Genomic DNA, 72,089 nt, shown 5'->3' on the forward strand with positions numbered 1-72,089 from the left:
TCTTCCTCATATTTCATGAGTCCTTCAAAAGCAGGATCTGGGTCTAATTCACCTCCCCTCTTTGATTCTTCTGGCCATGATTGGCTTCAGTGTCCCCCACTATAGAGTACACATTGGACTAGAATCCAACCGGCATTCACTTGGCCATGGTTGGCCTGAATGGATGTTTTCTTTGGCCCACGTACAGGTCTTAAAGAAGAAACCAGAGCCGACATTTTAAAATGGAGATATTCTACATAGATATCTAGAATTCCGCTTTCTCTCGAAAAATCAGGAGCTGTGGCAGTGCAGAGTCCGCATTCCTGCATGGCAGCAATCGGCTGGAGCCAGGTGGCAGCTGGCCCCTTAGGTAGACCATGCACTGCCAGCTGGCCAGAGCCTGTCTGGACAGCTCCACTCATTTATAAGACCTGCTTGACGCTGCAGACAACTCAACTTGGGGCCCTCTGGACAGCTGGAAACAGTCTATGCCAGGCGGAAGGTAGGCACTTACTTGCTCAGTGAGTAAAACTCTTACCATTTTTTATCTCTACTGTTTTCTGGTCTAGTCGTGTTAAGAAATCCCAGTTATTGAGTAAGGTGATTCTCACTTTGGAACGTAAATGGAACATGTCTGTTAGAGTCAGGATGGTCTACGTTATACTGTGACCACAAACAACGCCTCTATCTCACTGCCTTACAACAGCAAGGGTTTATTATTTGTTCACACACATAAATGTGGACACAAAATGAAAACACCCTTAGATTTTGACAAGCATGGATATAGACGTGAGTGCACAGCTATGTTTGGAATCACAAGTCAAATGAAAACTCTGGCATATGAACACATGACCTCCTACAGAACCCTATTTAGAGACTGACCAGCTTAGATTGCACAACCCTGGTTTTATAAGAGACATAGAAGGCCCCAAAATACAAAGCAGTAAGAAATGGAGGTACAAGAATACGCACCCTCAGCCAAGGAATTGCCCCACATAATAAAAAGGGTCTGAAAGGCTTGTAAAAGAAAGTGAAGGTTTAAGAAAATGTTAAGCATATTGGATATTAAACGTTTTGCAAAAGCATAAGAGGAGTGAGGCCTCCTCTTCTGGGCTTCCAGGTCAAGAGGGAGATGCACCCCAGATGCCCAGTAGGCAGAGAAATGGAGCTGGCTCCCTGGGTCGCAGAGAAGGGTTAGGAGGCTGGGGTCCTCTATCTTCAGCAGGATCTGCAGAGAGAACGGAAGGCATCAGAGCCAGGTCATATCCACTTCCCCTCCAGGCTCTCCCCTCTCTTTTGTTTCACTCGATCTAGGCTTTGTCACCTGGACTACAGAGTGCAACACAGCACACTTCCCTGCTGATTTGCCCATCTCGGGTCTTGCCTCCTCCAATCCCTCCATCAGAGCCACCACATTTCTTTTTGTGGAGCCCAGGATCTCCGAATATGCTCCCCCCAGCTCACATATTCCCTGGCTCCTCACCACCCACAGTTTCTGGTCTAGCCCCTAAGCCTGGCGTTCAGGACCCCTGTAATTGGCAGCCTCTCCAGCCTCATCCCCTTCTGTTCCCAAAGTCCCTCCTTCACTCAGGTTGCTGCTTCACTCAAGCATCATATTGCACCCAACATTTTGGTCTGGGAATGCCCAGCCTTCCCTCTCAGCCTTCCCAGGCTTCAGGCTCCCTCTGGTCCTTCCTCTCCAGGCTCATCATTGAAACTTAGCCACAAAACACAAGGGAACTCTGAAGGCATCCAGGCTGCCCCTGGAGACAGGAATCAAAGACCAGATCTCCCTCCAGCCCAGGCTCTTATCACCTATGTGTATGCTGCCCACCACAGCAGACTGCAGGGGTGTGGGCGGAGAGTGTGGGTAGAGAGCTCTGGGCTGGGAGTGAGGAGACCTGGTGTTCCACTTGATAGGCTGCATGCCCCAGGGCAAGTCCCTGCCACCAGCAGGACCTCAGTAGCCTTGTTTCTCGACGCCAGGGCCCTGGGCATTTGCTTGTTGAGCACAGAGCTGGACAAACTGATGATTCACCGAGCAACCAGCGATTGCCATCTCTGGCATCAGACCAAGGAGCTTGCGTACCTGAGCCCTAGGAGGTTCAACCCACCAACCCCGGCCTCCCAGTTAGACCCTGCTTACCACAAGGCCCTCCCCTTTCCCAACCATCCCCACCACCCCGTGTTCTCTTTTCAAGGACAAGGCTACTTGTCGCCACGCAGGGATGGAGCATGGAGCTGGAGCCAGAAGATGCCTGGGGAGAGTCTCTCAGAATCAGCAGAGCCTCGGCCGCTTCCAGTTTCCGCTGCCACTCTGAGGCGGAATCCGAGTCCTGGTCAGAAGATTCAGGGGCCTGCAATGGAAAGGGTGTGAGAGAATGGGACCTGAAAACCCATACCTCCGCACCTCATGGGGCCAGTGGCCCTTCAGTCCCCAGTTCCATGGAAGGTCCCCCCCCCCACCCCCAGGGGCCTTCATCCTTTCCCATTCACTAAGCCTAGCCCCTGCCAGGGTTCTGGACCCCGCTATTTTCCCAGGATCTGCGGCTGCAGTAGGACAGGGCCAAGGGCGGCACAGGGCTGGAGGACCAGAGCTGAGTCTCTAGAGACAAGGAAAAGAGGGGCCTTGGGATTAAACCCTCTGACAGATACATAATACCAGTAGAGAAACAGGGCCAGGATCTTGCACTATCTGGATGTGGGAGTCTGAATGCCTGTTGGCCATTGGTCGTTGTGGCTTGCACAAGTCCTTTCCCCTGTTCAGCCTATTTTCCTTTCTATGTCCTTCCTCAACATCTCTCCTGACACACTAATTCCTGCCAGGATTTTCAAAACTCCCAGGCCAACAGTGATGGGTATGGAAAATCCCAGGTGTCCGTGGTCTAATCTGCAAAGCACCTGGAGAAATGGGGTCACTGTCCCTGCCCAGGGACTGCTTCTCACCCCCATATTCCCCAATCCCCATAGAACTTGAAGGACCAGCTTGGCTCATCTAATGGCCTGGGAGCTTTCTCTAATGACCTCTGGACTCTCCCTCTGGGCCCTGTGGCACTCACCGTCCTGCCCACCCCCTTCAACAGGACCTTCTCTCCCATCTATCTGTTTCCCCTTGGAATAACAGCCTCCAGCAGTTGAAGTCCTGCTGTGTGGCACTCCTGGACCTAGTCCTCTTGTCAGTGCTATGTCAGGTGTGGGATATTGTCCCTATCAGTACACTGCTAGTACACTGAGTACACTGGAAATGGAGGCTTGGAAACGGAATGTCACTTGCGCAAAGTCTCACAAATAGGAGATGGCAAGGCTGGGAGAGCCCTGCCCTTGCCCGCTAGTCTGAGATGCTGCCTTCTCCACTCCTCCTCCCTGAACCCCTCCTCCCCCTGCCACTTCTTGTCCTGCTCCTCTACCCCGCACCCCATTCCTTCTCTTCCTCATTGGCCGCCTCCTCCACTCCTTCCTTCTATCTCCCATGGCATCAAGCACAAAGGTTGAGCACCTGGTCACACAATATACATCTAGCTCCATGGGCCTTCTCACTTTACTCACATCCTGGGCAGGGCAGGAGCCCTGTGGGTCTTCCTGGAAAGAGAAATTGTTAGTCGCGTCTTCAAGGCTGCTGGAGTCCAGGACAGAGACAAAGATTTTGGGGTAGGACTGGTCAGCAGAGCTCCTTGGGCGCTTGTCTGCAGAGGCAGAGAGCACAGGGTGGAGTCAGAGACCATGCCGGCCATGGAGAGAAGATGTGTATGGACATGTACTGGAATGAGGATAGGAGCCCAAAATGTCAGAGCTGAGAAGACCTTGAAGACCATCCAGTTCCTACTGTTTATTTTCCACCTGGTGAAATGGAGACTCCAAGAGGACAAGTATTATTTCCTCAAGGTCCCGTGGCAAGCTGCAGTAGGATTAGGGAGGGAACTCATGTCTTCAGGACACAGAGAAGAGTCTGGGCAGTGGGTGAGATGGGAACTTCCCCCTCAGGCCCCAGACTCTCCTTATCTCCCTAGGGGTTGGGCAGGTTTGGGTGGGCCTCAAGCTGGGACATGATGTTCTCCTTCCCAGCTATGGAAAGCTGGGGACACTTTGGGTGAGCCTTTCCCTCTGAGCTCACACCACTCTTCCTCGCCCCCAGTCTGAGGTCTCATCTCACCGTGGACCATTTTGACCCCCCAGAGTTCTCTTTCCCACCAACACTTGGTAGATAATATTGATGAAGTTGGATAGGTGGGGCAGCTAAAGGCCCGAGGGGTAATTTGCCAAGGTGACATCAAAATTGGGTAGGAGGACTGGTGACAGGACAGCTCAGTGCTCCCTATCCCCAAACCCAGACACCCTCCCTGGCCAGAGACACTCACTGAGGGCTCCGGCTTGAATGGTCAACTTCTTGACATGGCTGTGAGCTTTGGGAGGGGAGGCCTCACTCCTCGTCTGCCCTTGAGCCAGGTGCCTCTTTAGGTTTGCCCCCTGCTCCCTCTTCAAGGCACTCTCAGCAGGCAAGACACTGTGGTGTTCCCTAAAGTGGGGAATAGCAGGTCTACAGTCAGTCACATTTTGGGGAGGCTCACCGCGCCCCCTCCCCCATTGTCAGACACTATACTCACGAGAAGGCGCACTTGTGACACTCGCAGGCCTTGAAGAGGCAGAAGTGATCCTGGTCCTTGATTTGGTCAGTGAAGCCATGGTTGTAGCAGCGGGCACAGCGACTCACAGCTCTTGTGGGGCCAAGTTCAATCCCCCACGGGGCTCCAATCTCAAGCCCAATAGGGGGGTCGGAGGGGCAGCAGGGCACAGCAGGCATTTCATTGGGATCCATCGTCCTAGGGCCAGCCAGGAGTGGAGGTCAGGATGGCCACATGATCCCCTACCCTGAACGTACTTCCTCTGCCCTTTGAAAACCCCACCTGAGGTGCCTGGATGCTTCTTCACCCAGCTCATCACTGAAATCAGATCACACCTTGCTTCCCTTCCCTCCACATAGACCCCCTTTTCAGGCATACGCATGCACTCATGTGCCCCCTTTCTTCAATTACTGCCTTCCCCTTCTCGTGTATCATCCTGTACTCTGCCATTCCTCATGATTTTTCCTGTCATGTACTTCCACAATTACCTTCCTAACCTCCTGCATTCATTCACTCCCTACTCATGATTCTAGCTCCCCCCATTCAATTCTATTATTAGTATGTCCTACATTCAACTCTCCTCTCACACCCCATCCTGATTTTCTTCCTGCACCCCACTGTAATCTTAATTCTTCTCTCAGCCCCCCAACACTTTAATCTGACACACCCTTTGTACCACCCCCCCCCACGAAATTTCATTATGCTGCTGGACCCCAAGCCCCTCTTTCAATAAGTATTTTTATGCATCCCTTCGATTATTCATTGACTAGATCCTCGCTGAGCCCCCTATCGAATGCCAGACCCTGATCTAGCCAACAGCCAACTCCTCACTGCAGTAATTGTTTTCTTCCACCAACAGAACCCTCTGTGCTCTCATGCAAACCCATGTACTCCCTGCTCAGCCTCCCAACAATCTTCCATGCTCCTCTTCACACTTCAACGGTCAGGCTTGGGTACACTTTCCCCACCCCTCACACCTGGGATGCACCACCTCATCTCAGGCCACCCAGTCATTCACTGCCACTGCCCCATCAGATTCAGAGGATCAAAGGCAAGGGCATGAGTCCTGCCTCAGGTTCCAGAGACCAGGGTTCAGGTGCTGAGGCAAGGGTTTTCCTCCCACAGCCATTCCATGGTTGTTGCATGGGGCGTGGGGGTGGAGAGGGGACGGGGCAGAGTGGAACATCAGGAGGTACTCCACTGAGGTTGGAGGAGAGGAGAAGGAGTTGGTCATCCCGAGCAGGAGGGAGGGAGGAAAGAAGATGTGTGGAGAACGAGGGCCCTATTCCTGATGCCAGCCTGTGGTTACCTCAGCCTCCCGCAAGTCGAAATCCAACAGCAGGGACAGAAGGCGGCAGGGAAGACCCAGCGCTCTCTCCCTTTCCCGCCCTTCCCACAAAGGCCAATGAGCTTCCAGCGCTGCCTTCCCCCTCCCACGGCTGTGACCAGTGACCAATGAGCTTCGAGTTCCATCGCAGTGCACCTACCAAAGCCCCGCCCCTCTTGCCTTCCTCCCACTTTTCCGTGTGCTGGCTTGACTAAGACAGTCAGTAAGTCGTGAAGTGAAGTGAAGTGAAACTTTGTGCTCCCTAAACCTTGTTTCCCAGACTTTGCTCTCTTTGGGTGTGAAATACAATATGTGCATGCATATTTAACTCATGCCCTTGGTATCCTGTAACTGACTTTTATGAAATTCAGCATGTGTTTTTAAGATTCAACCATATTTCTATGTCAGGGTTTGTCAATGGGAAGGGGCGGGGCAATTCCGCACCCCCAGGGAACATCTGGCAGTGCTTGGAGTTATTTTGGTCCATCTTTGCGTGTCCCTGTGTCTGAGCTCCCTCTTCTGTTCCACAGATAAATTTGCCTATTTCTGTGCCAGTACATCATCTCCATTTTTACCTCCTGATAAGGCATCTTGATCTACTGTAGGGCAAGTCCCCACACCTTATTCATAACCTTCGAACGTATCTTCCTTATCCTTTGCCTTTCGCCCTTCCAGTATAAATATCGGAATCAGCGTGCCTTGTTCCTCGAAAACTCATTTGCCTTATATTTGAGTTGCATTTTCACTAAATCTGCGGATAAGTTAGGGAAGTATTGACTATCTTTAGGACACCCAGTATTGACTATCTTTAGGACACCAACATGGCATGTCTCTCCGTTTATGTGGGACTTCCTTAACGTTTTCATCTTTAGTATTTAATTTCGTCTTTCTGTACATTCAGATCCTGTACGTCTTTTCTTTTCTTGCATTTATCCCAAGATGGGCTAGAGTGCTGTTGCTCTTGTGCTAGTTATCCATTTAAAATGACATTTTCTAATTGTATCTAACTTAGAGAAATCCATTTGACTTTCTAAAAACTATACTGACCTTAAAGCCAGCCACCCTGCTAAACTCTGTGATATCTAATCATTTGTCTATAGATGTTCTGCGGTTTTTCATGAATCTGTGAGTTACAGAAGCCCAATAATCAATTTACAGGTTGCTTAAACCTGTACTCGTTGGCTAGGACATCCACTACAAGGTCGAACAGACATGACCAAATTCGACTTCTTTAGGGTGTCCCTAATATTAAATAGAATGCTGCCTACATTTCCATAATGAAAGGTGTTTGCTGTGTTTCGCTGTTTTCAACCTCCTTCACTTCCTCTCTTTGTTCCTCCATTCCTTCCTCCCTCTCTCCATTCCTTCCCTCTTTTTCTTGTTTCTTCTTTTCTTCCTTTCTTTTCTTCTTTCTTCCTTTCTCTTTTCTTTTTACCCCCTTTTCTTCCTTTTCTTTCCTTTCTCTCTCTCTCTCTCTCTCTCTCTCTCTCTCTCTCTTTCTTTCTCTCCCTCTTTCCTTCCTTCCTTCCTTCCTTCTTTCCTTCCTTCCTTCCCTCCTTTCTTCCTTCTCTTTATAAGATTAAGGAGTTTTCCTTATATTTCCAGTTTAATAAGTTTGTTTTAAAAATCAGGAATAGGTAGTGAATCTTAGTTTTTTGTCTCTATTGAAATGATCAAGAGTCCATTTGTTTATTCTGTTAATACAGTGTTATTTGTAGATGCTTTTTTTCAAAATCTTAAATGAAGCTTATAATCACACAAGGACAAAATTCACAAGTGTGTATCTTAATGAGTTTTCAAAAATTAAACATACACATTCAGTTAGCACCTAGAGCTAGCAACAGACTATGTTGGCAACACACAAACCTCTCTCATGACTCTATCTGTCTGTCTGTCTGTCTGTCTATCTATCTATCTGAATGCGAAGCCAGTTTTGCCCTCCTAGGATAAATGTAACTTCGTAAACGGTGGATCATCTTTTGTAGATGCTGGGGGGTTCAGTTTGCTAAAATTTTGTTTAGAACTTCCACATCTTCTGCTCATGAGCAAGATTGACTTGAAGTTCCTCTTTCTCATACACTCCTTGCTGGTTCCAGCGTCAAGGTTTTCTAGTCTTACAGCCTGAGTTGGGCAATAGTTTCTTTTTTCTATCCTCTGGAAGTTTTGGTATAACATTGGGATTGCCTGTCTGGAGACTTTATTAAAACTTGACTACTAAACAGCTGATGTACCTGTTTTCTTCATTTTTTCCCCTTAAAAATGTGGATAATTTCAAACATATACAAACAGGGTTTGCATATAAACTTAACAATTTCCAGGTTCATCACAGTAGGGCTGTGCTCCTGGAACATTAGCTTGCATCAGAATCCAAATAAGCTTGTGAAAACAGATTGCTGAGCTCCACATCTATGGTCTCAGATTTAAAAATCTGGGGTGGGACCCAGAGTTTGCTTTTCTGGCAAGTTCCCTGGGTGACTCAGATGCTGCTGCTGGCGGAACCAGACTTTGAGAACACTGTACAAGAGAGAATAGTGAGGGAACCTCCAAGTATCCATCCCTGGGCTGCAACGGTTAACTACTCACAGCCAGTTTCATTTCATTCATATCTTCTCCCCTCTGTCTCTTCCAGATTATTTTCAAGAAGATACCAGAAATCATCTCATTTTATTGTGGAACACTTCATCACACAACTCTAAAATATGAGCAATGCATTTTCCTCAACTGTCTCTTTGAAAATAGATTAAAAACACACAAAGTTGAAGAGTGAACATTCTTTCACCTAGATTTCATAATGTCCCGTTGCTTTCTATCTCCTTTTTCTTCTTTTTGCCTAACCACTCAAGTTCCAAACATTTCATCCGATTACATCCATATGTAGCTCCTAAGACCTTGGATATTCTCCTAACCATATAACTATTGTCTCACTGAAGAAATTTAATAGTGGCATGATAACATCATCTAAGTCCATACACGGTCCATATTCCAATTTCCCCCAGTTGTCCCAATGATATCCCTTTGAGGGTCAACAGTTCAATCAAGTATCATACATTGCATTCAGTTGTCATGTCTCTTTAGTATCTTCTAGTCCCAAACAGGCCCTCAACTTAAATCTTCCATGACCATGACATTGTCCAGGAGCCTCGGCCTGTTTGCTTCCAACGTGTCCACAATATGGCTTTGCCTGATATTTTCCTCCCATTTGGATGATTTCTGTTTAACATTTTTGGCAAGGATGTTAAATAGGTGCTGCATAGTTCACATGACATCACATCTGGGAGCTCCTAAGGTCGGTTTGTCTGACAGTCGGTGCTGCTATTGGCATTACTCAGTTTGATCACTTATTTATGGTATCGTTGGACAGATCAGTCCACTGTAAACATCACTTTGTCCCTCTGTGACTTATAAGGAGTCTGTAGCATGATATTTTGATACCATGTGGGTATATTGTGTGTTTCCTCCCCACAGAATTTCACCTCTTGGCCTTAGTTTTTGTTCCTGCTTCTTGTGTGATTGGGTTATTACTTTGGTGGTTGAAAAATGGCGACTTCTTATTTGCTTTCATAACTTTCTACATTTACTGGTGGACATTTTGCTGTAAAGATGAACATCCCAGCCCCTCAACCCCCACCTTGTTGCTGTTGCTGCTGTTGTGTTTGTAGTAGCAGAGAAAGATGAGAAGCCATTCAGGTGTTGTGTTCAAAGAAACATAAAGAGAATAAAGTGGACAATATTAGGAGACATGTAAACAAGTTTAAGATGAATTTGGCAAGAATTTCTCTAACAGTCCGAACATAGTGACAAAATCTATTGTCTGAAATTAACAACAGCAAAGTTTTTAACAATGATTAAGAGGACCTGAGTTATAAATTTAGTCAGCTGTAAAATGGCTTGGATCCTTTGTGTATGCACACACACACACACACACACACACACACACATTCTCTCTCTCTCTCTCTCTCTTTCTCTCTGTCTCTCTCTCTCTCTCTCTCTCTCACACACACACACACACATACACAAACATTTTAGATGGGCATATGCTAAAAAATATAAATAAAAAACACTATTTCAGTTCAGAATGTATGTTAGAAAACTCTGGCATCATGTATTACATTTCACAATAGGCAGAATATCTTCCACTAAGTCTATATAATACAAAACCCTTCTGACAAGGTGAAAGAGGAATTGATTCAAAACCTGAGAAAAGAATTCAAATACCTTATTTTCACCATCACATGAGTTGTGAGACATGAGACCCTGGCCAATTAATACTTTAAGTACATTTTGTCTCCAAGGACTTTCCAGTTTGCAAAGACACGATTTATAGCTTAAAAATTGAACTCACGGCACAGGTATTGTGGAATCCGTTCTATCGTTTACAAAAGAATTTGAGTTAATTACAAAACAACAGTTTCTGTCATGAAGGGCAACAATCTAGCTCTTATGCTGGAAATCAAATTTCATTGTTGTTTTAAATCAAGAGTCTAATGTTTCTCTTATTCTTCTTCTCACTGTGTGATACATATTGAAAACACGGGTGCTTCAGGTTTCTAAAGTAGACTATATGTCAACTGTCATGGATAGAGTTATTAATGTCCTTCAGTAAATATGTGCAAATGTGGTGATTCATGGTAGGTTAATTTCCTGAGGTGAGAACTTAGATTATTGATTCGATGCTTTTCCTTTTACTTAATGGAAGCCCTTAATAATATAAATTTCCCTTTCAGCAGTGCTTTAGCTTTATTCCACTAATTTTTATATGCCTTATAATCATTTCCATTCATTTCAATTCATTTCTTGATGTGCTGGAGCATTTTCCCTGTAGTCCATAGATTGGGTGGCCTCCTTACCACTGGGTGTTGTTAAAAGTCCTGAAATCATTTCAGCAGGGATAGAGCAGGTTGCTTCCTTACTGCCTGGTGGGTATAACTCCAGAATTTCCACATGATTGATTTCCACTAACATAGGAGGGGCATAAATAGCCCCTGCTTCTGCCAGTCAAATGTGGAATTCTAGGCCTTCCATTAGACCATTTACTGGCTTGTGTGGGCACAAGGCCATAGTTTGTTCTGTGGTGGTTAGTGGAAGTGGAGCGGTTAGTGTCTGGCTAGGCTGCCACTTTTCTTGACCCTTATGCTAGAGAGAGCAGACTTTTGTTGTTGTTGTTGCAGCGGTTTTGTTGGTGTTGTCCTTGCTGTCGTTGTCAAGGTTGTCATCATCATTGGTTTGCCTGTGCCTTTTGCCATTTCTGGGTACCTGGTTTCTTCAGCTCAAAGTCTGGGATATATGACACAGAAAGAAAACCAAGGGAACACACCATTTTGTCCTTCCTTTGCTTCTGAAATCCCTAGTTGTTCTGCCTTCTCCTCTTCACTTTGCAGAGTCCTATGTTTATTTTATATATGGTGCCCAGGGTTTTAAGTTGTATTTAGAGGGAAGAATAGGGAAATGTGCTTCTACCCTATCCTCCCAGAAGCAAAAGTCTCTATATGAATTTAATTATAAGTCCTGATTTTTAGCATGTGTTTGGATTTAAAATTAAATTTAAGTTCAATTTTAATCCAAATTAAAATCATTGAATTTTAAGTGAAAATTAAAATTAAATACAGCTTTTGAATTCAATATATTTGCCTTTGATTAGAAACTCTAATTGCAGGAAATAAGCACATCTATCTGATAAGCTTTTTGAAAGGTATACCTAAAAATGCACTTGCTTTGAAGAAACTGAAATTGGCATTCGAAAGATTACCAGGTAGATCAGGAATAATGAAAGCAATTCTATCATAGGGGAACACTCAAATTTTAGGTTGGAATAATAGTTTCAGGGGGAAGTTTCTCAGCCCCAAACCCCCCAGCCCCCTCAAAACTGGTGTTTTCCCCAATTTCTAAGGTCTATCTACTTCATTGAGTTAATATTCAGAAACATACTTCAGCTTCAATAACCAAATATAAGTATTCCTATAAAAGCTGTTACAATGCCAATTGGGAAATTCAGTAGATGGGGCAAATTCATCACTTAGTAAATCCATTCATTTTAGGCGAGTTGATTTTGTTGTCACCCAACATCACAGAGCGTAACAGGGAGAAGCCTGAACAAACAGCGGTGGGGGGCTCTTCTCCCGGCCACTGTCCACTGTCCCTCTGTGCAAGCACACAGAGGGAGGAACCCATCGTTGGCCAAATGATTCAAATGGAATCTGAGTCTTTTAATTTGGATCACTGTAATAGATTTTGCAGGCTTGTGGCATTTCAGAGGCTTGTCAATAGTAATTAGAGCTGATATTTAGGGGGCATTAGCTATTTGCCAGATAATGTACTAAATGTTCTACAGACCTTGTCACATTTAATACCCACCCCATTATTACCCTAAGTTTTGCAAACTGGAATCTGAGGCTGAGGAGAACTAAGTAACGTGCCCAGCTAAACCAAGTTTCAAATGAAAAACTGTCTACCTTAAATAATCAACAGTTGTGGGCTCTCGACATCTTTATAGACATATTTACCCAAGGTTCCAGAGTACCTTGAGTAATCAAGCCCTGAACAGACAGGTTGTATGCTAGCAGGCATGTCTTGCAGTTCAGAGGGTTTCACATAAGTAGACATTGTATATAAACTCAGATTTTAGGCTATTGTTGGGTATCTTTGATCAATTGTCAAGTGATATTCATCAAATATGCAGAGATTGATTCAAAAGGAGTAAGATGGAGCTATATTCCCATACTGTGGTGTGAAGAGTAGTCTTTTGGGTCTCTTCTATGTTTTATCCAAGAAGTCTATCAATAACCATCAGGGTGGTGGGCTGCATGGACATAAAAATAAACCATTTCAGTGGAAAATGCTAACTTGGTCCTATGGAATTATGAAAACCAAGCTGGGTTGTTCAAATGAATCTCTGTTTCTAACTCTTCATATGGGAGATCTCTGCAGTCCTTCATCTGCATTCTTACTCACTTGAGGCTCTCAGTTTCCTGAAGGGATTAGGAGTGAAATTAGTTGTGACCAGAGATATTAGTTCAGGCTTGCTGCCAAATATCCAGGTGAAAACCTGGTTATATTTAAGACATGAAGGCCAAAAAGAACTCCCCCTGAGCTGAATTAAGATATAATTTGGTAACTGGGGCGCCTGGGTGGCTCAGTCAGTTAATTGCCCCGCTCTTGATTTTTGGCTCAGGTCATGATCTCAGGGCCATAGGTTCGAGCCCATGCGGTCAGCAGGCTTTGTGGTCAGCAGGAGTCTGCTTCTTTCCCACGTCTTCTCCTTCTGTCCCTCCCCCTGCTCTCGCTCTCTCTCTCAAGTAAATAAAATCTTAAAAAAAAAAAAAAAAGATATGATTTTGTGACCAGATGCAGGCTTGGCAATCAGTATGCTTCAAATGTTCCAGTTAAATTGATTTTTTTCAAGAGTGACAACTTTTAGATCAAAGATGGTATCTTGCACATCCTAGCTCCCACAGCTCCTGTTGTAGTCCCTTTCACATGGTCAGTGACCAACGAAAATTATTTCTCAAGAAACATGTAAGCGGCAAGCACAGCAACAAACACCATGATAGACAAGCACAGTAAAAGGTTGTACTGGAAGCCAGCCAACCAGGAAGGAAGAACCTCTGAAAAGTCTGCCCTTCCTGAAAGCCATGCAGAAACTGGCAGAAAATTTCAGAATCCATATCTTGGGAACTCTGGAAAGTCACCAAAAGCATGCAACAACCTCTGTACGTTTATTCTAGAGAAACAGGTGAATCCCAGTAGGAAGAGTGAGCTATGTGGCATTTTAACTGGCCCTATTCCTTGCCCCTCTGTCCAACTCTGTGGTAGCCTTGAATATGGACAGCCTGCAATCGCAGGGAAAGCCAGCAGCCCGGCAGTGGCCAGAAGGGGCAGAAAGGAGATGGGGCTCCTGCAAAGTTTCATTTGCAGAGAGCTGTCATTATTTGATCTGTCTGGTTGTTCCCTGGATGACCTCACTTGCATGGCTGTCAGTATTTGGACTGACTCATACCTTGCCCATTTAAAGTGCCTCTTCCCTGAGAGCATTTGTCAAAAACATTTAGGGGCAATAGTTTAACATTGCAGCTGCCTCAGGCAGTAGGTAACACTTGGAGTGAACAACAGGTGAACCAAAACCTTAAAGGGAAAAACTGAGGAATGAGATATCCATAGGGACTTTAAAAAGCTATGACATTAGGCACCTGGGTGGCTCAGTGGGTTAAAGCCTCTGCCTTCGGCTCAGGTCATGATCCCAGGGTCCTGGGATCGGGCCCCACATCGGGCTCTCTGCTTGGCCGGGAGCCTGCTTCCCTGTCCACTCCCCCGCCTACCTCTCTGCCTACTTGTGATCTCTGTCTGTCAAATAAATAAGATCTTTTAATAAATAAATAAATAAATAAAAAGCTATGACATTATCCCTATGAATCTGAAGGCCAGACACATTCCCAAGATTACAGCATGCCCTGAAAAGACTCAAAAAGGCCCCACGCTACCAACTCTGGCTTATTTTGAGGCTCTCTGACAGCAGAAATGAAGGCTGTTACAGAGTGGACCACTGCCTGGCTGAGTGTTGAAGGCATGCCCAACATACACACAGAGCTCCGTGTCAATGACTGAGAGTCTTTGCAGTTATACAGGCATTTAAAGGCCTCTCTGCCCAGTCATTAGATAACCACTAAGCTAGCCAAGCAGTGAGTTCAGTGGCCACACACAGCAGAGGATACAGACTTTACCTAAGTAGTTCAGAGAAGTCACTAAGCAAACAAATGACAACAAGAATACTGAAACCAAACAGCAACAGCAAAACCTGGAAAGGGGGCAGAATCTGAATTCCAGAGTTGCCACATTCTCTTACTTAGACTAGATGTCCAACCTTTGACCAAAACCTATCTGACATGCAAAGAAACAGGGGAGTATGGGACATACAAAAGGATACCCAGATGTTGGACTTACTAGTCAGAGACATTAAATCAGCTCTTGTAAATATGTTCAGCATCTAATCAAAGCCATGTCCTATGAATTAAAGGGAAGTATGAGACTGATGAGTCATTAAATAGATACACCATCAAAGAGATAGGAATCACTTTAAAAATATCAAACAGAAATTCTGATTTGAAAAGTATAATAACTGCATGAAAAATTCACTAGATCAGCTCAACAGAAATTGCAGTTGGGATTTAAAAGAATCACCGAACTTGGAAGTTAAAGCCAACTGAGACTATACAGTCTGAGGAAAAGAAAGAAAAAATAATGAAGAAAAGTAAACAGAGCCTCAGAGACCTTATAGGACATCATTAAGCACACCAGATTATGCATAATGAGAGCCCCTGGAGGAGAGGAGAGGAGAGGAGAGGAGAGGAGAGGAGAGGAGATAAAGGGAAAGAAAGAAGATTAGAAAATTAATGGCCTGATACTTCCCAAATTTTGTTAAAATTATTAATCCAGAGAAACAAAAAGATCTGAAACTCCATGGCGGATAGACTCAAGGAGATCTTCACCTTGAAACAACTTAGTCAAACTCCTGAAAACCAAAGACAGTGAGAGAATGTTGAAAGCAGAACCACAAAAGTGGCTCATCACATACAAGGGATTCCCCAGTAAGATTAACAGCTGACTTCTCCTCAGAAATTATGGGGCACATGATACAATGAGCATTGGGTGGTAGACTCAACTAATGAATCATTGAACATTGTATCAAAAACCAATAATGTGCTAATTGAATTTAAATTTAAAAAAAAAAAAGTTAAATGACCCGGCAATTGCACTACTGGGTATTAACCCCCCAAATACACAAGTATGAAAAGAAGGCGCACCTGCACCCCAATGTTCATAGCAGCAATGTCCACAAAAGCCAAACTGTGGAAGGAGCCAAGATGTCCTTCAACAGACAAATGGATAAAGAAGATTTGGTTCATATATATAATGAAATATTACTCAGCCATCAGAAAAGATGAATACCTGCCATTTTTGTCAACATGGATGGAATTAGAGGCGATTATGCTAAGTGAAAGAAGACACCAGAGAAAGACAATTATCATATGGTCTCACTCATAAGTGGAATATAAGAAATAGTGCAGAGGATCATAGGGGAAGGAAGGGAAAACTGGATGGGAGGAATTCAGAAAGGGAGACAAACCACAAGAGACTCTTGATTCTGGGAAACAAACTGAGGGCTGCAGAATGGGAGGTGGGTGGGGGGATGGGGTAACTGAGTGATGGGCATGAAGGAGAGCACATGGTGTGATGAGCACTGTGTGTTATACACAACTAATGTATCATTGAACACTATCTCTGAAACTAATGATGTACTACATGTGGGCTGATTGAATTTAAATTTGGAAAAGAAAAGAAAAAATAAAAAGAAGCCATGGGGAACAGAAGATAGTGGGAAGTCATATTCAAAGCGCTGAAAGAAAAAGACTGTCTGGCAAGAATTCTCTATCTGGCAAGGATTCTCTATCCAGCAAAACCATCCTTCAAAAATGAAGGTGAATCGCTTCTCGGCCTTTTGGCTAAGATCAAGTGAAAAATGAAGGTGAAATAAATAAAGCCATTCTCAGGTAATGAAGAACGGGGTGAATTTATCGCTAACAGGCCCGCCTTACAAGAAATATTAAGGGGAAGTCCCCAAAAGACACTAGAGAATAATTCAAATCCATGTGAAGAAATAAAGAACATCAAATACAAGTGCATGAAGCAATAATTATAGAACTACCTGGATGGGCTTAAAAGGTATAAAGAGGCAATTTTGATGACAATAGTAGTACAAAGGAGCTTGAAGGTCCGGGGCTATTTAAGATCAAAGTTTTTACATAATATTGAAATTAAGTTGGTATTAATCTGAATTAGATTCTTTTAAATTAAAATCTTAATTGTAATCTGTGAGGCAACCACTAAGAAAATAATTCAACATTGTAGTAAACAATAAGGGAACAAAAATGGGTAAGAGAGAAAATACTTTTCACACAAAATGGCACCTCAGTCGTGTGAGAGAAAAACATAAAAACATGAGAAAAAAATGACAATGGCAGACATAAATCCTCCAATATCATTAATTACATTAAATGTAAATGGAATGAACACTAGAAGGCAAAGAAGCTATTGGCAGAATGTCATACAGATAGAAAGCAGAATGGTGGTTGCCAGGATTGTGGGAAGAGAAGGGAAATGAAGAAGAATTAGTGTTTCATGGGTACAGAGTTTCATTTGGGGTAAAGGAAAAGATTCTGGAGATGGAAATGTTGACGGTTGCACAACAATTTGTACTTAATGAAACAGAGGTGAGTGCCTAAAAATGGTTAAATGTTCAATTTTACATCGTGCATATTTACCACAATTTTAAAAAAGGAAAAAATGAAAAAGGAAAGTCATCCATTTCCCATTGTTTGGGCAACTGAATATTGTTAATCTGGCAACATACCCCAAACTGATCTATAGATTCAATGTGATCTCCAACAAAATCCCAGCTGACTTCTTTGCAAAAATAAATTAGCAGATCCCAAAGCTCTCACGGAAATTCAAGGATTCGAGGATAGCCAAAGCAATCTTAAAAAGGAAGATTAAAGTTGGGGGACTCATTCTTCCCAATTTCTAATCTTACTAGGAAGCTCCAGCAATCAAGACAGTGTGGGTCTAACATAAAGATACTTAAATAGATTAATGGAATAGAATTACAAGTTCATCAAAAAAACCTTTCCTATCTATACTCAATTGATTTTTAAATAGGTGGCAAGATAATTATATGGGGTAAAAAAGAGTATTTTCAGCAAATGTTACTGGGACAACCGGATATCCACACACAAAAGAATGAAATTGAACCCAATCCTTGTCTCACTGCACATACGAAAATTAATTCAAAATGGATCTCTGATCTAAATAGCGACAAGTGTAGAACTCTTAGAAGAAAGCATAGCAGTAAATTGTCATGACGTTGGGTTAGGCAGTGTTTTCTTAAGGCCAAGGAACTAAATAAAAAGAGATATATTGGACTTTGTCAGATTCTAAAAACGTTATCTGCTGCAAATAATACCATCCAGAAAGTGAAAAGAGAACTTGAAGAATGGGGAAAGTATTTGCAAATCATATAACTATAAGGAACTTGTACCCAGATGATATAAATTAGTTTTACAAACCAGTGATAAAACATATAACCTCACTGAGAAACGGGTAAAAGATGTGAGCAGTCACTTTCCCCCAAAGATAGAGAAATGGCCAATAAGCACATGAAAAGTGCCTTGATGGCATTCATCCTGAGGGAAATGCAAATAGAAACCACAATGAGAACCTACTTTACACCCACTAGAATAGCTAAAATCAGAGAGGGAAGGTGATTGCTATTGAGGATGTGGAAAAATTTGAACCCTTGGGCATAGCTGCTTTGAAACACAGTCTGCCATTCCCTCACATATTAAACACAGGGCCATCATATAACTAAGCAGTTCCAGTGCTCGATATATACCCGAGAAAAATTAAGATATATATCCATACAAAAACTTGCATATGATCTCCCTGATATGAGGAAGTGGTGATGCAACATGGAGGCTTAAGTGGGTAGAAGAAGAATAAATGAAACAAGATGGGATTGGGAGGGAGACAAACCATAAGTGACTCTTAATCTCACAAAACAAACTGAGGGTTGCCGGGGGGGGGGGGGGGGGGGGGGCGGGGGTTTGGGAGAAGGGGTTGGGATTATGGACATTGGGGAGGGCATGTGATTTGGTGAGTGCTGTGAAGTGTGTAAACCTGGTGATTCACAGACCTGTACCCCTGGGGATAAAAATATATGTTTATAAAAAATAAAAAAATTAAAAACAAAAAAACAAAAAACAACAAAAAAAACAAAAACAACAACAAAAAAAACTTGCATACCAATGTCCGTAGCAGTATTCTTATAATGCCCCCAAAGTGGAAACAAACCAAAAGGCCATCAACTGATGAATGGATACATAAAATGTGAAACAGCCACACAACGGGATGTTATTTGGCTACAGAAACAAAGTACTAAAAAGCACTCCAGAAGGTGGTGGTGTAGGAGGTTCACCACCTCCTGCGGATGCACTGAGGCAACTGCATGTATTGCAACTCACTCTGAATGTGACCTAAAGACTGGCAGAGCAGTTCTTCCACAGCTAAAGTCATAAAGAGAAGGCTACATTGAAAAGGGTAAGAAGAGCAGAGATGCAGCCAGGAACCAAACCACCAGTGTGGCTACCCACAGGCGGGGTGGGGGGGGGGCGGATATCACAAGTACAGAGGGGTGGAGGAGCAAAGGAGCAAGGGCATCAAGCCCCAAAGCAGGCACCCCTGGCCTTTGGGACATGCACCAGGAAGACTAGTCCCCAAGAATTCTGTCTTTAAAAGTCAATGGAGCTTAACTCTGGGAGATTTAAAAATCTGTGGGGCTTAACTCCCACTGTGGGATTAACATATTCCAGTGGGGTGTAAAGTAGCTCTGGGAAACTGAGTATCTCCTCTAAACAGCTAGCACACTATATCACTTGGCACGAGACCAAGCATAGAAACAATGCTTTGCAAAGCACCTGGGTTATATGTGAAGGAGATTTATTGACTAATTGTGGGATGTGTGCTGGGGGCATGAGGATCTGTAGGAGCTCTCTCTGGGAACGGAAGTGACCTTTTTTTTTTTTTTTCTTGCCCTCCTTTAGCCTAGAGAGCTGGACACTTGCAAAAGCCAGATCTGACCCTCTCCATCTACCTTGCTAGTACCACTTGCCCTGCCCCAGCATTCACCTGTAGGCCACCCCACCCAATCATTCTGCCCTAGCAGGCACCCCACCACCACCACCACCACCACCACACTGGCGGGCAGCCTCAGCTGGAACCAACATCCCCTGCAAGGAGAGTACTACCCCACAAAACCCAGTGATCGTACTTAGCCAGGACCGGTGTACTGCCAAAGACAGTCCTGCCACAAGTAGGGCAGGGGAGATGAACACCCCCACACACACACACACACAAACCTGCCTGCCATAGGTGCAGCTGAGTTTCTCAGCCAGCTGTGCCAAAGGCAGTCCCTGCCCACCAGTGCACATGTAGCAGTTGCAGCTGAACATTGCAGATACTTGAGCTGCAGGCCAGCTTTGCCAACCATTGAGCCCACAACTGGTGCAGCTGGGCATCTCAGCCAGCTGTCCAGGGGGCAAAACCTGTGCCACGGCATGCCCACAGTAGCTGCAACTGGGCTTCTCAGCCAGCTGCACAAGTGACAAGCCATGCCAACCACTGCTCCTCCAACAGTCATGGTTCAGCCACAAAAAGGAGGGTGTACACAACCCACAAAGGGAATACCCCTGGAGTCCCTGGTTTGGGTGACCAGCGTGGATTGCAGTACAGGGCACCACAGGATGCCTTCATAAAACCACTATGTTCAAGACCAAAATATCTCGCTGACCTAGTTAACACATAGAAACAAACACGGAGAGCGGGACAAAATGAAGACACGGAGGAATATGTTCTAAATGAAAGAACAAGACAAGACCACGGGAAAGAGCTAAATGAAACAGATAAGCAAACTGCCTGATAGAGGTGAAAGTAATAGTTATAAAGATACCCACTGGACTGGAGAGCAGAGTGAATGAAGCCAGTGAGAACTGCAACAAAGAGGGAAAAAAATGTAAAAAACAAAACAAAACAAAATAAAACAAACCAGGGCTGAAGTACACAGTGACTGAAAAACAACAACAAAACCACTAGAGGAAATTAACAACATATTAGAGGATGTAGAAGAACAGGTTCAATGATCTGGAAGCTAGGGTAAATGAAAGCAACCAAGTTGAAGAGAAAAAAAAAGTTTTTAAAATGAGGATAGGTTAATTGAAGAAATAATAGCTAAAAACATCACTAATCTGGGGAAGGAAACACACATCCAGGTCCAGGAAGCACGGAGACCCAAGAAAGATGAACCTAACGAGGTGTGCACCAAAACACATAATATTTAAAATGGCAAAAAAATTAAGGATAAAGAGAGAATCTTAAAAGCAACAAGACAACAGCAAAGAGCTGTGTACGAGGGAAACAGGATAAGGCTAGCTGCTGATTTTTTTTTTTTTTTTTTTAGCATAAACATTGCAAGCCTAAAGGAAGTGACAGGATATACACGAAGGGATGAAAAGAAAAGAAGGGGGAAAAAAAGGAAAAAAGAAAAATCTCTACAACCAAGAATGCTCTATCTAGCAAGGTAATCATTCAGAATTGAAGGAGAAATAAGAAGTTTCCCGGACTAACAAAAATTACAGGAGTTCACCACCACTACACCAGCCTTAAAAGAAAGGTTGAAGTGATTTATCTAAGTGGAAAATAGAAGGCTATTACTAGAAATTTAAAAGATTATGAAAGGAAAATATTTCACTGTTAAAACATACAGTAAAGATAGCAGATCTATTGCTTATAAAGCTAGCAGTAAGGTTAAAACACAGAAGTATAATCAATTATATCTACAAAAATTATCCAAGGGGTACACAAAATAAATAGATGTAAAACATGACATCATATACATAAAGTGTGAAGGGGGAGTAAAAACGTAGTGCTTTTAGAATGTGTTTGAATTTAAGTGATCACCAACTTAATATAGACTGCTATATACATAAAATGTTATATATGAGCTGATGGTAACCACAGACCAAAAATGGATGATAGATGCCCAAAAAATAGAGAAAGGAATCCTGGAGTAACATTAAAGAAAGGCATCAAACAAAGAGCAAGAGAAGAAGAGAGAAACAGAGAACTACAAAAACAACCAGAAATCAACTAACAAAATAACAATGAGTACATACCTATCAACAATTACTTTTGATGTTTTAAGTATTCTAAATGCTCCAATCAAAACACACAGGGTGACTGAAAGGATAAAAAAAGCAAACCAAGACCTATCTAGATGATGCCTAAAACTGACTCACTTCAAACCTAAAGACACATGCAGACTAAAAGTAACAGAAAGGGAAAACGTATTCCATGCAAATAGAAGTGGAAAAAAAAAAAAAAAAAAAGCAGAGGTAGCAATACTTACATCAGACAAAATAGACATTTTTGTTTGTTTGTTTTTGTGTTTTTTGGTTTTTGGGGTTTTTTAAAATTAAATTTATTTTTTATTTATTTTCAGCATAACAGTATTCATTATTTTTGCACCACACCCAGTGCTCCATGCAATCCGTGCCCTCTCTAATACCCAGCACCTGGTTTCCCCAACCTCCCACCCCGCCCCCCGGCCACTTCAAACCCCTCAGATTGTTTTTCAGAGTCCATAGTCTCTCATGGTTCACCTCCCCTTCCAATTTCCCCCAACTCCCTTCTCCTCTCATTATGCTGAGTGAAATAAGTCAAGTAGAGAGAGTCAATTATCATATGGTTTCACTTATTTAGAGAGCAAAATAGACTTTAAAACAAAGACTATAGGGGCACCTGGGTGGCTCAATGGGTTAAAGTCTCTGCCTTCAACTCAGGTCATGATCTCAGGGACCTGGGATTGAGGCCCACATAGGGCACTCTGCTCAGAGGACAGCCTGCTCGCCCCCGCTCCCGCCTGCCTGCCTCTCTGCCTACTTGTGATCTCTGTCTGTCAAATAAATAAATAACGTCTTTTAAAAAAGATTATAACAAGAGATAATGATAGGTATTACATAATGATAAAGGTATCACTCCAAACAAGAGACTATAACAATTGTAAATGTGTGTAAATATGTGACCAACATCAGAACACCTAAGTATATAGGCAAATATTAATGGACACAAAAGGGCAAAATTGACAGTAATACAACAATAGTAGGGGACTTTAACACCCTACTTGCATCAGTGGAAAGACCCTTTAGTCAGAAAATCAATAAGGAAAGAGTAGCTTTGAATGACACTTAGACCAGAAGGACCTAATGTATATATACATGACTTTCCATTCCAAAACAGGAGAATATTCATTTTTTAAAAGATTTTATTTATTTATTTGACAGACAGAGATCACAAGTAGGCAGAGAGGCAGGCAGACAGGAGGGAGGGGGGAAGCAGGCTCCCTGCTGAGCAGAGAGCCCGATACGGGGCTTGATCCCAGGACCCTGAGATCATGACCTGAGCCGAAAGCTGAGGCTTAACCCTCTGAGCCACCCTGGTGCCCGAATATTCATTCTCTTGAAGGGCACGTGGAAACATCCTCCAGGACAGATCACATGTTAGGCCACAAAACAAGTCTCCATGAATTTAAGAAATTTAAAGCAGACCAGCCTCAATTTCCAACCACAACAGGACAAAATTGAGGTCGATGGCAAGAAAAGAACTAGAAGACACACAAACACATGGAAGCTAAACATGCTACTAAGCAACAGGAGGGCCAATGAAGTGATTAAAGAAAAATAACTAGGGAAAAATGAAAATGGAAACACTGCACTTCAAAATCTTTGGCACTCAGAAAACACAGTTCTAAGAGGAAAGTTTTTGAGAAAAATCTCAAATAAACCATCTAACCTTACACCTAAAAACCTAGAAAAAGAAGAGCAAGCAAAACCCAGTGGTTCAAAGGAAGGAAATAATAAAGATCCCAGTGAAAGGGCACCTGGATGGCTCAGTTGGTTGAATGTCTGCCATTGGCTCAGATCATGATCCCAGGGTCCTGGGATCTAGCCCCTCACCAGGCTCCCTGCTCAGTGAGGAGCCTGCTTCGCCCTCTCCCACCCCCCCTACCGGTGTGCATGCTTTCTCTCTCTCTCTCTCTCAAATACATAAATAAAATCTTTTTTTAAAAAAAGATCACAGTGAAAATAAATGAAATAGAGACTTAAAAAATCAGGAGAAAAAGATCAATGAAACTAATAGCTGGTTCTTTGAAAAGATAAACAAAATTGATAAACCTTTAACTGCTTTAGCCAGACTCACCAAAGAGAGGGAGAGGGAGAGAAGGAGAGGAAGAGAGAGAGAAAGAGAAAGAGAGGGAGAGAACTCATAATAAAATCAGAAATGAAAGGGCAGTTATAACTGACACCACAGAAATATGAAGGATCGTGAAGGACAACTACAAAAAAAAAATTGTATGCCAACAAATTGGATAACTTAGAAGAAATGGATAAATTCCTGGAAATATGCAGTGCTCCAAGACTGAAGCCTAAAGAAATAGAAAATCTGAACAAACCAATTACTAGTAACAAAATTGAATTGGTAAGAAAAGAAACATCCAACAAACAAAATCCAAGACCAGATAGAGCTTTGCAGGTGAATGCTACCAAACTTTTAAAGAAGAGTTAATGCTTCCCTTATCTGGCTATTCCAAAAACTGGAGGAGAAAAGAATGCTTCCAAATTTATTGTAAGAGATCAGCAGAGATACCAAAACCAGATGAACCCACTATAAAGACAGAAAGATACAGACCAGTATCCTAGATAAACAGAGATGCAAAAACCTCAACAACATACTAGCAATTTGAATTCTGAATTCAAAAATACATTAAAAAAATCATCTATCACAACAAGTTGGATTTATTCCAGGGATGCAGAATGGTTCAATATATGCAACGTGATATACCACATTAACAAAATAAAGGATAAAAATATGATTGTCTCAATAGATGAAGAAAAAGCTTCTGACAAAATGCAACATGTGTTCATGATAAGAATTCTCAAAAACTGGGTTTAGAGGGAATATACCTCAACCCAGCAAATGCCACATATGACAAATGTACAGCTAACATCATATTCACTGGTGAAAAGCTGAAACCTTTTCCTCTAAGATCAGGCATAAGACATGGATGTCTACCCTCACCACTTTTATTCAACATCCTATTGGAAGTCCTAGACACAACAATTGGACAAGTAAAAGAAACAAAATATATCCAAATGGGTAAGGAAGAGAGAAAACTGTTGCTATTTGCAGGTGGCATGACACTCTATATAGAAAACCCTAAAGACTCCACCAAAAACAAAACAAAACAAAACACCAAATAGTAGAACCAAAAAATGAACTTGAAGTTGCAGGATACAAAGTTAATATACAGAAGTCGGTTTCATTTCTATATACAAATTACAAGATAGCAGAATGAGAAATCAAGAAAACAATCCCAAAGACAATTGCACCCCAAACAATAGAATACCTAGGAGTAAATTTACTTAAGGAAGTGAAGGGCCTGTGCTCTGAAAACTATAAGACATTGGTGAAAGAAACTCAAGATGACACATATAAATGGAAAGAAGTACATGCTCTCTGAGTGGAAGAATTAATATTGTTAAAATGCTTATGCTACCCAAAGCAATCTACAGATTCAATGCAATCCCTATCAAAATACACCAATAGTATTTTTCACAGAACTAGAGCAAAAGAATCCTGAAATTTGTACAGAACCATCAAGGGTGTTGGATAGTCAGAGGAATCTTGAGAAAGAAGAACAAAGCTGGAGGTATCAGAGCCCCAAATTCCTCACTGTACTACAAAGCTGTAGTCATCAGAACAGTGTGGTACCAGTGCAGAAATAGACCCACAGTTCAATGGAACACAATAGAGAGCCCAGAAATGAACCCACATGTATGTGGTTAATTAACCTATGGCAAGAAAGGCAAGAACATACAATGGGGAAAGGTGGTCTCTTCAATAAATAAAAGCAGTCTCTCCAAAAAGCAGTCTTTGGAAGAACTGGACAGCTACATACAAAAGCAGGAAACTGGACCACTTTCTTACACCATACACAAAAACAAAGTTAAAATAGGTTAAAGACCTAAATGCATGCCTTGAAACCATAAAACTCCTAAAAGAAAACATGGGTAGTACATGCATAGATATTGGGCTTAACAATATTTTTCTGGATATGTCTCCCAGGCAAGGAAAACAAAAGCAAAAATAAACAACTGGGACTCTATCAGACTAAAAAGTTTTGACACAGTGTAAGTAACCATCAACAAAACAAAGAGGCAGCCTATTAAATGAGAGAAGATATTTGCAAATGATATATCCAATAAGGGCTTAATATCCAAAGTAGGTAAAGAACTTAGGCGACTCAATACCAAAAACGAAGCAAAACAAAACAAAGCAAAATACTCTGATTTAAAAATCGGCAGAAGACCTGAATAGACGTTTCTTCCAGTGGAGATATACAGATGGCCAACAGACACATGAAAAGTTGCTCAATATCACTAACCATCACGGACCTGAAAATCAAAACCAGACAGAGATAGAGCCTCACAAAAGTCACCCTGGCTGCTATAAAAACGGGAAATAATAACAAGTGTTGGTGAGGACATGGAGAAAAGGGAACCCTTGGGTGCTGTTGGTGGGAAGGTAAATTTCCAAATTTCCAAATTTTCACTCTGGAAAACAGTATGCAGATTCTTCAAAAAACAAAAAATGGGACTATCTTACAATCCAAAATTTCCACCTCTCAGTATTTATTCAAAGAGAACAAAAGCACTAATTTGAAAAGATTTATGCACCGCCATGTTCATTCATCGTGGCTTCCTTTACAATAACCACAATATAGAAGTACCTGTCAGTAGACAAACGGATAAAGAAGCTGTGGTATATATACAGAATGGAACTTTATTTGGTCATTAAAAAAAAAAAAAGGCAGTGAAATCTTGCCATTTGTGACAGCATGAAGAGCCCTAGAGGATATTATACTAAGTGAAATAAATCAGATAGCAAAAGATAAATACCATACGATTTCATTTCTATGTGGAACCTACAAAGCAAAGCAAACAAACGAACAAACAACAACAGAACTAAAATAGAAGCAGACTCACAAACATAAAGAAAAAACTTGGTGGTGGCCAGAGGGAGGAAGGTTGGGGGATGAAGAGGTACAAACTTCCAGTGATGAAATAAATGAGTCACAGTGATGAAAAGTACAATATAGAGAATACAGTCAATAATACCACTATAACTTTGTATGGTGACAGATGATAATTAAATTTATTGGAGTGAGCCTTTTGTAATGTATGTAATTGTCCAGTCACTGTGTTGTACACCCAAAATGAATATTATATGTCAGCTATACTTCAATTTTAAAAATGCATAAATAAAAGTTTTTTAAGTGGAATGACGCGGTGATACATGATACAACCTCGATGAACTTTGAAAACATTATTCTATGTAAAAAAAAAAAAAGAGATATAGTCACAAAAGTCCACACACAGTATGTTTCCAGCAAGTAGATTTAATTATGGCTTAAATTTCAGGTGATGTGGTTGTGGGAAAATGGGAAGCAGCAGGTAATGGACACAGAGTACTTAACAAGTGAAAATATTCTAAAGTTTTTTCATAGCGATGGCTGCACAACTCTTAAGTATGCTGAAATAAACTGAATTGTAAAATTTAAATGAGTTAGTTGACTGGTATGTAAATTGTATCTTGACAAACTGTTCTTCACTAAAAGAAACGTTAGTTAAATGGAGTTCTGCAGTCAGAAGTAAAATGATACCACACAGAAACTTGGATTGGTCTAAAGGAATGATTGAAAAAAACACGTGTGTGTGGTGTGGTGTGTGTGTGTGTACATATATACACACATGTATATATACATATACACATATATATACACACATGTGCACATATATGTATATATATGATATCATTTTCTCATCTACAAAGTTATAAAAGACAGTTGGCTATTTATAACAAATTAATATGAAAGGGTAATGGTGTCTACAACGTATGTAGAAGTAAAATATATGCAGAGGATGCACCAAAATGCCAGGAGGAGGAAATTTCATTGTATATGAAATGGTGTCTGTTATTTGAAGATAGAATATAACTTAAAGGTGGATATTGTAAGCCCAAGAATGACCACTACAGTAAAATAAAAGAGTTGTAGCTAACTTGAATGAGAGGAAAAAAGAACAGAGAAAGAATGTGACAAATAGTAAACTACCATCAAGTTTGCAGTCTTAAGCAAAATGTATTGATAATTACACTAAGTTTAAAGGACCTAGACACTTGAAGACAAAGGTAGATTTCCAGATGGAAGAAACTGAGACCACACTATATGCTTTCTACATAACTTTCTACAAAACTTGTAGATAGCATATACAAAGATGCAAATAGATTAGAAATAAATAAGCAAGAGAATAGCTGAGTGTGTACATGACTATCAGACACATCATACTGAAGGATATGACCAGAGGCAAAGTTGGATATTCCATGAAGACAGGCTCTCTATTGGGCCTTAAAACAAGTCTCAAGAAACATATAGGGGCTGAAATCATACAGAGCAGGTTTCCTGACTGTGACAGCATTAAATGATAAGTGAATAACATAAACATGGCATACAAGTCCCATATTACTTGTAAATTAAACAGGAAAATTTTTAATAACCCGTAGGCCAAAGAAGACATCACAAAATAAGTTAGAAAATATTGTTAGTTGAATGGAAATGAAAGCACAGCATAACAAAACTTGAGGGATGCAGATAAAGCAGTGCTTAGAGGAAAATTTATTGCATTGAATGCCTATACTGTTTATTTATTTATTTATTTTAAAATTTTTTTTATTTTTTAAGAACAAGGGCCTCAAATCAATAACGTATGGTTCCAAAATATAATAAAGAAGAAGAGCAAGTCACATAGAAATGGGACGAGGCCCATTAAAAAGAATATAGATAGACAGATGAGAGTTCGATAGCTAGATGGAGATAGAGATCACCAGAAACAGTTCCTAAAGAAATAGATGCATCAAAATTACTAGATGGAAGCTAACATGACACCATAAAAAAAGAATTCTAAACAAAAAAATAAAATAAGATAAAATAAAAGAACTCTTTTAAATATGTTCAAAGACCTAAAGGAAAACACAAAGGACCAAAGGAAATCATGAAGATGATATATGAAAGAAAGGCTCATAGAAACAAAGACAAACTACAGTGCCGAACAAAATTCTAGAACTGGAAAATACAGTGACAGAAATGGAAAATTCACTAGAGGGTTTCATCAGCAGACTTGAGCAGGCAGAAGGAACAATCAATCAACTTGAACAGAGATGATTTGAAAGTATTGAGTCTGAGGAGCAAAAGGAGAAAAGGATGAATCAAAATGAAGAAAGACTAAGAGGTTTCTAGGATTCCCTCAGGTGAAAGAATATATGCATTACAGGAGTCCCAGAAGGGTAAGGGAGCATGCAGAGAGATTATTCAAAGAGATAATGGCTGAAAACTTAGCAAATTTGAAGAAAGGCATAACTATTCAAGTCCAAGAAACCAAAGGATCCAAGCAAGATAAACATAAAGACATCCACCCCAAGACACATTGTAATCAACCTGTCAAAAGCCAAGGATAAAGAGAGAAGAATCTTCAAAAGAGCAAGAGACTAAGTGATTCATTATGTATAAGGGATCTCCTAAGAAGACTATTAGCAAATTTCTCAGCAGAACTGTTGAAGTCCAGAAGGCAGTGAGATGATACATTTAAGTGCTGAAAGAAAAATATGGACTCTGAAAAACAATCTGAGGGGTTTGAAGTGGCGGGGGTGTGGGAGGTTGGGGTACCAGGTGGTGGGTATTATAGAGGGCACGGATTGCATGGAGCACTGGATGTGGTGAAAAAAAATAATGAATACTGTTTTTCTGAAAATAAATAAATCAATTTAATTTTTAAAAAGTAAAAAAAAAAATAAAATGCTGCTAGTACCCTCAAGCAAGAACAGTATTTCCAGGAACACTGTCCTTCAAAATGACAGAGAAATAAAGACATTCTGAAAGAAAGAAAAGCTGATGGAGTTCACTACTACTAGGCCTGCCATCCAAAATACGTTAAATGGAGTCCTTCAACTTGAAACTAAGGGACACTAGACAGTAATTTGAAGCCATACAATACTAATAGATTCTCCAGTAAACCTAAATATCTCCGGTAAACCAGAAAAACGGGTGTTATTGTAATGTGCATTTTTATCTCTATTTTTGCTGTTATAGAATATGAAGGAGAAATGCATAAAAATAATAATAAGCCCACGTTAAGGGGCACACAGCATATAAATATAAACGTTGTGAGATCAATAATATAAAAAGGGAGGCAAAACTGTAAAGGACTAGAGTTTTTGTATGCAATTGAAGTTAAGTTGGGATCAGTTTAAGATAGATTGTCATACTTTTTAGTAGGGCGTTATATGCAATCGCCATGGTGGCCACAAAGAAAAATATCTATTGAGTACACACACAGAAAGACAAGAAGGGAATCTAAATGTGAAACTACAAAAAGCAACTAAACATAAGGAAGAAAGGAATGGAGGAAATGAGGGACAAACAAATGACAAGGAATACAGAAAACAAAAAAATAGAATGAAAAAGTAAGTGTTTCCCTACCAGCAATTACTTTAAGTGTATCAAATGCTTTAAACTCTCCAATTAAAAGACACAGATTGGCAGAATGGATTTTTTAAAATAATTGATACGTCTATATGTGCTCTACTACAAACACACTTGAGATCTAAGGGCACACAGAAGATTAAAGTGGAAAGATGGGAAAAGATTTTCCCCTGCAAAACTAACAACAACAACAACAAAACAACAAAAGAGCTGGAGTGGTGAAACTAGTATCACACAAAATAGAATTTAAGAAAAAAATACTGTCAAAAGAGACAGTGAAGGTCATTATATAATATAAAAGGGGTTGATGAACTGGAAATATATAATAATTATAAACATATTTGCACCAAATATCAGAAATCCATGGACAGAATTGAAGGGAGACATGGTCACTCTACAGTGATACAGGGAGACTTCAATACTCACTTTCAATAATGGGTAGAACTACCACACAGAAGATTGAAAAGGAAATACAGCACTTGAACAACCCTGTGGAACAACTGTATCTAACAGACATACAGAGTACTGCAGTCCAAAAAAAAAAAAAAAATTACACATTTCTCCCTAGTGTACCTGGAACATTCTCCAGGATAAACCATAAGTTAGTCAACAAAACAAGTCTGAATAAATTTGAAGACATGGAAATCATGCAAAGTATTTTTTCCCCAATCACAACAGGGTGAAACTAAACTTAGTAGCAGAAGAAAAACAAATACGTGGAAACTGAATTGGAAATTGAGATTATTTCATAAAGAAAACTTCATTCTTAAACGGGTTCACTGGTGAGCAGTACCTCACATTTAAAAGAAAAAAAATACTAACAATCCCACAGAACTTTTCCAGAATATCCAGGAAGAACACTTGCCAATTCTTTTTATGAGGGCAGCATTACTTTTACACAAGAGAGAGAGAGAGAGAGAATTGCATTACAAGGGAAAGAAAGCACAACAGACCAATATCCCCGATGAACATAGATTTAAAACTCACTTATGAAATTTTAGAAATTTAAATCCAATGATGTATGAAAAGTATGATCCATGACCAGGCAGACTGTATCCTAGGAATACAAGGTTATTTTAACATTTAAAAAAAAATACATCACTATTTTGCCATACCAAGGGAATGATAGAAAAGCAGTGATTATTGTAAGGGCCTACTTAATCAGAGGGAGCCATTTTGTTGTTTATGCAGTAAACTTAGATTGACCCTATGCAGTAAACTTAGATTGACCCTGCCCCTCCCAGAGGAACTTACTTGCAAAGCCCAGATACAAGGGCAGGTCAGGCCAGGTAGATTCATCCAATCAGTGGGGCACACATATGTCTACTAGGGTGAATTGTAATTCAATTGGCCGCCTGTGTGTGACCTAACATGACTGTGCAGTTTTCTCTGTGTGTTGCAATCTCATTGGCCACCTGTGTATAGCCCAGCTAAACTACCTCTATAAAAGTTAGTCCGTAAGGCTGGGAGGGGTCGCCTCTTTGCAAGAGACAGCCTTGATCGGTCAATTTGATTCCTGATGCTTGGCGCGAAATAAAGCTTTGCTTGACCTTCGCTTTGTATCAGTCTCGCTCCTTTGATTACGGACCCTAACATGATTATCACAATATATGACAGAAGAGTTATTTGATAATATAAAACATCCATTCATGATTTAAAAAAAAAAAAAAAAAACCATCTTGTATCTTAAGAGCATAAGGGAACATGCTCAACCTGAAAAAGTAATTCTACCAAAAACCTGCTGCTGGCATCATACTTATGGTATGATACTTATGGTATCTTATCATAAGTACTTATCATACTTATGGTATTTATGGTGAAAGACGGAATGCTTCTCCTATAAGATTAGGAATATGGGAGAATGTCCACTCTTTTTGTGTCTATTTGACGTGATATTTGAGGTCCTAGTTGATGAGATAAGGCAAGAAAAGGAAATAGAAGGCATACAGATAGAAAAGGAAGAAGTAAAAAACTGTATTTTCACAAAGCATGGTCGTCTACAAAGAAAATAGTAATCTAGGGGAAAAAAAGGCAACAGAAACCAAAAATCATCTCCCAGATCTAATAAACAATTTAATAATGTCACGGGACAGAAAGTCAATATAAAGAAAAGTGTTTTTTATTTCAATATGCTAGGAACAAATATCTAGAGATGGAGATGTTCTTATATGCCACTTACAATAACAGTAAACTAATTGGAATACCTACTGAGAATTTTAATGTAATCTGTGCAAGACTTGTACACAGACACCTATAAAATATTGCTGAAAGAAATTAAAGAAGACCTAAATAAATGGAGATATGCTATGTTCATGGGTCAGAAGACTCACAAATTTTAAGATGCCAAATCTCTAGTAATTCTTCCAGGGATTCACCAGAATCATAATTACAATGAAAAACTGTTTCTAAAACTTATACAGAAATGCAAAGGATGTAAAATAGCCAAGGCCATTTGGGAAAAAAATGAAGATGGAGGACTTGCACTACCAAATTCCCTGACTTAATATAAAGGCATGGTAATCAAGACAGTGTGGTATTACTGTAAAAATAGACATACAGATCAAAGGATAAAATAGAAATCCCAGATAGACTTAGACATGTATGGTAAGTGGATTTGTGACAAAGGTTCTAAGGTAACTTAGTTAACTAATAATTAACTAGTGGTGCTGGGAAAGGTGTAGCTCCACAATGGGAAAAGAAAGCACAAAGAAACTTCAATACCTCATGCTGTATGCAGAAATGAACTCAAAATAAACCATAGATCTAAGTGCAGATTGTAAAATTGAAAATCTACAAGAAAACGTATGAGAAAACTGTTGTGTTGTGAAGTTAGGCAAAGATATTTAGGTAGAACATTCATTCAAAAGGTATGAATCACAAAGGAAAAATAATCAATGGACCATTGTCAAAATTACACACACACACACACACACACACACACACACACACACACACACACACTTCTGCTTCTCTAAAACCAGGGTTTGATATCTCTGTGTGGCACCATTTTCTACTCCTGTACCAGAACCTCACGACTGACCTTGACTTCTACTTAATCCCCAGAACAGGGTCTACTTACTTTTTGGTTACAAAATCTCACTTTATTGCCCTGGGTTTCTGCTTGCAAAGCACTCCCCTTTCTCTATTTCCTTGTCAACTTCTTTCCTCACTCATTTCAGGCGTGGGTCCTCTGGGAAATCTCCAAGACTCTCTTCTCTCTCCCGAGGCTGGGAGGCTGTCCATCTTCAGTCCTCCCATAGCCATGTAAACTTCTTTCCGTTGCTCTCCACTGTAACCATCCTTCTCTTGGCTTCTCTCTCACAGAGTGGCTTGCAGCCCCAGCCAAGCCTCATTCATTCCTAGAACCCTAGGCCATGGCCCATTGATAGGTTCCCAGAGAAGATTAGCCCTGCATCCTCACAGTTATATAAGAGAGGTTTTCTTAAACAACACTGTTACTTCAAAAACCAAATAAAAGATTCTGAGGCCGCCTACTTCCTCTTTTCCTTCCAGGTCCTGTTTGCAAGGGAGCTCCTTTGAAGTCAGTGGTTCAGTTTGCAAGGGAGTTCCTTTGAAGTCAGTGGCCCAGACCCTCATGGCTCTTAAGTGGTGAAAAGGGGGCATAAGTAGACAGCTTCACTTGAAACCCAAATGTCAAAGATGAAATTTCATATAGCAGAACGAGGCAACAATGAGCTCTTACCTCACTTGTTTTGCTCTCAACCTAGCCCCACCCAGGCCCTTCCCCTCCGTCCCTTACATTTTCCAATCTACCCACTAGGCCCCAAAACACCCATCCCTCTACCCACCAGATGCTGGCTCATAGATGTGGTATCTCACACAACCCTCTGAGAAGAAAAGCTCTGCTGTTGATTGGGACTATGGTTGCCATCACCTAGCTCACCCTCCTTGCTTTGATAATTCATTTGGACCCATACACCTCCCCAGGGCTTTGATGTACATAATCCTGTGAACCTAAATGTGGGGAGGGCCCACGTGAACCCCCCTGTCTATGGCAACCCCACCAAATGCCACCCAAAACTCACCGTCTGCCTGAACACCTCTGCCTTTTTCGGCCAGCAAGCAAAACCCTGACTTGAGCCTGTTGGGAGGTCCAGAGAAAATAAGAGAGAGAAAGAAAGAAAAGGACAGGAGGGGTGGGAGTAGAAGACACGGGAACAAGGGGGATGCCACATACCAGAAATGTATCCACTCCTTGAGCACAGTGCACTCAGCTGTAGGAGGGAGGAAAGACAGGGCGGGGCCAGAGGGGCTCGAGGGGTGTGGAGGGACCAGGCCCTTAACCTCTTTGTGCCAAGCAGAGTGAGGAGCTCTGCTGGTCTCTTCAAGGAAGTCCTGTCCGTCACTACTGGCACATCACACTCTCCTGGAAGCATGATCTTCACTCCCTTCCTTCCACCTCCTGACCTAATGAGTCTGCTTTCCCTGTTATCATGGGGTCAGCTCCCAGGGGCTGGGGTTTGCACTATAGTGGTCCCTACTCTATCCCCAGCACCTGGAATAGGGTCAGGGATGCACATAATGCTTATTGAGTGAGTTAAGGAGTGCCAGGGAAGGAAAGGACCACGTGGGATGAGGCTATTTACTCTTCGTGTTTCTTTATTTGTTGTTTGTTTTCCAGAACGTGAAAGACACCAAGGAACTGGTTTTTCTGTCTGACACCACAGAGAACCCATCCAGTGCAATGGCCCAGGCTCACCCAGAGAGCCTGCTGGTCCCCAAGGGGCTTGGAGGAGCTGGCTCCAGAGGGCCCTGGCATGTTTCACCAGGTCCTTCAGGTAAGAGCTCAGAGCCAGCCTCTGCCTCTCTCACTGCCCACAGCCAAGCCAGCACACCTCTGCTTCCTACCTGACCCAGAACACCCCCAGGCCAGGCCTGACTTCCCCAGAGTTCCCAAGGTTACAGCTGTCACTCTGCTTTGCCTTTGTAGGGGAGGATACCAGACACTCGAAAACCGAGATCATGGGACCCACAGAGACAGACCCATGAACGGTGGTTGATCCCACTCTGCTGCCGCATCCCCCTTGCTTTCCTCAGTTTCTCAGTCCCTGGGCCTGAAATAAAGGCCGGCACGCCTGACTCTTTCTGCTTCAACTTTTCAACAGTGTAACTTGCGACACTGACACCAGCCTCAGGTGAACTGGGGGTTTTCAGTTGTGGTGGTGGTGGGGAAGGTGGCAGAGGGAGGGAGTTAGCATCTTACTTAGCTCTGTAGGCTGTGCACCTGCCTTCTTGGGGCAGTGCCACTGGTTCCTCAGTCACGGTTGTAATGGACTTTAGCCCAAGAAGAGTGAATGTTTCACAGCAGACTGCTCTGACCCTAAGTGGGCGCGGAGGGGGATAACTGCAGGAATGACCCTACACCACACACAGTCTTCATATCTGGGAATAACTGGACAGTGCTTATATGGAGGGGAGAGGGAGGGACACATGCAAAGAGAATCTCTGGGGCCTAAGAAAACCTCTTAGACCCATATAGGTATAGTCCGCTCCCAAGCACCCGACTCAGGCACAAGACTGAGCCTCTTCAACAGGCGACCTCCTCTCTAACTACAGATTGCTCATTTTCATGGTGAGGTTCTCTTTCCCCTTTCCTGAGGTGGTCTTGATGTGTACTGCCTCATAATATCAGCACAGGTAGTCTATCAGAGTGGTTGGAGCATGTATGTCCCTCCAACCCGGCAACATGTAGAAGCCCCGCTAGATATTGCAACACCTAGAATCACCGGGCCAATGGCAAAAATACAGGATGTGTCCTTTAATACCAAAGAGCCTAACTAGCACACAGAAACACCAAAATATTTGTCCCCCCTAACTCATGTGGTCCCCTATACAAAACCAGGAGAGGAAAAAGTACTTGTACAGGGGCTTGCTGTGGCAAAAATACAGGATGTGTCCTTTAATACCAAAGAGCCTAACTAGCACACAGAAACACCAAAATATTTGTCCCCCCTAACTCATGTGGTCCCCTATACAAAACCAGGAGAGGAAAAAGTACTTGTACAGGGGCTTGCTGTGGCAAAAATACAGGATGTGTCCTTTAATATCAAAGAGCCTAACTAGCACACAGAAACACCAAAATATTTGTCCCCCCTAACTCATGTGGTCCCCTATACAAAACCAGGAGAGGAAAAAGTACTTGTACAGGGGCTTGCTGTGTGAATTCATTACCTTTAGTTGTTGTGGAGATCCAATGCCTTTAATGAAGACTCCCTAGTGAAGCTCAGGTGAGGTAGGGTTCGGGTACAAAACCACATTTGGGAGTCTCAGAGCCCTTTCATGGCCCCTTTCCTATATCCCTGAAGTGCAGCCAAGGTGGGACCCATAGGTACAGAACAGAGGAAGCTGTTAACTTAGTGCAACAGGTTTGCTTTAGGTCTGCTGTCTCAGCAGCCATTCCTGATGGCCTAGGAACCACCTCTCTTCCCACAATGCCTCTGTTGTCCTAACTCAGTGGCCCCCGACTCAATGGGAATGCTCAGCTCCATGTCACTGCTTCTTCAAAAGGCATTGAGATCTCACATCCTGGGTCTCAGCCCTGTCCAAAAGAAGAGAGGAGCTCCAACTCTTAGGGGCTGCAGAGACTGCTGGGCATCTGCTCCCTCACAGCTGCTGTCACATCAAGTCACCAGACACGACTGGGGGCGTCAGGGAGAGTCTGGGCATGCACATGCACGTGCACCTCCCTGTGCGTGCGTGCGTGTGTGTGCGTGTGTGTGTGTGTGTGTTAAGGATATGAACATTTGTGGAAACAAGAAATGATACGGTAAAATCTGATAGATAACCATCTGATAGATAAAATCTGATGGATAAACACAACTCGGAAGCCACACTCGAAACCTAAGCAGCAGAGATGGGAATTAATAAAGCAGGGCTTGGCAACAAGGAGCCCTCACTTTTGTTCCTCATCCTTGGCACAATTCCACCTTATCTAGGGATTCTCCAAACCGAGAATTTTATTTTCCAAGCCCTCTCCCCCGCCAGGCCCAGAGCCACCTGCCCACTACCCACCAGATGCTGACTGACTACCCAGACACAACCCTACACATCATCTCTCGAAAAGAGTGCCTCTGCTTTTGATTTGGCCTCAGACTGCCATCACCCACTTCAGCCCCTCTTAGCTTAGATACACCACGTGGCCTTCCCTGCCTCCCACTTTGTACAGGCCTTTGGATTCCACAGCCTCGCAGCAAAAGATACTTTCCTCTGCCAACCCCACACTCACAGGATATTCCTCCTTATGCCTCCCCATTAACATCCCTGTTCTCCCTCCTGGGAGAACCGTGATCTCTTTGGCTGACCTTGAGCAAGTCCTCCCCCCTTCTGTGAGCTCAGCACTTTTAGACATGATTGCCTGCATTTTCAGTAAGTCATCTTCTCCCAGCAGTGCCGGTCCTTAAGCCTTCTGGTTCTTCTCTAGCTGTGCAGGACTCAGAATCAGCCAATAAACACCCTCAAATATGCCCTCCCTTATTGTCCACCATGACTAGGATTGAGTGAATTTGTACACTCTCACAGGGGTCCCGTAACCCCATGAACAGTCGGAGCACACAAAGGCAATTACATGGTGGAGGGGGACAGAGAGGTCAGCAGTAGGGAAAGGTGTGGGTCACCAGTTTTCCATCTTTGTTTCTAAAATGTGACTGAACCCAAGTTCTGAGCTCTCCTCCTTTGCTTAGATCCCTACCCTGACCCTTAACTACATCAGCTCACGAACCCTGAACCCGAGGGGATGGCTCCGTTGGTGAGGAAAGTGGACAGTTCCTCCGGGGGAGGCATGGGATCAGCAGGATCTCCTGGCTCTTATGGCGAACAAGATGACCATTGGCGTGTACAAGCAAGCAAGAGATTACGCATGTTTTGTTTGTGTTTTTGTTTTATCTCATCTACCCTCATTCTGTCTGGTCCTATATCCCAGTGAATCTTGAGCAGCCTTAGGAAGGGGGCAACGTGTGTCCTCTGCTCCGCCAAACATTGTATAGCCTACTGTGTTATAGGGGTTTCATGTGAGTCTGTTTTATTCTCCACTCATCCAAAACAAGGAGGGTGGTATGAACTCTGTTGTGAGGTCACATCAGCAGCATGGTATCCAGAGCCAGGATCTGGTCCCTGGTCGATCCACAACAAGGGCCCTTCCATTACAGCAGTGCAGCCCAAGCACCATTGTTCCCGGCTAGGAGCCATGAGCCCCAGCTCATTGTCTTAAAGATGGGGATTCTGTGGGCAGAAGACACGAGCAGACATTTCTCCAATGAAGACATACAAATGGCTACCAGACACATGGAAAAAAAAATGTTCATCATCACTAGCCATCAGGGACATTCAAATCAAAACCACATTGAGATATCACCTTACACCAGTTAGAATGCCCAAAATTCGCAAGACAGTAAATAATGTGTGTTGGAGAGGATGTGGAGAAAGGGGAACCCTCTTACACTCTTGGTGGGAATGCAAGTTGGTACAGCCACTTTGGAAAACAGTGTGGAGATTCCTGAAGAAATTAAAAATAGAGCTTCCCTATGACCCTGCAATTGCACTACTGGGTATTTACCCCAAGCATACAGATGTAGTGAAAAGAAGGGCCATCTCTACCCCAATGTTCATAGCAGCAATGGCCACGGTCGCCAAACTGTGGAAAGAACCAAGATGCCCTTCAACGGATGAATGGATAAGGAAGATGTGGTCCATATACACTATGGAGTATTATGCCTCCATCAGAAAGGATGAATACCCAACTTTTGTATCAACAGGGATGGGACTGGAAGAGATTATGCTGAGTGAAATAAGTCAAGCAGAGAGAGTCAATTATCATATGGTTTCAATTATTTGTGGAGCATAAGAAATAACACGGAGGACACAGGGAGATGGAGAGGAGAAGGGAGTTGGGGTAAATTGGAGAGGGAGATAAGCCATAAGAGACTGTGGACTCTGAAAAACAATCTGAGGATTTTGAAGGGGCGGGGGGTGGGAGGCTGGGTGAGCCTGGTGGTGGGTATTATGGAGGGCACGTATTGCATGGAACACTGAGTGTGGTACATAAACAATGAATTCTGGTACGCTGAAAATAAATTTAAAAAAAAAAAAAAAAAAAGATGGGGATTCTGTACTTGCAGTCCTACACCCAACAGAACTAAAACAGTAAGGGGGTCAGTGTTCCTTTAAAAAAAAAAAAAAAGATTTGATTTATTCATTTATTTGAGAGAGAGAGTGGGGGGGGAGAGAGAGAGAAAGAGGAAGGGCATGGGGAGGAACAGAGGGAGAAGCAGGTTCCCCACCGAGCAGGGAGCACGACACAGGGCTCGATCCCAGGACCCTGGGATCATGGCCTGAGCTGAAGAAAGATGCTTAGCTGACTGAGCCATCCTGGTGCCCCGGTGGCGGAGGAGGGAGTTCAGGGTTCCTGGGTGATAAGGTCACCTAGAGACAGTTGCCACCACTCACTGGCCAATCTCATCCCATACAACGCCCCACTGGGGTATTATTCCTGCTAATAAAATGATGGTGGGAACCCAATGAGAGAAAGAACTACATCTGCCATATGCTTCACCTATTGCTCCCTATGGTCCCCCGAGGCAATTCTACAGACCTCCAGGGAGCTCCCTAGCATGGTGTGAAAACCACTGGTCTCGTGCAAAAGATGGAGTTGAATGGTGGGCCTTTCAAGCACAGAATAATGAGAGAGCAAACGTCACAGGGGTCCCCATCAAATCAAACTAATCTTCTGTTTTCTTACTGTTTTGGGGAATGCTACATCTCAGTGGGACTTCCAGCGTGGGGCCCTCAGCTTCCCAGGGTGGGCAGCTCAACCTTTTAGCCTTCTCAAGGGAGAACACACTCCCAAGGACCAGTCCCACTCTGGAGGGACCATCCTCCCTGCACCAGTTATAAAGAGGGGCTTCATAACTGGTGACTGTGACTCCAGTGTACGGATATGTACTGAGATCTCGCCAGTGGGGGAGGGTGGGCAACATGGAGTTTGTTTGAATCCATGACCCTCTCAGCCAATTTTGTTCATCACTGTCCATCTTCAGACACTCCTGGTGTCAGTCACGGACGCAAGGCAGGCGGACAGAGAAATTGCACTCACAGAATGCCTTCTCACTTGTGGGTTTTAAAATGTGTGCTAAAATAGTAGTGGGAGAGGGGGTGAAGGGAAAGGGCATGCTTTGAGAGACGTTTCACATAGGGTAGGTAGGATGGCACTGTTTTAGTTTGGAGGTGGGCCCGGGTGGGGAAGGGCAAAGAGGAGCCAAGGATGACACTCGGGATTCCAGCTTGAGTGACCTGTGGTCTGGGGTTGCCATTCATCAAGATACGGATCACAGGTGGAGAAGCAGGATTCAGAGGGAGGCAGAAGACATCAGGTCCTGACTTGGACTCTGCTAAAATCCATAGAGCGGATGCGCTGACGACCAGCTACCTTACATATACTTTTAATGACAAAGGAAACCAACAGAATTCTATCCCACTTGTGTGTTTTTTTTTTACATACATGATCACACACGTAATGAGAGTGTTGTGTTTTGTTGTATAGTGTAAAGGTGGGGCTTGATATTGGTGGCTCTTAGTCATTTGGGGAAATGCTAGTATGAAACTTTGATGTGAACGGAAGAGGCTGCCTTAGGCCCTGACTGGCTACCCAAGAGCTGACAGAACCCTATGTATTCCAGGGGCACCCATAAACCATTTGTGGCACACACCATGGGGGATGGATTACGAAGGTTCGACCTTGGATTACTTGCTCATCAATGTCCTCTGGGGGTGATGAGGGGAAGGTGAAGTATCTAGGCAGGAGCTAGACCTAGAAACCATAATCCTTATGCTCTCTACTTGCCATGAGAACTAAATGAGATAAAACCTGTAGAGGAGGGCCAGGCAAAACCTGGCCCCCAGTAACAGTGACTGGCCATATTTCCCTACAGGACAGAAACCATGATTTTCAGGGGGTGGCGTTTGTAACACTGCCAGGCATACGATCAGCAGTGGGCATTTAATAATGAACAGTGACAATAGTTACCATTCATCTCATATGGACTAGAAACAGCTCTGTTGTGTCTTTTTTTCCCCTGCAGTTAACCTGAATGGTCAACTTGGACTTGTATCATGCTCCATGCTTCTTAATATCTCCCAGTGCTCTTAGATTTACTTCATTAAACTCCACAGCATTCTTGAGGGGTTGAAGACTGATGTTGTTACCCTTTTGTGGGGGGAGGGGGACAAGTACAGGGACTCATAGGAACAATAGTGGTCTGCCTCAGGGTAGGGCTATGGGGATTATTTGGGACGCCCTTTCCACAGAGCAGCAGGTGTTGAACCGGGCCCAGAGCCAACACTCAGCAGTTTCCTTGAGGTCAGGCCGTTCAGTGTAGGCTTTGGATCTGATTTGTCCTCCAGACCTGGGCCAGCATCCATTTGCATGAATATCATGAAGACACTAGCAATAGCTGAGAGCTCTTGCTATGAGGAGGATTACGGGCTGACGAAATGACTGCTGGATGAATACCACATCTTCTTTTTCAATCAAGCTGGGGTCCAAGAATCCCCCTTCACTCCAACTCAAGAAGTGAGGGTCAGAACTGTTACTTTGGTGTTAGAGAAGTGGCCAAGAGAGACTCCATTACTTAGCCAACGTCACAGTCAGTGAGGGGTCTGGATCTGCCCTTTAGATCTCCTGACCCTCATTAGAGTCTTCTTCTGTTCAGCAGGCCCCATGTCATGTCCCATTCTTCTGCAACACCTTGTTGTGGGGGTCTAAAGTAGGCTCACTCTTTTGCAGGTAAAAGGGGGATAGTTTTGCTATGTACTTTATTCCCTCTGTGCTTGGGAGGAGGCAGGGGTGAAGAGGGGCCTTAGTGTTTGCTGACAGCCTGCCACGGGCCGGACTCATTACTTAGTTTCCAATTCTTGCACACACAAAGTTAGGATCTCAGATTAGCATCTGGGGGCAAATCATTGTACCTTCTCAAAGTCCTGCTTTCCCAGTTTAAAAAATTGGGGCAAGTATTACCAATTTCGCATGGTTGTGGTGAAGACTAAATAAAGCAGCCAGTATGTACACCCCCCAGATGAAAAGCAGCCATATGAGAAGACACAAGAAGTGCAAAGAGAAGTGGGGTCCTGGGAGAAAACATGTTCTTCAATTAGGACAGACCAAAAATCATATTTACGACGCGCAGAGAACTCTGATGAAACAATTCAAGAAACACACACCCACAAACAACAATAGGAAGGTTAGCAACAAATTGAACAGGCCACGTACAGCATTGCAAATGGCCAATACCAAAGGAATGGGAGCTCAACAGCACAGGCAATAACGGAGACAAAATAGCAAAATGAGTTTACATTTTTCAAGTTGCAAATTGAAAAACATTTTAAAAAATTCATGATGCCAAATGGGTATCACACACTGATGTTTTGTGGTTCTTTGGATTCTTTGGAGATTCTTTGGAGAGTCACTCTAGCACAGAATAACCAACTGTAATATATTTACCCAAAGTCTCCTTCTTCCTGCTGCCACAGACCAAAACCAGAAGCAGTGTGGGACAACGGATGTTTCCTAGCACAGGGCCCTGGGGGCGCGGATGTCATGGCCTTTAGACCCATTCCAGTGTTCTAGTAAGCCATTTTTTGAGCCCCGGACACTCCCCTTGAGCATCCTCAAGGTCAGGACCTTGGGAGGGATTCCCAGAGCCGAGCCTGAGCCTTGATGGAGCAGCCTGACACTCAAAGAATTACAGACAAAGGTCTTGGGGTTCTCTTTGAGACACAGGTTTCTAGATCTGTGCTTCCTTCAATTGTCCTACCCTGGCTTTCACTAACACATGGAGGAGAAACCTGGAGTTTGACTATGCATCGCTAGCAAAGCTAGGGCTCTGCTCATTGCGAATTGGGGGGCGGGGGGGGGGGCGTCCTCAGAAATTTGGCAGAGCCTTCCTATCTACAAACTGAGATTTTGCATATGAGGAGGGGGCTGGTGAGGGGAAAGGGCAACTGACAGTGACCTGGGTTTGAATTTCATTAGAGCTCAAAATAATGCACAAATCAGACTTCCCTTAAGTCTTTGGGCTTATATAGTCATAAAAAGAGTAATGTAAAAGTTGGGAGCCATCAATTCCGATTAGTCCCCTAACCATCTATGTTCTATGTTAATGTCGAGTGGGGAAGCTGGAAGCCTGATTAGAGTGTGTTTAAGTGAGAGTGAGGGAGGAGAAAGGGAAACAATGATATTAGTCAGTGAGGCATCTCAGTACTTGAAGGAGTGGCAGAGAAATGCCTGAACACAGTGTACCTAGCTGCAGGATGGGATGATGGAAATCCGGGCCAGGGAGGCGGGGTGGAGTTTCAAGGAGGGGACAGGCCCTTAACACCTCTACAGCCAGTAGCATGAAGAATTCTGCTGGCCTCGGACAATAACTCCTTTCACACACGCCATGCACATTGCACTCTCAGAAAACATGAACTTCCCTGGCAGTCTGTGGCTGCTGCTGCTGCTGCTGCTGCTGCTGCTGCTGCTGCTGCTGCTGGGTCCTGACCTGGTGAGTCTGATTTCCCTCCAGCATCAAGGCTAGATCATCAGCCCCAGGAGGGCTGGGATCTAGGTCTCTAGAGAGTTCACTGTTGTATCCCCAGTGCCGAAAACTGAGCCTTGTGTGCACATAGTGGGTAGGCCCTCAGCAAACACTTGATGAAAGAAGGAATGTCAGTCCTGGGCAGAATGATTTTTCTCTATTTTCCAGAACAGGACTGACTCAGCTGAAGACACTGTGCCTTTCATGTATTTTTGTCAGCATCGTGCAGAACGCATTCAAAGGCACAGCCTGGCCCGGGGAGCCTGCCGGTCCCCAAGGGTCTTGGAAGAACTGGCGCCAGAGAGCCCTGGCATGTTTCACCAGGTCCTTCGGGTGAGAGCTCAGAGCCAGCCTCTGCCTCTCTCACTGCTCACAGCCAAGCCAGCACACCTCCCCTTCCTGCGCAAGCCAGAGGGCCCCCAGGCCAGGCCTGAATTCCCCGAGGGCTCCCAAGGGCCCAGTTGTCACTCCACTTTGCCCTTATAGGGGAGAATACTGGAAACTCGGAAACTGAGACCACAGGACCTGCACACACCTATGAAGAGTAATCCAGCTCCCCCTCTGCTGCCACATGCCCCTATTTTCCCCGTTCCTCAGTCACTAGGCTTAAAATAAATGGGGCACACTCGATTCCTTTGGCTTCATGATAGTTATTGTCCTTTTACACACCAGCAGCTGCCTCCTGTGGTTTATGGTTTGCCTCTTTTGGTGGGGGCACTGGGGGAGGGTGGTGCTGGGGAGAGGGAGTTACCCCTTTACTTAGGCATATGAATCGGTACTCCTGTGCCTTGGAACAGTACTGCTTATTTCTCAGCCGCTGTTGGGATAGGACTGTGTTGACAGAGAGTAATCGTTCCACTGGTTCCAAACACTTCAAAAAGGATGGCTGTTGGACCATGATTGACTGACAGTCATAGGGGTGGCGGACGAGACTAGTGAGTGGAGGGACAGGGAGGTTGGGGTCAGAAGGAGAGGAGCTGTTGCAGAACCCAAGGCAAAATTTTAGAGGTGTGAGCACCACTAAGTTCTAATCTGACCACAACGACTCTCACCGCACCTTTGGAAAGAGTTCCTCACAGCACAGGGCCTCACTCGTCCGTTGCCTCAGGTCAGTTATCTCCTATTGTGACACCATGTCTCTTTGTAAGCTGCTCTTAGTAGTGTTGCAGTGAAGTATCAGCAGGGGAAGATCTGAGTCTGGGGAGTACTTCCGGGAACTGGGAAATGTCTGAGATTTTCTGGGACTGTTCTGCTCCTGGCTAAGGCTGTACTAAGGGAGTCCCACCCCCTGCAGTCCATACCCCCATGGCCTAATGGAACCACTTGGTGCCTGGGAAACTCCTGAGCCCACCGGCCTCTCGACTTCCTGCATTTGGCTTCAAGTCACACTGAGGAAATGTGGGGTGCAGAGGCTCTGAGACTCCATTCTTCTCTTGTATTTTCCACTTTTAGAGTACTTTCTCCTATAATGTTCCAAACTTGCAGAAGAACAGAGAGAACAATACAGCAGTCACCACCCATACCTAACACCACTTTGCCATACGTGCTTCAGCTCCCTCTCCACCTTTGAGTTAAATATCATGGACACATGTAAATTATCCCCAGCCCATGCTCACTCATCTCCTTCCTAAATTAGGTCCCCTCCCCGGTGTCGGAATAATCCTAGGTAGGTCTTCATGCAGCTTCGGAGCAGTTCCCCCTCCTGCATGGTTGGCCCCCACATCACCTTAGAAATGGCCCCCTGATGCCTCCCAGTGAACATGGGGGATTCTACACCCCTGAATCCCAACCCAGAGGGCAAAAGCAAGAGCACCACCACAGCTTTTACAGATAACCCAGAACCCAGCCCTCTCCCACCCATAAACTTGTTCTGTTGAGGTGGGCCCCGTCACACTGTGGCAGCTGAGCTCTTCATCTGTTTTATTCAGAGAGGCCAGGAACACCACCCTGGGTCCTGGCCATGCTCAAGTGTTCCATCCACACAGGTAGATGGTCTTTTGCCTGCTGCTGTCTGCACCCCAAGGGCTCAGTGACCATCCCAATGGTGGCGATGGGGAAGAAGGCAGGACCAGGCAGACCTGAGTCCTGATGAGACCCATCCAGTGGGCCTACTGGAAGCTGGCTGGGATAACCAGGCCATACAGCACTGTTCAAGGTGACCCACCAACCATTAGCTCCATCAAGGCACCTGATACCTGCAAGGGCTCACTCTACTGAAACACGGACAGAGGGTTTGTGTGGTAGGTTGCGTTCTAAAAGGGCTTCTACAGATCCCTACATCCTGGCACTCATTCCCTGGTACAATCCCTTCCCTTTGAGTGTGGGCTGGACCTAGTAACTTGCTTCTAACCAACAGAATTTGGCAAAAGTGATGGCATGCCATTTCTGAATTTAGGCTAGGCCAAGTCTGTGACTTTCATCTTGCTGGAATTCATTCTCTCTCTCCCTGGCTCTTCTTGTGTTCTTGTTCTGATGGAGAGAGCCACATGGCAAGGAGCTGATGGCAGTCTCTGGCCAACAGCCTGAGAGGAACTGAGGCCCTCAGACCAACAGCCCACGAGGAACTGCATCCTGACAGGAGCCACATGAGTGAGCTTGGAATTGGATCTTCCCCCAGTCAAGTCTTTCGATGAGACCACCATCCCTGGGCTGACAGAGACTTGATCGCATCCTTGTGAGAGATGGGAAGTAGAGGATCCCGCTAAGTCATACCCATGGTGGTTCCTGATCCACAAGCCCCTGAGATAGTAACCATGTATCATTTTAAGGTACCATGTTTGGGGGTGATCTGTTATGCAGTGGTGAACAGTAATGAAGGTAGCAGCAATCTCTGGAGGCTAGGGGCAAGAGACAGAGGCCTGACTCAGGCTGGGAAGGGCTTCCCAGGGGCCAGAGTGACATAGAACGTGCCCACATCCTAGTCTGACCTGCTGTCTAGTCCCAGCCTTGTCACTAATCACCTGTGTCACCTTCGGCAAATCATGTAAAGTCTGGCTCAGTTTGTTCTTTTGTACCATTTGACTGATAACCAGCTTGCAGGACTGTTGGAAAGAAACCTGTCAATTTAAAACCCACACGACAGAATGTCTGATAGATACTAGGCCCTCAGTAAATGGCAACCATGAGTCTTAACATAGTTGATCTGGGACCCTGCATGCACCTTACAGGAGCTCTCCAGTGATCCAGGAGGATTTCAGTACTCAATAACAAGCAAACATGCAAACCAACCAACGAAACAGCCAACCAACATGCAAGAACCAAACAAAACCCAGGCAAAAATATCTTTCTACCAAGTGGTACAAAAGCGTTTGTTCTCTAGGAAGGGAGGCATATCAGAGTGGATACTTTTCTAAAAAATTCTGATGTGAGGGAGGCAGTCCCAGCTGAAGGCTATATCCCTTTTACAAAGGAACCAATATTCGCATTTCTCTCCCCCTCTCCCTCCCTCCCTCCATTATTGTTCTCTTCCTTACTCCCTCACTCCCTCCTTCCCTTCCTCTCTCTCAGTTGCCTGTTTCCAAGATCCCATCCCCACAATGCTGCCTCTTCTCACACACTTCACACCTACTAAATACGCAGCACCTTCTTATGTTTTCCTTGTTTTAGTTGAGATAAACTCATATCAATATTCTCATTTTGTGCTGGTCTCCAGGTCCCCCAGGCAACAGAGGATAGCCCCTGGTTACTGGCTTCCGGGTGGTGGTGGGGGAAACAGCTCAAATTAGGTGGCCCTCTCCATAATTCCCTAGAGCTGGTGCATTTAGAAAGACCCATTTACACAATATAGAAATCTGCACAGGGATGGGAGCTCAGGACACAGTCCAGACCAGGAATGGAAACATCTTTCTGGACTACCCAGATACAAAATAAGACAATTCTGTAAGAGCCCCTTCCCACTTTCCATCCAGGATTTTTGTCTCCAGGACCTTCCTTCAGACCTTGCACCTAAACATTTGGACTCTGCTTCTCTCCTACAGTTCTCTCTCTCTCTCTCTCTCATGTCTAAAATTTGCCTTCTGACCCCAAAAGGAACGTTCAATTCTACCCTGTCTAATGGTGCACTCCTCTGACACCACAATTTCCCTAACTCAGCTTTCCACTTGTCCTTCTGGTCTTTTGTATTCTTACCCCTATAAAAATTGTCCTTCCTTGTAACCATATCTCCCCAGCCCTTGGTCGCCTGTTCCTCCTCTGCTGTGCACACAAACACACAGGATCCTTTCCCCCATCACAGCATTTCATATGTTAAACTGTCACCTCTGGAGGGTTCATTTACATGACTGTCTCACCCAGACTCTCTTCTCTGGGGCAGGAACAACCAGTCCCTGATGCAGGGATTTTACATACAGCAGGGACCCAACAAATGTTTACTGAAAAAATGAGTGAGTGGGTGTGTTTTCTTTAAGCCTTTATTGTGCCTATACACTCTAGCCAGGATACAATGGTGAGCAGTATCCTTCTTTTATTTCTTCCATCGTGGAGTCCAGAGCTTCCTGCCCAGCAGAAGCTGGATGTTTCCAAAGTCTGGGCTGAGAGCAGTCTTCCTGGAAGTGCCAAAGGCCTTTCTGCATTCCTGAAATGTATGTGATCTGGCCAAGTGTAAGCAGGGCAAAGTGTGTGAGACCACGGAGGATGCAGAGATAGATGTAGCTGCTGCCCTCCTGACAGATCCTAAGCCCAAGAAGCAAGGTTATTAGACCTCCTCACTTCCTCTTTCAGTTCAGGACAGTGCTTGGAGGCAGAACCCTTGGCTGTGATGGTGCCACTCTCCAGCCAGTCCAGTCGATAAACAGGGGGTATAACTTGGCATCAGCATGACAAACTCAAGTGGCAATGGTGAGATTTAATGGAGCAAGACTTGGCAATAAGACTTCACCTGTATTTCTCAGCAACCCCTAACAAATATATTCACCACCACCAGAGGGCTTGACCTACACACACACACACACATACACACACACACACACTCTCACACACACAGAGCATCACACATTATACCCTTACAGGAACAGCCCTGCTGATTGATTTGGATCCTGGCTGTCCTGACCCACCTCAGAACTTCGTTGCAATGATGGCCCATGTGGATCTGTGCACCTGCCTCTTTGCCCAGGCCCTTTGCTTTTGAAGCTTCTCAGCTCCAGAGGAAGACATGTCTGATCTATCAATATGAATCACACTGTTCTCACTCACCATCTGACTACAAATACCCCTGTTCTCATTCTGTCTGCCTAGGGGAGACATCAAACCCCCGTTCAGGTTCAGACAAGCTCCTACCTTGTTCCACTCAGGCCTCAGTTTCCCCGTGTGTAACACGAAATCTTGAACAGTTTGACTCTCACAACCAGTGATGGTATGCCATTCAGAGGACTGGTACATTCGCAGCTGCCTTCTGTGTCAGCCACAGAGACTTGATATAGAATCGCCATGGGCACTGTTGCACTGGGGTCTCTTTTCCATGTGGCTTCCCATTGGGTCTTTTTCCTAAGATGCTGGCTGACACCTCAGGCTCCTCATCCTACCCAGAGCTTCCAACTCCATAGGTCAGAGCTGTGGGGTCAATGGCATCTCCTAGCCCAGGTCTCTGGTGATGAAGGCAGATATCGTGGCCTTAAGCCACACTGAGACTTTTCAGGAGCTTTAGATAATGCCCTGGATATATTCTGGTGCAACCTAGAGGGAAAGAACTTGGAAGGGTTACCCAGGGTTCTGTCCGGTCCCGAATGAACTTCGAGATTTTTAATAACGGCGTTAAAGTGCTCCGGGTCACGCCAGGCCATGATTTTCTAATCCTGTTCTGCCTCCCGTGGCTGACCTCGACTTCCACTAATGCACAGAAGACAAAGCTGGGTCTGGTTGCCTGCCGCTGCACAAACTCAAACTGTGTTGGACCTCTTGGGGTACTGACCCTGGCTGACTTCTTTCCTTACTCACTTAAGGATTTCCCTCCATCGGGCAACCTTTACCGACCCCCAATTTATCACCTAACACTGAGTGTTCAGCCCGAGCTCTCTCAGAATCCCAAAGTCTCTTTCCAACCCTCTCTATTATAATTGTCCAATTTCTTGTCCCCTGTAGTCCAGGAGCTGAGGCGGTAGCTGAGTTTCATTCATCTCTGTATCTCCAGGGCCTGACGTGTGAAAGGACCCAACGGAAGACCAGCCATGCACCCTCACTGTTTATGTAAGGGAGACTTTCACCAACACCTCCCCATAATCCAACCATAAAATTTGCAGAATTTTAAAATGTTGACATCATCAAATGTGAAGGATGAAGAAAAATGGATGCCATCCTATACTATGCCCACGAGTGTGAATTAGTATTGCGTTTTTGGACAGTCACTTGCCAGAGCTTATCAATATCTAAACACATATATCTCTTTCTTATTGAGATATAGTTCACGTACAATAAAAATCACCCTCTTAAGGTGTACAATTCAGTGGTTTTTAGTATATTTTCAGACCTTTGAAACCATCACCAGTCAATTTCAGAACAGCTTCATGATTCCCAAAAGAAACCCCATGTCCATTAGCAGTCATTCTCCATTGCCCCCAACCCTCAGCTCTACAAAACCATTCATCTATTTTCTGTCTTGTAGATTTCCCTATTCTGGAGACTTCATGTAAATGGAATTATACAATATGTGGTTTTTCTGATGGCTTATTTCACTTAACATAATATTTACAAGGTTCACCCATGTTGTGTCATGTATCAGTACTTCATTTTCTTTTCCAGATGAAAATATTCTACTATATGGATATACCACTGATGTCTATCTCTTGCTCAAATAATGGACATTTGGGTTGTTTACACCTTTTAGCTATTTTAAATATTGACATTATGATCAATCCTATACAAGTTTATGTGTGGACCTATGTTTGCAATTGTTTGGGGCATATACCTAGGAGTGCAATTATTGGTTCATAAGGTTTATGTTTAACCACTTGAGGAACTGCCATACTGTTCTGCACAGGGGTCGCACCATTTTACATTCCCACCAGCAATGTGGGAGAGCTCTAGTTTCTCCACATACTCTCTAGCTTTTGTTATTGTCTGTCTTTTTATTATAGCCATCCTGTTGGTTGTGAACTGGCACCCCACTGTCGTCCTGATTTGTATTTCCTTAATGACTAAGCATCTTTTTGTGTACTTATTGGCCACTGGAATATTGCCTTTATTCTATATTTTTAAAGTTTATTTGTTTATTTGAAAGAGAAAGAGAAAGAGAGAGAGAGAGAGAGAGTGCATGAAGGGAGGGAATGATGGGGGGAGGGGAAGTAGACTCCCTGTTAAGCAGAGAGCCTAATTCTGAGCTTGCTCTCCGGACCCTGAAATCATGACCTGAGCCAAAACCAAGGGTTGGACGCTTAACCGACTGAGCCACCCAGGTGCCCCTGGAATATTGCCTTTAGAGAAATAGTGATTCAGGTCTTTGCCCGAATATTTTAGCATTTTTTCTAGCTTTACTTCTTTCCATATCGGGCACAATGGACACTGAAGCACAAATCAACAACAAGAAAAGAGAGAGAGAGAGAGAGATCCACTAGAGATTACTTACATTACAGTTACCTAACAAAATTTATATATTAGTAGACATACATTCAGTTCTTAGGTGTTAGGTTAGCCAACCTTTTTATTTTTTAATTTTATAACTGAGATACAACATGAAGTTTAAAGTGTATGATGTATTGATTCGATACCAAAAGTAGAAATAAAGAAAACAATCCCCTTTACAAAAATCAGAAATGATTACCACCCTGGGTCTTACACCTCCATCACCTCACATTATTATTTACTTTTTCTTTTTTGGGGGGTGAGAATTCTTAGGATCCACACTCAGGGAATTTCAAGTGCATAATACAGCATTATTAACTATAATCACCATGCTGTACATTTTATAAGTCTTTAATCCATTTCAGCTTAATGGCTGTGAGTGGTGTGAGACAGGGATCCAGTTACATTCTTCTGCATGTGGTTTTCCAGTTTTCCCAACCCCATTTTTGAAGAATTATCCTTTCACCGTTGAATATTTTTGGTTCCCTTGCCAAATCTTTTTGGCTTTATAAGGGAGGGATTATTTCTGGGCTCTTAAATCTGTTCCATTGGTTCATGTATCCATTTCTATGCCACCACCACTGTTTTGCTTAAAATGGCTTTGTAGTATAATTTGAAATCAGGAAGTGTGATGTGCCCAGATTTCAGCTTCTTTCTCAGGATTCTTTTGACTCTTCAAGGGATTTTGTGGTTCCCTATAAATTTTAGAATTGTTTTTTTTTTTCTATTTATGTGAAAAAAATGCTTTAGGAATTTTTACAAGGATTGTATTGAATCTATATCTGGCTTTGGGGAGTATGGACTTTTTAACAGTATTCGTTCTTCCAATCTATGGATGCAGATACCTTTCAATTTGTGCCTTCTTCAATTGCTTTCATCAGAGTCCAGTAGTTTTCACTGTACAGATCATTCACTTCCTTGGTTAAATGTACTTCTAAGCAAAAAAAAAAAAAAAAAAAATTAATTTAAAAAGTTTATTTCTAAGTATTTTATTGTTTTGGGTGATTTTTGTAAAGGGGATTGTTTTCTTTATTTCTACTTTTGGTAATTTGTTGTTAGTGCATAGAGACATAACTGATTTCTGTATGTTGATTTTGTGTCCTGCAACTTTAAGTTAGCTGATTAATTCTAGTAAGTTTTGCAAGACTCTTTAGGATGTTTTCTGTATAAGATTTTTTTTTATTATGTTCGATTAGCCAACATATAGTACATCATTAGTTTTTGATGTAGTGTACAACGATTTATTAGTTGTGTGTAACACCCAGTGCTCATCACAACACCTGCCCTCCTCAATACCCACCACTCGGTTAGCCCAGTCCTTCATCCCCCTCCCTTCTCTAACCCCCAGTTTGTTTCTCAGAGTCCAGAGTCTCTCATGCTTTGTCTCCCTCTCTGATTTCTTCCCATTCAGTTTTCCCTCTCTTTCCCTGTGGTCCTCTGTGCTATTCCTTATGTTCCACATATGAGTGGAACCATACGATAATTGGCTTTCTCTGCTTGACTTATTTCACTTAGCACAGTCCCCTCCAGTTCCATCCATATCGATGCAAACGGTGGGTATTCATCCTTTCTAAGTAATATTCCATTGTATGTATAAGATTATATCATCTGCAAACAAAGACAATTTCACTTCTTCTCTTCTGATTTAGATGCTATTTCTTTCTTTCTTTTTTTTTTTTTTTCTCGCCTGATTGCCCTGGCTAAGACTTTCCTGTACTATGTTACATAAGAATGGGGACAGTGGGCACTCTTGTCTTATTCCTGATTTTAGAGGAAAATATTTCAACCTCTCACCGTTGTGTATGAAGTTAGCTTTGGGCTTATCAGGTATGGCCTTTACCGGTCTGAAGTATTTTCCTTCTACATCCCGTTTTTTGAGAGATTTTTATAATGAAAGGATGTTGTATTTTGCCAAAAGCCTTTTTGTATGAGTTTTAGTTCCATTTTATTAATGGGGTGTACCCCATTTATTGATTTGTGTATGTTGAGCCACCCTTGCATTTCAGGGATAAATTTCACTTGATTATGATGGATTATCCTTTCAGTATCTGGTTGAATTCAGTTTGTGAATATTTTGTTGAGGATTTTTGCACCTATATTCATCAGAGATATTGGACTGCAGTTTCATTTCTTGCAGTGCTTCTGTCTGGCATTGGTACCAGGGTAATGCTGGATATGTGAAATGAGTTTGGCTGTGTTTCATCTTCTGCAATTATCCGGAAGACTTTGAGAAGAATTGGAGTGAATTCTTCTTTAAACATTTGATATACTTCACCAGTGAAACGTTCTGATCTTGAGCTTTTCTTTGTTGGGAGGTTTTTTCTTTTCTCAAAGATTTATTTATTTATTTATTCATTTATTCATTTATTCATTTATTTTAGAGAGAGAACAAGTGCTAATGCGGGGGTGGGGGGGCGCAGACTGAGAGAAATCTCAAGCAGACTCCCACTGAGTGCAGGGCCCAATGCAGGGTTCAGTCCCCCAACCCATGAAATCATGACCTGAACCAAAATCAGGAGTCATGTATCCAACTGACTGAGACACCCAGGCACCCCAGGAGGTTTTTAATTACTAATTCAATCTCCTTAGCAATTGGTCTGATCATATTTCCTACTTTTTAATGAATCAGTCTTGGTAGGGTGAAAGTTTCTAAAAATTTAACCTTTCTTTTGGATTACCCAAATTTTGGCATATAGTTGTTGTTCAGTGAACTTTCTTATGATCCGTTGTCTTTCTGAAGTATCAGTTGTAATGTCTCCTCTTTCATCTCTGATTTCTTTTTTTGAGTCTTCTCTCTTTTTTCCGGGTCTTCTAAAGGTTTGTCAATTTTGTGTATTTCTTTGGGAAAACAAAAAACAAAAAACAAAAAAACCCAGCTCTTAGTTTCACTGATCATCTTATTGTTTCTCTGACCTCTATATAATTTGTACCTGTTCTGATTTTTGTAATATCATACCTTCTGATAACATTGGGCTTAGTTTGTTCTTTTTCTAGTTTCAGTTTTAAAATTAGGTTTTTTGTATCTGATCGTTTGCTTTTTAAGGTGGGTGTTTATTGCCACAAAACTTCCCTCTTGGAACTACATTTGTTGCATCCCACACGTTTTGGTATGGTGTGTTTCCACTTTCTTTTCTTTCAATATATTTTTTAATACCCCTTTTGATTTCTTCTTTGGCCCACTGGCTGTTCAGGAGCATGTTGCTTAATTTCCACTTATCTGTGAGTTCTCTAGCCTTCCTCCTGTTATTGATTACTAATTTCACATCACTATGTCTAGAAAAGATACATGGTATGATCTGAATCTTAAATTTGCTTAGTCTTATGTTATGAACTGTTGTATGATGTATCATGTGAAATGTTCTGTTTCCAATTGCAGAGAATGTGTATTCTGCTGCTTTTGTGTTGTACGTTCTGCATATGTCTGTTAGGTCCATTTGGTCTAAGTATTGTTCAAGTCTAAGTTTCCCTTACTGATTTTAGGTCTGGATGATATCTTCACTGTTGAAAGTGGGGTATTCAATATCCCTACTATTATGTTGTTATCTATTTCTTCCTTCACATCTCTTAGTATCTGAAGGATCTCTCAGATCTGCTGGTTTAATATATCTGCTGCTCCAATGTTGGGTGCATGTATATTTACAATTGCTGTATCTTCTTGATGAACTAAAGCCTCAATCATTATGTAATAGCCTTTTTGGTGTCTTGTTACATTTTTGGCTTAATTGTATTTTGTCTTATGTAAGTGTAGTTACTCTTGTTCTGTTTTGAATTCTACTTGCATGGAGTATCTCCTTCTGACTCTTCCCCTGTGCGCTTATTTGCACCCTTTTAGCACAAGTGAGTCTCTTGTAGGCAGCATGCATTAAGTCTTGTTTCTGTTTTGTTTTCTTTTGCTTTTAAATGCACCCAACCATTCTAGATCATATGTTTGGAGAATTTAATCCATTTGTATTTAGAGTAACTCTTGATAAAAAATTTATAAATTCCATCTTATTAATATTTTCTGGTTGTTTTCTTCCTATCTGGCTGCTGCTTTTGTGAACTGATGATGTTCTACAGTGGTATGCTTTTTCCCTTAGTTTTGTTTTTTTTCCTCCTCATCCCATTTTTTAATTTGTAATATTTCTTTAATCTGAGTATAATTGACACATAATGTTACATTATACTTAGGTTGAAGACCTAAGTATGAGACCTAAATCCATACAAATCTGGAAGAGAACATAGTTGGTAATTTCTTTGACTTCAGCCCTAGCAACATTTTCTAGATATGTCCCCTCAGGCAAGGGAAATGAACCAAAGCAAAAATAAACCACTGTGACTACATCAAAGTAAAAAAGCCTTTGCACAGAGAAGGAAGCCATCAACAAACCAAAAAGGCAACTTACTGAATGTAGTGGTGTGTTTTGAGTCCCTTCTCTTTATCATCTGTGAATCTGCTATAGGCTTTTGCTTTCTGGTTACCAGGAGACTTACATAAAACACCTTATAACAGTCTGTTTTATGCTAGCAACTTAACTTCAATGACATACAAAATTCTACTCTTTCTTTTCTTCTTTTATGTTTTTGATGTCACCCTCTGCCTCTTCTTATATTGTGTATTCATTAACAAACAATTGTAACTGTAGTTATTTTTACTACTCTTGTCTTTTTACCTTTTATGCTAAGTTTAACTGGTTAACAGATCACCACATTACAGTATTAGAATATTCTGGAACTTGGCTATGTACTTACCTTTGCCGCTCTTTCATATGCTTTCATGTTACCAATTTTCACCCTTTCATTTCACCTTAAAGAACTCCTCTCCACATCTCTTGTAAGGTAGGTCATAGGTCTGGTGGTGATGAATTCCCTCAGCTTTCGTTTGCTGGGAAATCTTCATCTATCCTTCCTTTCTAAAGAATAACTTTGGTGGATAGAATATTCTTGGATGGCAGGTTTTTTCTTTCATCGCTTTCAATTATTATCTCACTCTCATCTGGCCTATAAAGTCTCTGGAGAGAAACCTTCTGAGAGCCTTATTTGTGTTCCCTTGTAAGTTATGGCTTCTTTTCTTTTTCTGGTTTTTTTTTTTTTTAACACATACTGTATTATTTGCTTCAGGGGTACAGGTCTGTGAATCATCAGTCTTACACAATTCATTGCACTCACCATAGCACATACACTCCCCAATGTCCATAACCCAGCCACCCAATTCCTTCCCCCTACCCCCCCCCCAGGAACCCTCAATTTGTCTCCTGAGATTAAGAGTCTCATATGGTTTGTCTCCCTCCCCAGTCCCATCTTGTTTTATTTTTTACCCTTCCTTCCTCCCACAGCCCCATCTTGTTGTATTTTTTTTCCCTCATTTCCTCCCACAGCCTCAAATACAATGAAATTGTATCTCCAGATTCTTTTTTTTTTTTTTTTTTCTTGCGCTCCTGTGACTTCTCTTGGTCTTTCAACACACCAGCCCAGGTGCTGCTAGTCTCCCTTTCCTTTTCATAAAGTGGCACTAAAGCTCAAGATTGTGTTCTCTCCCTGGCCCACAGTTTTGGACCAATTTTCTGTGCATGTTCGCTAGCCATCTCCCAAAGGTCACTGTCACTGCCAACAGGAGCTTGCACAAGAAGCCTACCATAGAGTGTGTGTGTGAGAGAGAGGGGGATTGGGGTGGGGGTTGAAGTGAACTGAGTACTGGGGCTTTCTGAGGGCCAGTCAGTGTGTATGACTGACATTTCTAATGGCTCATGAGTGGCTTTCTTGGCGTTCACAAATGCAGCTAATAGGATCCATGTTTCTTTAATGCCCTCTGGAGTCCCATCTGCTACTCTCCCTGCGTCTTCTAGGTCCCCTCACCCAGTCAGTGCAGTGTATGATTCAGTAGTCTTCTCCAATGCATTCACACTGCATTTTGTTTCATTTTGATTTTGTTTTTGTTTTCCTTGCCCCAGTGGTGTGCTGTAACTTCTGCTCTGGTTATCTTGACTGCCACAAAAGCTCTCTCCTCTGTGGGTGATTGTCTAAAGCAGGCAAGGATGCTTGTGACATAGGGACAAAGTGAAAGAAAGTTTAAAGAACATATCTGCATTGCTTGATTAGCTTTCACTGAGAATGTATGACATAAGAATTACCTCCATAAGAAAACACAACAAATGAAACAGCTCAAAATTAATTGGCCAAAATAATACAGGTTTTCTGTTTATGACATAAAGTGATAAACGATCTTGGAGACAAGATCATTGCATTTATAACCAGGGTTTCAACATTGACAACATTTCTGAACTCTACTCCCTCACATTGGTGTTTTGTTTTGTTTTGTTTTTTGTTTTGGTTTGGTTTTTGTTTTGTTTTGTTTTGTTTTGTCAGCTCTCATGCCTATATCATACTCTTTCAAATACTGCAAGTTTAGAAAACCTTTTTGGCATATGTTAGTGCAAGCATACCTATGTTACAATCTCCTCAAAACGGTTTTGGCTATTTTATTGTCCCACATGAACTTGAGAATCGAATATTACAAGTTCCCTCTAAAGATGTGCTTGGATTATCCGCCCATAATTGCATGAGCAATAGAGAGAGATACAGGGAGGATATAATGTATTTACACTAGAAAAACCTCTCTTATTTGAAAATTAATGGACATCTGCTAATTTAAGGATTTCTTTTTGCATTCCTCATATAAGGCTTAGAGGGGTTTTTAAAATATGGCTTTCACTTATATTCATGTAAATCTTATACTAGATGCTATTGCTAATGTAATCCCTTTTTAAAATTTGAGGTACAATTGACATATGATATTGTATTAGTTTTAAGTGCATGACATAATGATTTGGTATAGGTCTGTACTGTAAAATGATTACTGTAAGTTTAGTTAACATCTGTCATGGGACATACTTACAAATTTATTTTCTTGTGATGAGAAATTCTAAGATCTACTCTCTTTGCAACCTCAAATATACACTAAAGTATTGTTTACTATACTCACTATACAGTACATTACATCCCCAGAACATATTTATTTTACAACTGGAAGCCTGTATGTTCTGAACACTTTCATCCATTTTGCTCATCCACCAACCCTCCAGATATGTGGTATATGTAAGATACGTATATATCTCATTGTTCTTTTCCTTCATTTGTTTTATGGTTTTGTTTTTTTAAATCTTTTTTAAAAAATTTTTGTTTTTTTTTCCCGTGTTCCAAAATTCATTGTTTATGCACCACACCCAGTGCTCCATGCAGTACGTGCCCTCCATAATACCCAACAGCAGGCTCACCCAACTCCCCACACACCCCCCTCCAAAACCCTCAGTTTGTTTCTCAGAGTCCACAGTCTCTCATGATTTGTCTCACCCTCCGATTTCCCCCAACTCACTTCTCCTCTCCATCTCCCAACGTCCTCCATGTTATTCCTTATGCTACACAAGTAAGTGAAACCATATGATAATTGACTCTCTCTGCTTGACTTATTTTATAAATTCCAGTTAGTTAACATACAGAGTAACATTAGTTTCTGGTATACAACATAGTGATTCAACACTTCCATACAATACCTGGGGCTCATTACAAGTGCACTCCTTAAACACCATCACCTATTTAACCAATCCCCCACCTACCTCCCCTCTCGTAACCATCAGTTTTGTTTGGTTTTTAGTTTCAATTGTTTAAATTCCAGTTAGGTAAAGCACAGTGTAATACTAGTTTCGGGTGTAGAATTTAGGGATTCATCTCTTACATACAACACCCAGTGCTCATCACAAGAAGTGCCTGCCTTACTTAATACTCTTCACCCATTTAACCCATCCCCCCCACCCACCTCCCCTTCAGGTACCCTCATTTGTTTTCCATAGTTGAGGATCTTTTATGGCTTGCCTCTCTTTTTCTTCCCCTCATGTTCTTCTGTTTTGTCTCTTAAATTCCACATATGAGGGAACACATATGGTATTTGTTTTTGCTTAGCATAATGCTCTCCAGCTCCATCCACGTCATTGCAAATGGCAAGATTTCATTCTTTTTTTGCCTGAATAATATTTCATTGTTCATATATACCACATCTTCTTTATCCAACATCAGCTGATGGACATTTGGCCTCTTTCCATAATTTGGCTCTTGTTGATAATGCTGCAATAAATATCAGGATGCACGTATCCCTTTGAATCAGTATTTTTTTGTACTTTGGGTAAATATCTACCAGTACAGTTGCCAGATCATAGGGTAGTCCCATTTTTAACTTTGTGAGGAAACGTCATACTGCTTACCAGAGTGGCTGCACCAGCTTGCACCAGTCCCCAACAACAGTGTAACGGGGTTCCCCTTTCTCCACATCCTCACCAACATATGTTGTTTCCTGTCTGTTAATTTTAGCCATTCTAACAGGTTTGAGGTCCTATCTCATTCTAGATTTGATTTGCATTTCTCTGATGGTGGGTGATGTTGAGCATCTTTTCATGTGTCTCTTGGACATCTGTATGTTCTCTTTGGAAAAAAGTCTATTCATGTCTTCAGCTTATTTTTTAACTGGATTATTTGGTATTGTGGGTTGAGTTGTATAAGTTCTTCATAGATTTTTGAATACTATCCCTTTATCAGATATGTCATTTGCAAATATCTTCTCCCATTCTGAATGTTGCCTTTTAGTTTTGTTGATTACTTACTTCTCTGTACAAAAGTTTTTTATCTTGATGAAGTCCCAATAGTTTATCTTTGCTTTTCTTTCCTTCGCCTCGGCAGATGTATCTAGTAAGAAGTTGCTATGGATGATGTCAAAGAGGCTACTGCATCTTCTCCACTAGGATTCTGATGGTCTCCTGTCTTACATGTAGGTCTTTCATTCATTTTGATTTTATTTTCAAGACTGGAGTAAGAAAGCGATCCAGTTTCATTCTTCTGCATGCCACTGTCCAGTTTCCCCAGCATCATTTGTTGAAGCGACTGCCTTTATTCCATTGCTTTGTCCAAGATTAGTTGACCATATAGTTGTGGGTCCATTTCTGGGTTTTCTATCCTGTTCCATAGATCCATGTGTCTGTTTTTCGGCCAGTACTGTACTGACCTGATCACTATACCTCAGTAAGATAACTTGAAATCTGAAATTGCGGTGACTGCGGCTTTGCCTTTCTCCTTCAAGATTGTTATGGCTATTGGGGATCTTCTGTGCCTCCATACAGATTTCTGAATGGTTTCTTCTAGCTCTGTGAAACGTACTCGTGGTATTTTGGTAAGAATTGTATTAAGTGTGTAGATTGCTTTGGGTAGTATGGACATTTTAGGGATTTTATTTATTTATTTATTTGAGAGAGAGAGAAAAAGCAGGAGCAGGAGGTTGTGCAGAGGGAGAAAGATAAGTGAACTCCCTCACTGAGCAGGGAGCTCCATGTGGGGCTCGATCCCAGGACCTCAGGATCGTGACCTGAGTGAAGACAGATGCTTAAACTACTGAGCCACCCAGGCGTCCCAGCAAAGACATTTTAACAATGTTTGTCCTTCCAATCCACAAGCATAGAATATTTTTCAATTTCTTTGTGGCATCTTCAATTTCTTTTATCAGTGTTATAGTTTTCAGAGTATAGATTTTTACTTCTTCTGTTAGGCTTATTCCTGGGTATCTTATGGGGTTTGGTGCAGTTGTAAAGGGAATTAATTTCTTGAGTTATCCTGATGCTTCATTATTGCTGTATAGAAAAGCAACAGATTTCGGTACATTGATTTTATACCTTGTGACTTTACTGAATCTGTTTATCAGTGCCAGCATTTTTTTTTTGGAGGAGTTTTTGGGTTTTCTACATGGAATATTAAGTCATTTGCAAATAGCAAACGTTTGACTACTTCTTTGCCAATCTGGGTGCCTTTACTTCTTTTTGATGTCTGATTGCTGACTAGGACTTCCAGCACTATGTTAAATGACAGTGGTGAGAGTGAACATCCTTGTTTTGCTCCTGAACATAGAGGAAAACCTCTCAGATTTCCCAATTGAGGATGATAGTAACTGTGGGTCTTTCTTATATGACCCTTGTGATGTTGAGTTATGTTCCCTCTATTCCTGCTTTGTTCAGAGTTTCTATCAAGAATGAAAGCTATACTTTGCCAAATGCTTTCTCTGTGTCTCCTGGGAGGATCGTATAGTTCTTATCCTTTATTGTATTAATGCAGTGTATCATGTCATCTGATCTGTGAATATTGAACCACCCTTGCAACCCTGGAATACAGCCCACTTGATCATGACAAATGGTTCTTTTAATGTATTGTTGGATTTGAATTGCGGTATTTTGTCGAGAATTTTTGCACCCATGTTCATCAGGGATTTTGGCCTGTAGTTTCTTTTTAACTGGACTCTTTGTCTGGTTTTGAAATCGTAATGTTGGCCGTGTAGAATGAGCTTGGAAGTTTTCCTTCCATTTTGGTTTTGTGGGTTTTTTTTTTTTTTTGACTAGTTTAATAAGAATAGGTATTAACTCTTCCTTAAATGTTTGGTAGATTCCGATAAAAATTCCACTGGTATTATTCAAAGAGCTGGAGCAAATAATTCAAAAATTTGTATAGAATCAGAAGAGACCCCGGATCGCTAAGGAAAGGTTGAAAAACAAAAATAAAACTGGGGCATCACGTTACCTGATTTCAAGCTTTACTACAAAGCTGTGATCACCAAGACAGCATGATACTGGCATAAAAACAGACACATAGACCAGTGGAACAGAGTAGAGAGCCCAGATATGGACCTTCAACTCTACAATCAAATAATCTTCGACAAAACAGGAAAAAATAGACAGTGGAAAAAAGACAGTCTCTTCAATAAATGGTGCTGGGAAATCTGGACAGCTATATGTAGAAGAATGAAACCCGACCACTCTTTTACACCGTACACAATGACAAACTCAAAATGGATAAAAGACCTCAATGTGAGACAGGAATCCATCAGAATCCTAGAGGAGAACATAGGCAGTAACCTCTTTGATATCAGCCACAGCAACTTCTTTCAAGATATGTCTCCAAAGGCAAAGGAAACAAAAGCTAAAATGAACTTTTGGGACTTCATCAAGATCAAAAGCTTCTGCACAGCAAAGGAAACAGTCAACAAAACAAAGAGGCAACAAACAGAAGAAGATATGGGAGAAGATATTTGCAAATGACCGTACAGACAAAGGTTGATATCCAGGATCTATAAAGAACTCCTCAAACTCAACACACACAAAACAGACAATCATATAAAAAATGGTCAGAAGATATGAACAGACACTTCTCCAATGAAGACATACAAATGGCTATCAGACACATGAAAAAATGTTCATCATCAGTAGCCATCAGGGAGATTCAAATTAAAACCACATTAAGATACCACCTTACACCAGTTAGAATGGCCAAAATTAGCAAGACAGGAAACAACATATGTTGGAGAGGATGTAGAGAAAGGGGAACCCTCTTACACTCTTGGTGGGAATGCAAGTTGGTGCAGCCTCTTTGGAAAACAGTGTGGAGATTCCTGAAGAAATTAAAAATAGAACTTCCCTATGACCCTGCCATTGCACTACTGGGTATTTACCCCAAAGATACAGATGTAGTGAAAAGAAGGGCCATCTGTACCCCAATGTTCATAGCAGCAATGGCCACAGTCGTCAAACTGTGGAAAGAAACAAGATGCCCCTCAACGGATGAATGGATAAGGAAGATGTGGTCCATATACACTATGGAGTATTATGCCTCCATCAGAAAGGATGAATACCCAACTTTTGTATCAACAGGGATGGGACTGGAAGAGATTATGCTGAGTGAAATAAGTCAAGCAGAGAGAGTCAATTATCATATGGTTTCACTTATTTGTGGAGCATAACAAATAGCATGGAGGACAAAGGGGAGATGGAGAGGAGAAGGGAGTTGAGGGAAATCGGAAGGGGAGGTGAACCACGAGAGACTATGGACTTTGAAAAACTATCTGAGGGTTTTGAAGGGGTGGGAGGTGAGAGGTTGGGGGAACCAGGTGGTGGGTATTAGAGAGGGCACGGATTGCATGGAGCACTGGGTGTGGTGCAAAAACCATGAATACTGTTACGCTGAAAAGAATTTTTAAAAAATGTTTGGTAGAATTCCCCTGTGAAGCCATCTGGACCGGGACATTTATTGGCTGAGAGATTTTTGATTACTGATTCAATTTTATGTGGGTTATTAGTCTGTTCAAATTTTCTATTTCTTCCTGTTTCAGTTTTGGTAGTTTATATGTTTTTAAGATTTTACCCATTTCTTCCAGATTGCCCAAATTCTTCACATGCAATTTCTTCATAATATTATCTTGTAACTGTTTGGATATCAGTGGTCTTGGTTGTGGTTTTGCCTCTCTCCTTTGCGGTTTTTATTTTTTAATTTGGGTCATTTCTTTTCTCTTTTCATTCCATCTTTCAAAGAACGAGCTCCTGGTTTCATTGATCTGTTCTACTGGGTTTTTCTGTTTCTGTATCATTTATTTGTACTCTAATCTTTATTATTTCCCTTCTTCTGCCAGACTTAGGCTTCATTTCTTGTTCTTCTTCTAATTTCTGTAGGTTTAAGGTTAGGCTGTGTATTTGAGCTTTTCTTGCTTCTTGAGGTAGGCCGCTATTGCAATATACTTCCTTCTTAGGATCGCTTTTGTAGCATCGCAAAAGTTTTGTATCATCGTGTTTTCTTTTTCATTAGTTTCCATGCATTTTTAAAATTTCTTCTTTAATTTTCTGGTTGATCCATTCATTCTTTAGTCATATGTTCTTTAAGCTTCATGTATTTGTGGTCTTTCCAAATATTTACTTGTGGTTGGCTTCAAGCTTCTTAGCACTGTGCTCAGAAAAGATGGATGACATGATCTCAATTGTTTTTCCTTGCTGTGGCCTGATTTGTGACTCAGTTTGTGATCTAACCTGGAGAATGTTCCATGTGCACTCAAAAAGAATTTCTATTCTGATGATTTATGATTAAATGTACTGAATATATCTGTTATTATATGTATTTATGCTTATAAGTATATGTATACTGCACACACACATATGTCAGAATATAATCTGTTGATTTTCTTCTTAGATGATCTGTCCATTGATGTAAATGGTGTTTTTATGTACCCTACTATTATTGTGTTATTATCTGTGAGTTCCTTTAAGTTTGTTTCTAATTGTTGTATATATTTGGATGCTCCTAATTTGGCACATAATTACTTACAATTGTTAGATCTTCTTGTTGGATAGACCCCTTTATTATGATATACTGCCCTTCTTCATGTCTTGTTAGTCTTTGGTTTAAAATATAGTTTGTCTGATATAAGTATGGCTACCCTGGCTTTCTTTCTATGTCCATCTGTGTGGTAAATGTTTCTCCATCCCCCCACTTTCAGTCAGCAGATGCTTTAGTTCTAAAATGAGTCTCTCAAAAAATAATTAAAATTAAATTAAAAAATAAATGAAATAATTCTCTTGTAGGCATCATATAGATGGGTTTTTTAAATCCATCCTGACACCCTATGTCTTTTGATTGGAGGATTTAGTCCATTTACATTAAGAATAATTATTGATACATATGAGTTTAGTATTGCCTTATTAATTATTTTGCCATTGTTTCTGGAAATTTTATCCATTCCTTTCTAGTCTTTGTCACTTTTGGTATTTCTTTCCCACTGAAGGAGTCCCCTTTTATGTTAATTTTTGTTTGTCTGGGAAACACCTCATCTCTTTCTTTTCTGAATGATAGCCTTGTTGCATAGAATGTCATTGGCTGCAGATTTTGCCCATTCAGCGCATTGACGATATCATGCCACTCTCTTCCGGGCTCCAAGTTTCTGTGGAGAGATGTGTTTGCTAACCTTATTTATCTTCCCTTCTACGTTAGGGACTTCTTTTGTCTTGCTGCTTTTAACATTTTTTTCTTTATCTCAACGTTTTGCAAATTTAACTACAATATGTCTTGCTGTTGGCCTGCTTTTGTTGATTTCGATAGGACTTCTCTGTGCCTTCTGGATTTGGTAGTCTATTTATTTCCCCCAGATTAGGAAAGTTTTCAGATTTAATTTGCTCAAATAAATCTTCTGCTCCGTTTTCTCTTCTTCTGCTACTCCTATGATACGAATGTTATTGTGTTTCATGGAGTCACTGAGTTGCTTAAGTCTACTTTCGTGGTTCAATATTTCCCCCCCCTGTTTTGATCAGCTCCATTACTTTCCAAATTCTATCTTCTATATCACTTATTCATTCCTTTGATTCTTCCATCTTTGGGCTCATTATACCCAGTAACTCTCAGGTAGTACACTTTTCATTTTGTCCTGATTTGCTTTATGCTCTTTTATCTCTGTGGTAAGGGTATCCCTGATGTCTTCTATGCTTTCCTCAAGTCCAACTAGTATCCTTACGATTGTTGCTTTAAATTCTTGATCAGCCATATTACTTATATCCATTTCAATTAAGTCTCTGGCTGTGACCTTTTCTGGTTCTTTGTTCTGGAATGAATTCTTCTGTCTTGGCACTGTGTCTAGGTCTCTGTCTTCTGTCTGTTAGGAAAGCCTGTTATGTTTCCTTCTTCTGAGAGTAATGGCTTCATGAAGAAGAAGTCATATAATGTCCAGGGCTTGGTGCTTCAGGAAGTGTCTCTGGTACATGTGGCATGCCTTCTGCTGTTGTGTTATGGCAGCACTATCCCCCAGGGCAGTCCTCTGCAGAGTTTCTCCTTGCCTGCTGTGGGGAGTTTTGGACCTTGGCCAGAGTGTGGTGAGGTTCAGCTAGGTGTGCTCCGGTCTGCTTGTTAAAAGAGACCTGGTGCTATTTTCACCACAGCAGAAACAGAAGTCTATGTTCATTAGATGTGGTGGGTGTAAGGGTTTGTGCTGGTCTTCTGGGGTAAGGGCCTGCTACACTGGTTCTCAGGCACAGCTGTCTGAGAAAAGCAGCACCAGCAGATTGCCATGTAATCTGTGTAAACAGATTAGGCAGCCAGTGTTATCACTGTGCTGTTTACACTGAGTTAGTTTATGCTGAGGGGCACAGGAATAGAATGGCACCAGCCAGCTCTTTTGTCCCTGGAGAGGGAGTTTGTGCTTGCTGCTCTTAGAGAAGCCCTCCTAGAAGAGCAAACAATTTCTCACACTGCATGCTAGCAATTTTTCTGATCGCTGTTCTCATACTGTCTGTGTCCAGGTTGCTTGTCTGCTTAGAGATATGTAATGTACTTTTGGGTTCTATCCCAGCCAGGCCAGCTAAGTTTTATAAAACTCCAAACTTTAGGGAGCTGGTGTGGTAGGGATTTGTGCTTGTCCTCCAGGGGCAGGTCTCGCCACACTGGGATTGATGCAGGTTTGACCCAGTGGGGCAGTGGCACCACAGCACAGGAGTGTGGGGGTTGGAACAAGCACATCAAAGAGCCAGGGCTCAGCTTAACCACCCTCAGCAGGTGTCTCTGTGCCTATGCTGAGAGGTGGGGGAGGGAAATGGCACCAACCAGCTCTTTTATTGCTCTTTTATTCCAAGAGAGGCAATGCCACCTCTCCTGGATGTGCTCCAAGAAGGGGAACCATCTCTCCCAGTGTATCTTAGGCGATCCTCAGATAGAGGCATCTGCTCCTGGGTTACCTGCCTGCCATTTCTATAGGAGAACTGCAATGCCCTCAGGCATGCTGCAGACTTCTGAAAGTCTATCATTTGAGCCCCACTAGCTGTAAAGATTCACAAAAACCAGCCTCTTTTGTTTTCCCAGCCAATGGCTTTGGGGAAGTGTTTTCCTTGTGCAATCCCTTGTGTGCTCCTCTCTCTCATGCCTCTCTCCAATGAGGGTGCCCTCCCCTCTGCAGCACCTCTGATCCCTTTTCCACACCTTTTACCTTCAACTTTCTGGCCTCCTCAGTTCCTCTGGTTGTGCAGTCAGTTCTGTCAGGTCCCAGATCGATGTCTTGGCTATTCGGATATTCATCTAGCTGTGTTTGAGGGCTGAGGCAAGCCTAGGGTTCTTATCCTACTCTGTGGTCTTTGTCAGATTTTCTTCATCCTTTCATCTGTTGATGGACACTTACATTGTTTCCATGTTTTGGCCATTGTAAATAATTCTGAATTGAACCAGGGGTGATGACATCGTTTCGAGACAGTGATTTTGTTTCCTTTGGATAAATACTCATAAGTGGAATTGCTGGATCAGATGGAGGTTCATTTTTAATTTTTTTTTAACATCACCCATACTCTTTTACATAGGGTAGGCACAAATAATACATGATGATTCTCTTTTCTCCAAATCTTCAACAACCCTTGTTCTTTCTTGTGCTTTGATAATAGACTTTGTGACAGGCATGATGTCATATTACATCTCTTTGTTGTTTTGATTTGCAATTCTTGGGTGATTTGTAATGTTGAGTACCTTTTTATGCACCTGTTAGCTATTTGTACATCTTTTGTGGAAAGATATCTATTCAGATTTTCTATACATTTTTATTCAGATTTTTTTCCTCTTGTATTGCATGAATTTATTATATATTTTGGATATTAACCCATTTTTAAATATATGATTTAGAAATATTTCCTATCGTTAGTCAGTTGCCTTTTCATTTTATTTAACATCTTAATTCAATTTTATTTTTTTGTGTTCTACGATTCATTATTTTTGCACCGTACCCATTGCTCCATGCAATATGTGCCCTCCTTAATACCCACCACAGGCTCACTCCTCCCCTCATCCTCCTCCCCTCTACAACCCTCAGTTTGTTTCTCAGAGTCCACTATCCACAGTCTCTCATCTTCCCCTCCTATTTCCCCCAGTTCACTTTTCCTTTCCTTTTCCTATTGTCCTCCATGTAATTCCTTATGTTCCACAAGTAAATGAAACTGTATGTGTCGCGGCCAGCATGACAAATCGACCAGGAATGTGAGGGTAAGAGGATGAAGAAAAGAACTCAGGAAGCAGAGAGATGGGGGCAGGAGGAGCACTGAGGAGGATGTCCAACAGTGCTAAGTTTATTCAAAGCATTAAGGCTATATATATATATATATATATATATATATATATATATATATAGTGATAATAGGAGAAGCAATACATCTGTGTCTAGTTAAACAACCACGAGTTCCCATAATAAGTTTCACAAGTAACTATAAGCAGACCTGGTGACTCCAAATGGCTGATGCCAGTACAATTGTTCTGTATTGATACAGCAAACCTGAAAGTAATTTATGGGCTGTACTAGGGCAGCAAAGACCAGCCACGAACTTATGACCCCAACCAAATTGTTCTCATTTGTTTAGCAAGCATGTGGGAAGTCACATAGGTGAGCGCACAACACATAGCACAGACCCTTTCTTAGTGTTAAAGAACCTTTTGTTAACCTAACCTTTTAATAACCTGTTAACCTTTTAATAACCTAAACCTTTTGTTAGGTTATTCAGACTTTAAAGGAGGCACAAGTCAGGCCCTGGTTTGGTCCTCGTCTCAAGCCTTATTGCAGCCTCCCACACGTATGATAAGTGACTTTCTCTGCTTGACTTATTTCACTCTGCATTGTTCATGTTGTTATAAAAGTTGGGTATTCATCCTTTCTGATGGCTGCATAATATTCCATTATATATATGGTCCATATCTTCTTTATCCATTCATCTGTTGAAGGGCATCTTGGTTCTTTCTATACTTTGGCGATTGTAACCATTGTTGCTATGAACATTGGGGTATATATGCCCCTTCTTTTCACTACATCTGTATCTGTGTGGGTAAATACCCAGTACTGCAATTGCAGAGCTTGGAATAAACCTAACCAAAGAGGTAAATGATCTGTACTTGAGGAACTACAGAACACTCATGAAAGAAACTGAAGAAGACACAAAAGGATGGAAAGCATTCCATGCTCATGGATTGGAAGAATAAACCTTGTTAAAATGTCTATACTGCCCAGAGCAATCTATATTTTCAATGCCATCCTGATCAAAATTCCACTGACATTTTTCAAAGTGCTGGAATAAACAATCATAAAATTTTTGTCACAACTAGAAAAAACCCTGAATCACTACTGAAATGTTGGAAAAGAAAAACAAAGCTGGAGGCATCATGTTGCATGACTTCAAGCTTTACTACAAAGCTGTGATCATCAAGAGGGCATAGTACTCACACAAAAACAGATGCATAAACCAATGGAACAGACTAGAGAGTCCAGATATGGACCCACAACTCTATGGTCAAGTAATCTTCAAAAAACAGGAAAAAATCCTGTGGAAAAAAGATAGTCCCTTCAATAAATTGTGTTGGGAAAATCGGGCAGCTATGTATACAGAATGAAGCTCAACCATTCTCTTACACCATACACAAAGATAAACTCAAAATGGATGAAAGAACTCAACATGAGGCAGAAATCTATCAAAATCCTAGAGAAGAACATAGGCAGTATCCTCTTCGACATCAGCCACAACAAATTCTTTCAAGTCTTGTCTCCAAAGGCAAAGGAAATGAAAGGAAAAATGAACTTTTTGGACTTTATCAAGATTAAAAAGCTTTTGCACAGGAAAGGAAACAGTCAACAAAACAAAGAGTCAACCCACAGAATGGGAGAAGATATTCTTAAATGACACTAGAGACAAAGGGCTGATATCCAAGATGTATGAAGAACTCCTCAAACTCAATGCCCCCAAAACTGATAATCATGTAAAAAAAAATGGGCAGATAACTTGGACAGTTCTCCAAAGAAGACATACATATAGCCTCTTTATTTTGATGATAGTTTCCTTTGCTGTACAGAGGATTTTAGTTCAAAATAGTCTCTCTCTTTTTCTCTCTCTCTTAGCTTAGCATCTCTTCCTTGTTCTTTTGGTATCAAATCTAAGAAAACTTTTTTTTTTTTAAATTTTTTAATTTTTATAAACATATATTTTTATCCCCAGGGGTACAGGTCTGTGAATCACCAGGTTTACACACTTCACAGCACTCACCAAAGCACATACCCTCCCCAATGTCCATAATCCCTAATCCCACCCCCTTCTCCCAAACCCCCTCCCCCCAGCAACCCTCAGTTTGTTTTGTGAGATTAAGAGTCACTTATGGTTTGTCTCCCTCCCAATCCTATCTTGTTTCATTTATTCTTTTTTGAAGAAAAATACCAGGTAGCTTACCAATTATGTTTTCTTCTGGGTGCTTTATTGTTTCTGGACTTCCGTTCAAATGTTTAATCCATTTTTAGTTGAGTCTTATGTATGACGTAAGAATGCAGTTCCTCCTCATCTTTCTCCTCCCCCTCCTCCTTCTTTTCCTCCTGTTCCCCCTTCTCCTCCTACTCATACTCTTCCTCCTTCTCTTCCTACTCCTTCTTCTTCTTCTTCTTCTTCTTCCTCCTCCTCTTTCTTCCCTTCTTTATGTATGGGGCTGCTCAGGTTTCTCAATATCACTCATTGAAGAAACTATCCTTGTCCCATTGTACATTCGTGGTTCCTTTGTCATGAATTAATGGTCTATATATGCATGGGGTTATTTCTAAGATCTCTATTCTGTTGTATATGCCTATTTTTATGCCAATACCTGACTCTTTTGACTACTGTAGCCTTTATATAGTTTATGTAGTTGCTATATAGTTTCACATCAGGAAGTATAATGCTTCCAAATTTGCTTTTCTTTCTCTAGATTGCTTTGGCTATTCAGGACATTTTGTGATTTTACACAGATTTTAGGATCGCTTTTTCCATTTCTATGAAAAAGCCATTGGAATTTTGATACAGATTGAATGAGTCTGTATGTTCCTTTGGGTAGTATGGACATTTTAACAGTATTAATTCTTCTGATCCATGATGATAGAATATATTTCCCTTCATTTGTGTCTTCCTTCATTTCTTTCATCAGTGTCTTATAGTTTTTTAAGTGTTGGTCTTTTAATTCCTTGGATAAATCTATTCTTAGGCATTTCTGATGCAATCATATTTTGGTTTATTTCCTTAATTTCTCCTTCTGATAATTTGTTTGAGTGTATGGAAATGCAACTGATTTTTGTACATTCATTCTGTGTCCTGCAGTTTTACTAAATTCATTTATTTTAACAGTTTTTTTGGTGGAGTCTCCAGAGATTTTTATATACAATATCATATCATTTGCATACAGGCAATTTTACTTCTTCCTGTCCAATTTGGATGTCTTTTATTTATTTTTCTTGGCTAACTGCTTTGGCTAGGACTCCCATTGTTGAATAAAAGGGATGGACTGAGCATCCTTGTCTTTTTCCTCATCTTAGAGAATTGCTTTTAGCTTTTCACCATTAAGTGTGATGTTAGCTGTGTTCTTGTCATATATGGCCTTCATTATGTTGAGATGTATTCCCTCTATAGTTACTTGATTGAGAGTTGTTATCACAAATGGATGTTGTGGGAGGAGAAAGATGATAGGTGAGTAGGAGACCTAAATATCATTGGGTCCCAGGAGTGCAGCTAGATAATTATCAAATCATTCTGAACAACTAAAAAACAAAAGGAGATCAAATGAAAGAATAGCAGCTATTCTCGGAGCAGAAAAACAATCACTTTCTGGAAGGTAGAAGGTGAAGAGAAGTGAATCCAAGGCAATATATGGAAAGATAGGCTGTGGGAAAGGAACTGGTTCCCAGCAAGTGGTAGAGCAGCAGAACACAAAATTGGAAATTTTAGAAGTCTGCTCCACTGAGGAACATCACACCAGAGGTTAAGCAGGAGGTGGAGCCCTTGCTGGGAGAGTGTGGCATCAGGTCCCTTGGGGTCACAAGAAGAATGGTGGTGCCTGGAGTGTGCCAGAGCTCCCAGGTATCACAGTGGGGAAGCCAGCTGCAAAGACTGAGCCAAGGAGTGGGCTCTCAGCTTGAGGTTACCATAAACAGT

General features: G+C 42.0%; 1 pseudogene; it reads right to left on the reverse strand.

Moving 5' to 3' along the window:
* Window positions 1–429: 429 nt before the first annotated feature.
* On the reverse strand, window positions 430–34,291 carry LOC131821599 (doublesex- and mab-3-related transcription factor C2-like; annotated as a pseudogene).
* Window positions 34,292–72,089: the final 37,798 nt, after the last annotated feature.

This window comes from Mustela lutreola, chromosome X (genome assembly GCF_030435805.1).
Source record: "Mustela lutreola isolate mMusLut2 chromosome X, mMusLut2.pri, whole genome shotgun sequence".
NCBI classification, from domain to species: domain Eukaryota; kingdom Metazoa; phylum Chordata; class Mammalia; order Carnivora; family Mustelidae; genus Mustela; species Mustela lutreola.